The following is a 72,089-nucleotide window of genomic DNA, read 5'->3' on the forward strand; positions in this document are numbered from 1 at the left end:
AAGAATATTGGCTGTCTGAGATTTGGAAGTCTCCCTCTTTCTCCCTTGTTCTGCTGAAGAGAAATTCAAAAAAGAGCTTCTTGTTCACTAATGCTTTTTGTTTCCTTTTGTTGGAAAATGTATAGCACATATTTTTGTAATTGGTTGCAAGACAAAAATAAATATCGTAGAGCTTCAAGAAATTTATATGGAATGCATAGATGATCTCATTCTCAACCAAAGCAAAAAGTTCCCACAAAGGGTGGATGCTGCTGCTGAATGGATGGGAGGAGGTCACGGGGAGAAGGAGGAAGTTGAGCAGATATCTTCTGAAAGTGGAGTTCCTGCTTTCAGACAGTGCCCAGTTTGGTGGGATTCCTCTCCTTCTCAGTTCTCAATTCCACCCCCACCCCCATGGCTCCCCAGTTTACAAGGGAGCTTTTTTTCCAGGGCACTGGGGATAAAGTGAATGGAGGTTACTTTCTTGCTTTGGTTTGGATTAATCCTTTTTCATCTTTTCTTTGGGGTCGTTCAGATTACATTTTGAACTGGTTTAAATTGGTTTGTGAACCAATTTAAATTGGGGTCATTCACACTTGCGCTGGGCTTTTCTGACCCGATTTGGGGGGGGAACCGGCGCAAATCCATCTTAATCCTAGGTTTTCAGAAATAGAGAAATCAGTGGTTCTTTTGAAAAGAACCAGTCTTTTCAGCAATCTGCAAATGGGAACTTGCAATCGAGTACATTCAGAGCAGAGGAAGGGAGGGGTTAATGTAAAAGGGATGGATCATGCCCACTCCTGGCTTTCTCCCTCCTGTCACCCAAAGTCCAGGATCACCCGCCAGTGGTGAGACTGTCAAGGGCCTCCAGGTGGGGTGAGGGAAATTCTTCCCTCGGGCTGCCCAGGAGGTCCAGAGGAGACATCAGAGTCTCTCTGGAGGCAGATCCCGAGGTGGGCCCTATGGCCCAGTCTCCCTCAGTGCCCCAATGGTGTGTACTGAGGGGGCAGGCATTCCTTCCCTCCCTCCCTTTGTCGGTGGGCCGGGACTCTGGGGCAGAGGAATGGAAACGGCTTTCCCACCTCGATGCCTGCCTTGCCTCACCTTGTCTTGCCCCACCTGGCTTCTCCTTGCCCACACAGGCTTTGGAGGAGATCCTGAGACTAAGAGCCACCACTGCCACTACCTCTGCTGCCTCTTCCTCCTTCACCCCTGCCACTTCCCTCCCGCCTCTCTCCCGTTGCCTCCGCCACCTCCTCTGCCTCTTCCTCCCTCCATCATACCCTTGGGCCGCTACCGCCGCTGCCCTGGACTTCATGCTTGGCAGACATGTGATTGACACCAGTCCAGGCAGAGAGGGACAGGGAAAGGGGGGGAACCGTAGCCTGGAGGGAAAAAGGGAGAGAGGAAGGGAATGAAGGAGGGGAGGGGGAGGAGAATGGGAATGGGAATGGGAAGGAGAAGGGAAGTGGTTTGAGTGTTGGAACTTTTGGGACCTCTTGCCTTGCCCTGCCGGGCCTCTCCTTGCCCACTTGTGTGAATGAGCCTAGAAAAGCTTGCCATCCTCCAAGGCTGACAGTTGGGGGGAGGGAATTCCCCCAAACAGTGTGACGTAGGTGTGCATCATTTGATTGGCATTTTAAAAAAATGGTCAAAATGGCGGCTCCATTTTACAACCGATACAAATGGCAATGTGAACTCTAAACAGGGTTAAACTGCCACAGAGAGATTAAATCAGGGTAAGCATAGTGGGAACTTTGAATCGGGTATTACATCATCAAATCTTCCCAGATCTACCCAGCACAAAAACATGAGTGTAAATGGGGCCTTTATTGGTTGACCATGATCTTAAAAAGTTAATCAATCAGAGATGGCAAATTTCCATAGCCTTGTGTTTGAGATTGGCTAGTTCATTATTACTTGGAGTTGGATGCAGCCATCATACCATTCATCAGGAAGGAAGGAGTGGGCTATGAGAGAAGATGTTCAACTATCCTATCCCAGTGTCCTGAGACAGGCATAGTGAAAGAGCCAGTGTGGTTTAGTGTCTACAGCATACGGCTGATGAATCTTCCATTCAAAAGCCATCTAAGAGACATTTAGCTCGCTGGTGATCATAAGCCACACTCCCATTCTCTCAGCCTAACCTATCTCAGGACTGTGAGGATAAAAGTGGTGTGAGGACATATACTGCACAGAACCTTTTAGAGGAAAGGCAGCAGAAATGTAATCAATAAATGGCCCATTTATTCATCCTGCAATGATAGGCAACCATTTATCTGTCTCGTTTGCTAAATATGGCTAAACTCTCACAGCATATTTATATTGGTTCTCTCTCTTTCTTCCCCCCTGTGTATGTATGTGTATGTGCATGTAGGTGTAGGCTGCTTCATCTTTCCTTGAGTATTTCGGGGCATTCAGAGTCCCCAGGTGCAGCTTTGTTTCGTTTCCTGGCTATTTACTAGTATGCCCAAGCATTGTCTTATTGCCCTTGTGAATCCAGGGAAGAAGAAAGATTCTTTGCTCCTGCTTAAGGGTGAAGACTACTGTTTCTTCCTGGGATACACAAGGCACTTGAGCACACCCTTGCAACCAATCAGTTGCAAGGGGCACAGTTGCCCTGGCATGTTTTGTCTGCCTTTGCACATGTGGGGTAAAAGCGTTGTTCATTCACTGTTATGTTATGTTTGTAATTTGAATTTATTTAATGTTGCTTTGTTTGGAGTTGTGTTGGGGGCTGGGGAAGAGATTAATTATGAGTTTTATTTGAATTGTAATGTACTTTTTTTCTTTTGATTTTCATTGATTTGTATTAGAATTATATTGTAGTTTTTTATTGCTGTAACCTGCCCGGATTCTACATGATTGGAAGGGATATAAATAAATCATCATCATCATTGTTATTATTATTATTCAAGAAGGTACTGGATGCCTCCTTGACAACATTTAAAATATACACTGACATAACTAGCTGTTACAGTTATGTATATCACCAACAAGACTCTGGCCTATGTTTATATAGTAATCCCCATATTTCTCTAGGGCTTTTACAAATGGAATAATAAATTATATGTAAGATGTGGAGATATATAGACATAGAGATCAAATCTTTTAGAATGTCATTAAGCTTATATCTCTTCAGGCACTGCAATTCTTAACATTTTGATTTTCTCTTAAGGACCACTGATTGTTTATTTATTCAAAATTATGCACTTTGAAAGATCTGTGCTCAAAAAATTATCATTTTAAAGTTTGCAGATGGTGTGTACCTGGTGCTCCTTATGGGTCTCCTTGAAGGCTATTTTGTGCCTCTTCACAGCTTTTTCTTGACTCCTGATAGTTTTGAACAAAAGGTAATGCTGTTGCTAGAATCTATGTTTGCATTTGAAGATGAACTAATTTCTCAGTGTATGCCTTAGAGATGCATAAAGTATTTTAAAGATATATAATGTGTACAATTGAATGTTACGTTTGGCAGCTATTTCAGACAATGGCATATGCATATATATAGATGTTAGAAATTTGTAATTTTTTAAAGTATTTATGCAAAATAATTATTTATTGTAGACAAGATACTTGTATGCTTAGAACTGTGTGTGATTGCTCTCTCTTAATTGAATCTCCAGGTGCTCAATGTGTCCTTTGCATTTGAGCTAATGCAAGATGGAGGGCTGGAAAAACCAAAGCCAAGGCCAGAAGGTACCTCCTTGAGCTTTTTGAAGTTCATCTTGCCATTGGTACAAGTGACTGAAAATTATAGGAAAGTTTTATATTAGATTAAGGAGTGAGGGTTAAGTACTGTAAGCAAGGGAGGTCAGGGAAGATAAATAGAGTTCATTGGAAAGTAATGAAATTATGAGGATCACTTACATTTTCTTTTGCTTTTTATGCGTTGAGAAACACATAAAGCAAAATGTCAACACCTAACATTTCAAGTGTGCAAGTAAATCTTCCTGCTTTTTCTCAGTAGTTGCTGGACCTAATCCAGAGGAAGGTAGGTGACCCCAAGTTTAGTTTTATGCAATGACATTTAAAGCAATTGGATTTATAGTCTCCCTTCTTTGCATGAAGATTTGGTAGAAAAACTTTGTGGGGATTGTGAAACTGACAACTGTCAACCTAGAAAGAAGGGGGGGGGAGATCCCTCATCCTTATCAGAATTAGCATTTAAACAAGAACTCCAAAAGAACAGCAAGAGAGAAACTGAGGAATTGTTATCTGAAGAATTATAATTTGCTGTAAGTAAACATTTCTGGCAACAGAAGGCAACATGCAGATGTGGCCCCCCATTTCTGGCATTCAGTCAGATTTCTTTGAATCCTGCAAAATCTCCCATGATAGTTTAGTAGATAGTCTCATGAAGGAATGTTTGACAGAGTAATGTCTATACCTGATGTATATATATATATATTAAAAATCCAAGGGTTCAGCATGGGATTGAGAGGGGAATAGGAAGAATTAAAAAAAAACAACTGATAATCCCAGCAGAATACGGGGAACTAGGAAGAGGGTCAGCTTCAAGATCCTAACTCTACAAACTATATTTGGAACAGTTTGATGGAATCCACTGTTTTGCATGGAAATATCCAAGATCTAGCATTACCTGAATGGTATAGGGATAGCACTTGATTCCTAGTCCTCAATTGCTGCCCAGTTGATCATTGAAAGGGCTGGCAGCTCTTTGATTTCAGTAAACATGGAGTAACTTTCTGTGAGAAGTTCCCATGATGACATTAGGGCTGAAAAAGATGGGTGCAGGCTTACTCCATATACTTTGCCTCTGAAACCATTATGGAGGCTGGTCAAGGACTTTGTTGTGTCTCTAGAGCTTGAGAGGAGCAGTGTCAGTGTTCCTACAGTCCTTCCACCCATTCTGGTTCTCACACTCTCCAGGCAAGCTGCGCATTGTTGCAATTTGGGTTGAACCATGCCTGAGGAATTTGACAGGAAATTTTTGAGACAAAAAGACTCCTTCCCTGATACCTCAGGTGATGAGTGCAAACTCCAGGTTTTGTGTTAAAACATCTGAGCTGTGTGAGAAGACTTCCTTCTCTCAAGAACTGCTTTCTCACCCGGTCCTAAAGGAGTAAAGGGAATCAGTAGAATAGTGGAGAGCTTTATAATAGCATTTGTTCCTTCTTACAATTTCAGAAGGCTTTCAATTCTCAGTAAACAAGCTCTGAAATGGCATGCTTTCCTTTTTAAAAAAAATCAAGGCATAGGAACATGACTGAGATTGCCCACCTGTATGTAAATCTAAAAATCACCATAGGATTATTATTTTCTTAGGATCTAGTGTCCAAGATGTGAAGTAAATATAGATCAGAATTTATCATTTAGACTGTGTAACTGTAGCAGCAGAGAGAGAGAAGACTTTGAAAGATGTGATTACGCCAGTGCGTGCCCACACAAATTTGGCTTTCAGATGCTCTCTTTAATGTGGTAGAGAATGGCAGATGCCTCTTTATTGCATTTCCCAGCCCTTCAAACAATTTTTTTTGGCTGCGTGGGAGCAACATGAGGATGAAATCACTGTTGGTGGGTATCTAGCTTATTCTCCCTGAATGCTCCTCGTGTAGCCAGGGTTGATGTCCCCCACGCTGCTGGAGCAATGTGGATAGTGATCTTTGTTGTTGTTGTTGTTATAGTTATTTATATCCCACTCCCCCCAAAAAACAGCTGTGTTAAATTAAAGCTTCAGTTCTCCCATTAATCTTGATGAGGATCTCTAATAACCTCTAATGGCATCAATTTTTTGTCCACCACCTCGTTGATGGATGGGTAGTGGTGAAAAGAAGGCAGGGCTTTCCATGATTCCACAGGTTGTGCAGAAAACCAAGCGGCATATATAGCTTGTGGGCTATGAGTTGCCCACCTTTGGTCTAAAGCATTCTGTTTCAATGCGGTCACATATGCTTACGTCTCATTCTGTACTTCAGTTGCTTTGGATTTTGTTTTCCTTAAATCAAAAGCACTGGAAACATTGTGAATGCAATGATGCACTATTCACAAAAAAGAGAGAGGTTTTTTTAAAGTACTGGTAGGAACTGTTCTTTGCTATTTGTTTATGTGAATTGATTTTGACTTCTAACACATGGCCTCAACCCAGAATGAATGGAGATAGCATGGGAATTCTAGAGCCAGAATGAAAGTGGAGAATTACTATGATCCCCTCTCCCTTGGGGACAGTTAATGTCACAATGGTATTTGAAGTTTTCCAGGTATTTATTGCTTAAAAAGACAGCTGGTTAGTCCCCCCCCCCCAGTAAATCTAACAATATGGACATTGCAACATTCGTTGGGGGGTGTGTGTGTGTGTAGGACATTTCTCGAGCAGTTACTGAAAAGCTTAATATGAAACTTCCTGCTCAATGTGAATGGAAAAACACATCTGTTTTATATGTGGTTGTGTTGGGCAGACTGCCCATGATCAAAATTTCCAGCAAACATGAGAGTATTGAAAATGAATTTAATAATGTGGATACAAAATAGCTTTTAAATACTATAACTGCTTTGATTAAAGATTTTTCTTAAAGTAATGATATAAAAATACCTAGGGTTCTCCTCATCCCCAACATGATAACTGCATTCTGTTGCCACAAATATAGTAAAATGGTCATTTTGTCTACTGTACAACCAATGTCTTTTTAAAAAATTGACTCCCCCCCCCCCAAAAAAAAAGGATTTCTTCGATTTCTTAGCCCAAGAAGCTGCAGGGAAAGTCTTTCATCATAATCTTAATATATTTACGCATGCAAAATGTTGACAATTTTGGGGGTGAATCTACTACACACCAGAACGCTGCCACCGGACATTCCCATTCCAGTCCCAATCTGTCCCAGAGGAGGTGATTTTTGGGAACTGTTCAGAAGTGTTCCCGAAAATCGCCTCCTCTGGGACAGATCGGGAACAGAATGGGAACGTCCATTGGCAGCATTCTGGTGTGCAGTAGATTCACCCCCAAAATTGTCAACATTTTGCATGCGTAAATATATTAAGATTATGATGAAAGACTTTCCCTGCAGCTTCTGTAAAATGCGTCCATGGCCCCCCTTCCATTCCCATTCCGCTCCCTTTCATTCCGCCCCCATCATGTCCCTGGGGGCAATGCAATAAGCTTAATAAAGAACTAAAAGTACTCTGTTTCCTATAGCTGACGTAGCAATCCCAAGTTTATAGTAGTTAATCCCAATCACAGAGGCTATGTTTTCCTAAAAACCAGAAACAGTGAGCATATCCAGTCTTAGATTCATGTTCTGTCTGTGTCTTAAATCAGAATATGTATATCCAAGACACCACACAAGTGAAAAAGAACCTTTCAGTGAGTAGTCCTAGCACAACCTAAATGTAAATGTGTTCTAGAGCACATGAAACTAAAGTTTAAAAGAGGAAGAAAAAGATTAACGGCTATGCTCTATAAATCCATTTTTCATTTTTTGGCAGTATAAACTAAATGGAAATAAAATGGAACCTAATCTTAACAACCTCAATTTCAGTTCCATATGGAAACATTTAAGCCTCAATAAACATATAAAATGTTATGTTCTCTGATTCCTGATTAGCATTAAGGATCTGAGTTATTGAAGAACTGTTAAATAATTTAGAAAAGTATCATACCGGTACATACTGCTGAAGAGTCTCTGAAGATGCCAGCCACAGATGCTAAGAAAACATCAGGAATAAACTCTTCTAGAACATGGCCACATAGCCCAAAAAATCCACAAAAAACAATAGAGAGCCAGTTTGGCATAGTGGTTTGAGTGTTGGACTATGACTCTGGAGACCAGGGTTTGACCATAAAACCCACTGGGTGACCCTGGGTAAGTCACTCTCTCTCAACCTCAAGAGGAGGTAATTGCAAACTGCCTCTTAACAAATCTTGTCAAGAAAACACGATGATAGGGTCATCTTAGAGTCATCATAAGTCAGGAATGATTTGAAGGCACACAGCAACAACAATAATGGACATGAATAGAATCTTGAAATCTGCACAACATTTTTAGAATCAAGATGCAGATATCATAATTAATACTAGAGCATCAGCATTCACTCAGTTTCCTTTAGCACACCTGCAAGGTTGAAATTCTTGGAGTGCAGATTGTCAGGATGTCCCAAAAAGACCCAAAAGCCCAAGATCTCAAGGAAGTGCCATGGAACTTCAGTATTCTGCAAACTTTGTTCTACATGTTGCCTTATTGCTTCTTGTTAGCCTAGGTCAAATAAATTGTTACACTGCATAGTATACAATGTATGACCATATTAGTTTGGAATATCAGTATGCAAAGGGATGTTGAGGCTAACTGTGTGAAAGATGTTGTAGCATAAGCTTTCATTGACTCAGCTGACTTCCTCAGATAAATCTTTGTAGACTGTCTACAAGAGCTCATGCTACAACTTCTTGGGCACAGTTAGTCTCAAAAGTGCTGCAGGATCTCTTTGCATATTGTATAGTATAGTGATGGTATAATTAGATTTGTGAGTCCTTAAAAATGTTTTTGAGCTTATAAAAGCCCGTATGATGATGGGCTTGTGACATTAGTGGTTTCATTTACCTATTTCCATCATCCCCTTTGTGCAAATGAAATTTATTATAAATATGTCACCCTGTGGTGTAATTGGAATCTACCTTATAGATGTTGATCTGGGGTTTGGAATATTTATTCATGTCATCACATGAATAGCAAGTAGTGTGGTTCTGATATTATTAAATAATCTGTTGACACACTGTTAAAATTTAAGGTACATATAGTCTGCAGAACTATTTAACAAGAGCTAGGAATGTTTTAGTTTAGTTTTGTTTTGTTTTTGGTATATTTATGGAGATAAAATTACCACTACTAGGAATCAAATAGACATTTAAGGCCTGAAATTTATTTCTCTGTGATAATACTTAACACCAGTTTAATAATGTTTATAACAAGGATGGAGAACTTCAGGACTTGCAACCAAAGGTGGCATTCCAGTGGCCCCAATCAGGCATTCTGGGCAGCCCAAGATGGCTATGTCCCTTTCAGCATAATAGAGTCTATTTATTGCACTTATATCCAACCTATCTCTCAAAATGGGATCCAAGGCAGCGTTTCCTGTTCCTGCACAGGTTTTTTCACCTTTTTGAAAAGTGGAAATTCCTCTTATTGGTCACTGGCTATAAAACAAATTGTGCTGATATTTTTGGTCCCATCTCTATTCGCGACTGGAGTGTGGGGCCCAAATAACTTTTCTCAAATTGAAATTGGCTGGTGAGTTGAAAGATGTTTGCTATCCTTATTTTAGAGACTCCTCATTTTTCAGCTAAGGCAACAGCAGGCCTCCATAACCAAGCCAAAAAAGTGCACCAACCCAGGGCAGTGGTCCCCAAACCATGCTCTTCAGCTCACAGAATCCCAGACTATTGGCCAACATGGCTGAGACTTCTGGGAGCTGAAGTCCCAAATCTCTTAAAGGACACAGTTTGGGAACTACTGCATTAGGGCTTATTCTCCCAATACAGATTTATGCCTAAATAATGCCTTGAATTGAGATATTGGGCAGGTTGCATTTGGCTTGGTGGATCACAGGTTGTGCAAGCCTATGCCTAGTTTTACCTATACTTGTACAGACAGGTGCTAAACTCCTGCTGAAGTAAACTGGATTTCAGTAGTCTATCTACAGTAAAGCACACCTTTTGAAAACAAAATTAGATATGCTCCAAATTTTTAACCTTTTTATTGATGCACTGTTATGTCTTTGAAAGAACTCATCTTGGTTCTCCTTTTTCCTCTTCTTTTAGACATTGTGAATTGTGACTTGAAGTCAACACTGAGAGTGCTATACAATCTCTTCACCAAATACAGAAACCTAGAATGAGAAAGTCCATTGGGATGCAGTAGTGGCTATTAGTTAACCAACCAAAGAGCCACAACTTCCTTTACAGTTATCCTTCCCCCCACACGCACGCACACTTTGCTTTTAAAATGAAATGGCATACTTCTCAGAATATTCTTGCAGCATTTCTTATAGGTTGTTTTGAATCAGAACTCTTTTCAATATTGTAAAGTGAACACCTGAAGGAGGATTCCTACTGAGGGACTCTGTGGCTAGATCATCCTTGCAAGATTACAGTTTCTACTATTGCTTGTATTCTTGGTGAGCAACCAACATAGACACAAGCATCAATGCACAACCGACTAAGGAAAATATGATGATCAATAGAGATAACAGCCTGTTTCTATTAGGTTTGCTGAGGCAATGACTGAGATGATGCTGAAACCCATGCATACAGGGTCCACCTTCATGGAAACAACTTGTGCAGGACTCACCATCCCTCAATCTGTTGTTACACCTACTGTCTTTGGCACTGCTGCTTTAATGTTCCTTCCTGTTCTACATGTAACATAGCCACTCAAAAGTCATAATCAGGCTTTGAAGCCAGCAGCCTATTCTCTATGTTATAGGTTGTTCATCAGCAATGGAGCGGGGAGAATTGGACACCTCTGTACTACTTTTACCATGTAGTTAGGTGGAAGACAGCTGGAAGTGACTTTCCCCATTACATACCATCAACAAGGACTGTTTTGTAAGGTGTATCGTTTCAGCTGGTCCATATAATCACTTATATTAAATTGCTTCAGTATAATTAAGCTTAATTCACAATAACATATAGGAATGCTATTGCAAAGATCATGGATGGTGAAGAGAGAAGGAAATGAGAGCACAACCACAGATCTGCACATTGTGCAAATTTGAGTTTTAAAACAGTCTTGGAAATACATGTATGTCATTATAAGGAGCTAGGTTATATTCCCTGTGCTTACATTCCTCGATTTTTCATTTGTTGAAAGTTATCTGTTAAATATACATTGCAATGTATTTAAAGTAAAACACTATACAATTTTCTGCAATAGGATACTCTTGCTTAATTGCAAAGGCAATGGTACGAACTGTTTACATGATTTTGAAACAGCAACTCTCTTAGAGCAAAGCACATATAAATTTAGTATAGTCACATACATTCTAAAATAAAGGTGGGATCAGTCCTATCAGTGCAGTGAAAGGAACATTTACTGAGTGATGTTTACTGAACTGAAATGACAGTTAAAAATGTAATTTGTACCCTAAGACCTATTTAGTTGTAGAAACAGAAGTATATAATTTTAGATAATTAAGTATTTTTGTGTTATCTTGGTTTCTAAAAATCTAAAATGAGTGAAAAATGTTGATAACTAACTTAAAGTCAGTCTGTGTTGTACTGCTGATATAAAACAACAGGATTCAAACACATAGCTGTATTAGTCTGAAAAATCAGTATGAAAACTGGTCTTGTAGCATCTGTCTTAAAGGTGATACAACATTCCTTTGCATAAGGGCTTGGCAAAGCGTGTTGAGAAAATGAAAGTTAGAATTGTGATTCCATTTGTTCTACATTTTGTATATATTTTTTAAATATAATTCCCTACTGAAAATGGTCAAACATAAATGTAAAAGATATTTTAGATACACTTTCACCTAGTTTATATTTTAATATGATTTCAGGTATATCTTGTCTTTAGTGAGGAATAATTTAACTCCTGTACTTTACACTGAATTTGTTTTGGTAATGCAAGTGAAAGTTTTCACTTTCTATGAGAATCATCCCATTGACCTTCTGAACCTATTGCGTTGCCCTTAGGCATGCATTAGCCATGGGGCGGAACACATCACCACAAAAGGGTCTATTGGGGCTGCCATGGAGCTAGTCGCTCCAGAGCCACAGCAAACACATAACTGGGATCCCGATCCTCCCTGGCCCAAATAGAAACAGAAAAGACCAGTTTCTATTTGGGCCAGACCTTGCGGCATGTAAACCCCTGCCCCCCTCCCCCCAGAGCAGCTGGAAGCCTCCCTTTGCAGGCACAACCCCAGGGTGACTTCTGGGCATCTTGGGGGGGGGGTGGCATCCAAACACCATACCCCCAAGCCGCCTAGAAGCCAGCTTTACTGGGCTATCTGTTTAGTCCCTGGGGCCATTTTTCATCTTAGTCTGCATTGTAGCAAATTTCCAGTGATTGTAATCCCGTCAGTTTTGTATGGTACGTATTTTGGACAAGCGTCCTTGTATATGTGAGTACATTTTGTTGGAATAACATAATGCAGGTAAAACTGCCATTGATGCTGCCATAATATTTTATTCTACCCTGAAACCACAATTAAAGTCATAGGGTTAGAGTGAATAAAAATATGGTAGTGATACCCAATTTCAGACTTAGTGTTGGCCAACAAAATTAGAGCAATTGAGCTGCTGTGGAATCTCAGTTCTGTTATTTGGATCAGGTGTACAATTGGACCTCTGTATCCATGGATTCTTCATCCATGGATTTGATCATCCACAGCTTGAAAATATATTTTAAAAAAAATTCCAAAAAGCAAATATTTATTTTTCCATTTTAAATAAATGTCACCATTGTACTATGCCATTGTATATACTGGGACTTGAACATCCATGGATTTTGGAACTGAACCCCAGTAGAATCCAAGGGCACACTATATAAGATTCCCAGTCATCTCAAATGAGTGTGGAACCAGTTTTCTAGTTTACACTATATTGATTGATTGAGATTGATTGATTGATTGAGATTTTATTTCTATACCGCCGTTCCCATGATCACGGCGGTTTACAGGCAATACAAATGCAATACAATACAGATTAAAAAACAAACTTCACAATAAGAAACACCCCAATTAAAACCAGCATAACTATACATCATTAAAATCACACAGAATCAATTAAAAATTACTAGTCGATCTAAAAAAAAATCCAATACAATACAACACACGGTACATAGGGGAAAAACAGTCAGGACATGTGAGGGAAGGCTTGACAGAATAAATGAGTATTCACTGGGGCTTTAACCTGCCTTCTTATTACGAAATTATCAGGACAAACCCAATCCTGCAGAATTATAACTGACTCTTAAGTGGACATTCCAGGGCCAAATTTTCCCTTCCCTTCAGAACACTCTCAAATAATATTTTTAAAAGATTATCTGAGTACTGTGTTGAGCTAGTTAATCCATTTTTCTTTTAAGGGTTTAGATTGAGTTTATAGCAACAGAGATTTTAAGATTTGGTTCCATTTTAGATTGCTCAAAATCTTTCTCTGAATGGGTTTTTGGGTTTGAATTTAAGGTTTGATTCAGCTTCTTTAACAGCAGTGTATTTCATCAAGCACATAGGCTCAGAACAGAGACCATGCTGGGTGATTGTGTTACAGAAGCAAAGTCAAAATGGTGAAGTCTGTATAAGAGAAAAGATGCCAAGAAAAACTAGAGATTCTTCACTGCTTGAGGACTGAATTGTAGGTACTTTACAGTCATCCTGAACAGAGGAAACAAATTACATCACAGTGAAAAATCTCTGTTTGGCTCTTTTCAAAGCAGAGCACCAGCAAGTTTGGAATTCTGTTACAAATTTTGTCAGGTAGAGGTGTATAAAATACAATCAACTGTGTTGTTCTTTTTTTAAATGGAATTCCATTGATAAAAAGTATAAAATGCATATAAATAATAGGAAAAAGTGAGCCAATGCCATTTTGAGATATTTTTTCATGGGAAGGTGGTTATATTCTTGATCCAATTATGCACACATAGCTGCTTCAGCTGTATGTATGCAGTCCTATAGAAAATCCCTCTGGCAGCAGGATCTATGAAGGATCCATATATAAATGTACAGTGTGCCTACCTGGAGTTTCTCATCAAGCCTAAGTCCTCTCTAAGAGGACTTTATCACATGAGGGGAAATCGGGGATTTAAACAGACATTTTCCCGGAAAAGTTGTTTGATTGCACCAAAGATTTTCATACACATCACGCTTAGAGAGGACTTATTCAGGGAAGGACCAGAAATGCTCCAGGAACAAATCATTCATGGGATTTCCCGGGATAAGCCCTCTCTAACTGTGAGTTCGTGTGAAAATCTTCGCTGTGATCATGCGACTGTCCCCGAAAAATGCCTTAAACGCCCAATTTTCCCCATGTAATAAACTCCCAAGATAAGGACTCTAATTGGATAAGGATGACTGAACGGCTATCTAGCTTTTTACCCTTGGCAAATGGATCTCTGTAGTACCCGGATAGCTTACAACAGGAGAATTCCACAACACCAATTCCTTTATAAATCCTTTCTAGTGATTATTTTCTGATAGTACTTCCTTTCTGAAAAAAGTGAATTTTAAAATAACCTAAATTTTGTTTTGTATATTGTGACCATATTCTAAAGTTCTTATCTGAGATCTGTTTCAAAAATAGGCATATAACCAAATCAGAAGTGCATCCATCTTCAGTATTCCAAATGGTTCACATATGAGATGATGAAGGGGATTTCTTTGAAAAGAAACTATACTGGAGAACAGAGTTATGTTTTGTAGTTGTTTTTTAAACTGAAGAACTTTTTCTACACTATACACAAATGCATATATTGCAAACATAGAATTGTTTAATACTTTTCATGTTCAAGCTTATATAAATGGATCTCAGCTTATATTTCTAATAGAGATTTATCACCTATATGAAATTAATATGAAATAGAGTCTATAGATTATATCTAATATTTATTGCATCTGAAAACATAGAATACATACATATATATATAGTAGCAGGTTTATTTCTATATCAAATATATAATTTTTTTTATTTTTAAAACGAGTGTTAACCTAATTGGATAAAATTGTGTTACTATACCACTTGCCTCATTTGTTGTTTAAGAGTTTTAGAGTTAATAACACTTTGTTTGTATCAGCAAATAAATTCTCTTTCCAGTACTATGCTAGTAATATAAAATTAGCATTGCAATTACATTATACCTCTGTAGGGCTATGACATAGTTGTTTCAGATTCTTAAAAGCACAGACCGATGAACCAGATAAGGAAGACCAAAGCAAAAATTACTGCTGCAGAGTGCTGTAAAACTGCCACAAGAAGTCTTATCTGTTTTTAATCCCTCCTCCCTCCAGCCTTTTCAGCTTTTGGCAGGCCCCATGCATACTGCCTGCCAGCATGCATGTGCGGACTCACAAGGTAGCTAGATTCACATAAGCACAGATATAAGAAGCACTACTTACCCATGAGAAGTGAATACAGTTATTACAGTTTGGATTATCATAGCTTCTTAAACACACACACACACAAAACTGACTGCACAGATCACAGTGGTCAGGTGTTTGCACATATCCACATGTGTGCAATCTTACTGTTTGGATCTATGTAATGCAAAGGAGCCCAGATGGTGCAGTGTTACTGTAACCACAATGTTGTAAGTTTGATCGTAGAGGAGGGCTCCAAGGTCCACTCAGCTGTTCATCCTTTCATAGGTCGCTAAAATGAGTACCCAGCTTTGGGGGCCATTGGCTTAGACATTGTAAACTGCTTAGGAACTGTTAGATCACTAATAAGCAGTATAGAAATGTACTTGCTCTTGGTATTGCTATGTACTCTCTACAGAATCATATCCCTGCAATGTAATTCCATATATTCCTGAAGATAATCATATCTTGGAAGCTCTCAAACTTGTGAACTGGTATGACTTTCCATTGTTTATAAGGTGGGTTGCACTTCCATGTCCTTTTACTATTGTGCTGCTCTTTCCTGTTGACTGTCACTTAACAAGAAGCCCACTTAGAAGATTTCCACTTATGCAAAATATACTGTATTATGTTTTTGCCTCCTTTTAGAGATCTTACTCTCTGGCCATTTGGCAGAAAATGTCTTAGGATGAGGTCACTGGCTAATGTGTTTTGTTTTGTTTTTCTTTTTCTCATGGCATGGTGTTAGGGGCACCATAAATTAGAAAAGACTTGCAGGTACATGGCAATAAATGATGTTAATGCTGTACTAAACTTCAAGTAATGCCTAAATCCAGTAGCTAATACTAATAACAGCAGAACTTTTAGATCACTGGGAACTTGATAAGTCAATATGTATATAAATTCACTTTCTCCAATGGGTTTAGCTGAGACTAACCATTGAATTTAGGCCTGAATATTAAACCTGTTTGATAAATTGAAATATTGAAAATCTCATCTTTTAAAGAGAATTAAGGAGTTTTTAACCCTTGTGGTTCTGAGAAAATAATCAGATTCTATGAGAAAAATCTGAAAACTCAAAACTAGTCAGTCTATCTTACTCGAGAACAAAGCTATTTATCCCACTTCTGGCCTTTTTGCTCTTTTCTGTCCACCACAATTATTTGCCAGTACTCTCACCTTCACTTAGGGGAAAAAAGGAAAATCAAATGTGAGAGGGGTTTTTATAGCAGGCATATTGAATGGACAGCTATTAAAATAAATGACACAATCCAGTTTGAATGGCCTGTGCCTATTTTTAATCTTTTTATCATTACAAATTAATGTTCCTCTATTTTCATGTATGCTTTGTTCCAGCATTTTTTTAGTACTAGGTATTCAACAAATTTTTTAAAATTAATTTAGCTTCTTTTCCAAAAATGTCCAAAGCAGTATTGAATACATCAGCATTTTGAAACTATGATCTTGTAATGGAATTTCATTACCACTTAACAGAGGGATACATTATAAAAACAGATAAGCTTGTATGAATAAATGCTTCTATCCTTTCACTGGCATTCTAATGAGTGAGAAGTTGCAGTCTTAAGAATTTGCAGTAAAGACTTGCACCTCCTCCGGTGCACTATGTGGGATATAATCAATAAGTATTTAACCCATTGAACTGAACAAGTAACTGCTGCTGTGTGTATGTGAGGTTGTTAAATTAACAGACATTTAAAATCAATTGTAAGTCAGAAAAAAATCCAGTTACTAAAGTACATTGGAAAACATATTTGAAATGTATTTGATAGAAAAAATAAATTATCATTGTGAGCTGGATATTGGAAAGTCTTTGAACAGCTTGAGAAGTTCAGGTATTCTGTGTTAATGGTATGCTTAAGATTAACTGATGGTCAGTCATACACTGAATCTGAATACATTTTCTGTCATCTACATTCTCAGTTACACACTGAAGAGGTTGCTTTTTATGTACATCTTCAACTGCAAATTCAATAGCATTTATAAAAAAAATAGTGTATTCTGTGAAGTCTACATTCAGTTTTCTTTTTATGGGTTCACTTGTTTTTCTTTAAATGTGATTCATCAGTGACCACAAAAATCATGTGATAATTGGAATTGCTAGTTCTTTAAGTTAAATAATTTGTGACACAAATTAGTTCATTACAGGTTTCTATTACAATAAAATAAATTATTTCACCAAATGTGTTTTCCATATTTATTAGAATCTTTTTGAAAATATCTTCCTTAGTGATTGGACAGTCTCTCTCTCTCTCTCTCTCTCTCTCTCTCTCTCTATATATATATATAATATATATATATAATTAACCTTTATTTATGAAGCGCTGTAAATTTACACAGCGCTGTACATACAATCTTTTAATTAGGCAGTTCCCTGCCCTCAGGCTTACAATCTAAAAAGACACGACACAAAAGGAGAAGGGAGTGGTGGAGGGGAAGGGGATGAGGGCCAGCAGTTCTTCTCTACCTCCGAGGCCTGGACCAAGGCAGATGGACTGGAGGGAGGGCTTGGCTTCTTAATGGATGGGTAAACTTCTTCCAGGGAGGCCTGTTGGAATTAGCCTGCCTCTCTAGTAGGATAATACATATAAAATACATAGCAATACAGGAAATGATTCAATAAAACAGGCACCAAAAAAACATCAAATAGCAAGTGACAGTTATGCAATGCCTGGGAATGCTTCTCTGAACAGGATGGTCTTCAACTCCATTTTGAAGCTGGTTAAAGAAGTGATGGCTCTTGCTCGCGGGGGAAGAAGGTTCCAGGAGTGAGGGGCAGCGAGTGAAAAGGGGCGAATCCGGGATGGGGCAGAGGAAATCCTGGACTGGGACAGCCGACCTTGACTACCAGAACGGAGGGCCCTAGTGGGAAGGTGAGGAGAAAGAAGGTCTGATAAGTAAGGTGGGGCCAGCCCACGGAGGGCTTTAAACGTCGACAGCAGGATCTTGTACTGAATGTGGAAAGGGAGTGGGAGCCAGTGAAGGGATGTCAACACAGGAGAGATGTGGTCAGAGTGGTGGGCAGATGTGATAATGCGTGCAGCTGTATGCGGGACAGATTAAAGGATGGAGGTGAGAAAGAGGAAGCCCAGACAGGAGGACGTTACAGTAATCAAGTTGTGAGACCACTAGGGCATGGACCAGGATCTTGGCAGTAGAGGCGGAGAGATATGGTCGGATTTTGGCAATATTGTACGAAAAGAATCTACAAGCCTTGGCTGTGGTCTGGATCTGAGGGATACACGACAGAGAAGAGTCAAAGATAAAGCCAAGACTGCGGGCTTGCTGGACTGGTTGAATAGAAATGTTGTCCACAGAGACAGACAAGAAGTGTTGAAGGGTGGACTTAGGAAAGACAAGAAGCTCCGTCTTGGACATGTTGAGCTTCAAACGCCGATGGCGCATCCACTGAGAGACAGCCGTGAGACAAGACGAAACTTCCTGTTCAAGTCTTGGAGAAAGGTCAGGGGTGGAAAGATACAGCTGGGTGTCATCGGCATACAGATGGTAGGAAAAACCAAAAGAGCTAATGAGTTTACCTAAGGACAGTGTGTAGAGAGAAAACAGAAGGGGACCCAGAACAGAGCCCTGGGGAACTCCAACAGATAAGGGAACAGAGGTCGAAGTCTGACCACCTGTGACCACTGCAAAAGATCTGCCTGACAAATAAGATCTAAACCAGTCGAGAACAGAGTGAGAACCCAAGGTCAGAAAGTATGTCAACTAGAAGGCAGTGATCAACGGTGTCAAAGGCTGCAGACAGATCAAGAAGGATGAGAACAGAGTAAAGGCCATTAACCTTGGCCTGTAAAAGGTCATTCGAGATCTTAGTGAGAGCTGTTTCTGTAGAATGCCGTAGGCGGAAGAAACCAGACTGAAAGGGATTGAGGATGGAGTTGGATTCAAGAATCTCAAGACAGTGAGAATAAACAACCCATTCCAAAACTTTAGAAAGAAAGGGAAGAAGAGAAATCGGACGATAGCTAGACAGAGAGGAGGGGTCAAGAGAAGTTTTTTTCAGAATTGGGGAAATGAGAACATGTTTGAAGTCCAATGGGAAGGAGCCTGTAGAGAGAGAGAGAGATTGAAGATATGCAGAAGAGAGTGCAGAAAAGAAGGAGCTATAGAAATTAGAAGACGAGTAGGAATTGGATCAAGAGGACAGGTTGCAGGTTTGCAAGAGTTCAGAAGTGTAGAGAGTTCATCCAAAGAAGCAGGAGGAAACACAGAAAATTTGTTAGGCAAGAGCGAAAGAAGATTATGAGCAGAAGAAGAATCGGGAGGGACTATCTCAGAGCGAATAGTGGTGATCTTTGAGATGAAGTAATTAGTGAAGTCATTGGGAGAGAATGATGAAGAGACAGGAGGAGAGGGAGGTTTAAGCCAAGTGTTGAAAGTGGAGAACAAATGCTGCGGGTGCCTCTCATTGGCAGAGATCAATGATTTGTAATAATTCTGTTTTGCCATAGAGAGGGCGTGTGAGAAGAAAGAAAGAATAAATTTGTAATGAATAAAATCAGCCCACTGTTTGGACTTTCTCCAAAGATAGAAACAGCTATAATTGCTGAAGAGGAAAGAGAGTTACTTCACAGCATATATATATATACACACACACACACACTCTTCACAGCCACTCTGAGAGCCTTTAGGGCTGAAGGGCAGGGTATAAATTCTGTAAATAAAAATAAATAAAATATGTACTCTGAATGGGTTGATGAAGGATTGCCCACATTGTAGATAGGCTGAAATGGAAAGAGGATGACGTCCCTAAGACCCCTTTGTAGGGTCACAGCACAGAAAGAGTTTAACCTTCCTGATTTATGCTGATTGGGCTTTCTGATTTATAGTTCCATTTCTTAGCTGTTACCCAAAGAAAGGTATGACAGTATTTTTTAAATTGTTGGGGAAATCAGCTTACAAAAGGCTTGGGTAACCTTTAGGACCATTTTCATCTGTGTATATCAGTAATAACTGAAGAGAAATCCAAGTTTGGGGTATATTAAGAGTTTTGTTTAGAAAATATGTAGAGTAGCATCTCGTAGCATCTCACACATACAACAGCAATTCATAGAGATGCAGCATACAGAGCTAACCAAAATGGAAATAATGGAAACAGGATAGTGGAGTTTGAGCAGTTTGCAGGGATGGTGATAATTACCTGTCTGATGAGTAGACCATGGAAAGCTGGAGTGGCTCAAACTGGGAGGTTTGAGGATGACACAGAAATACAGAGTGAACATGCATGCTAGCTGTGTGCACAAAGGGTAGCTTTTGGAACCAATATTTATTCCTAAAATATACTCCCACATGATGGCAATCTCACCAGGTAACAAAGGTTGGATATCCTTTCCCAGAAATTCACAATGGGATTCTAGACCAGTTGATTGTTTTAATTTTAGTGTAACAAAAACAGTGATTAGATTAGGATATTCCCAGGATGGATGGACAGAAAAGTTTGGCTGTGTAGGCAGAGAAGATGGCTTACTACTTTGGGTGCAAGGAGATCCTTTGTTGTAAAATGCAAGAGGAAATTCAAATGACTCGAGAGAAGGAAGGGACAATTGCTACACCCATCTAGATTTGATTGTTCCATTCCCTGGATGTGTACACATGCCTTGGGACACACTCGTTTTCTCCTGGAAACCTAATCTAGTGTTCCTGAAAGGTAACTGATCTCTCAAAAACATGCTATCTCCAGATATGAGATATGAAAATATGGTAAACTCCCAAAGTACAATATGGGGTATGCAAGGTGTGCTGACATAGCCACTGTGGCTAGTACTTGGATGGGAGACCACCAACAAATGCCGTGCGCAGTCTGGGGGTGCTTCTTGACTCGTCGCTTCACCTGACTGCTCAGGTGAATGCGACGGTCAGGAACACCTGTTATCAGCTTCGGCTGATTCGCCAGCTGCGCCCATACCTGGCCCAGAGGGACCTAGAAACTGTTGTACATGCTCTGGTAACTTCGAGTTTCTTCTGCAATGTACTCTACATGGGGCAACCCTTATACCAAACTCGGAAGCTGCAAATGGTGCAGAACATGGCAGCCAGGCTGGTCACTGGTGTTCTCAGACCACCATATAACACCGGTTTTAAAAGATCTCCATTGGCTGCCCATTCGCTTCCGAACCAATATAAGGTGTTGGTAATTACCTATAAAGCCCTAAATGGCTTTGGGCCCAGGATACCAAAGGACCGCGCCTCTCCCGTACATTCCGCCCTCACACCCTCAGAACGTCTGGGCAGCAGCTACTGAAGGTGCCTGGGGCTAGGTAGTCTCCACTTCCCGGAGACGTTTCCACAGCTGCCCCGCCCTTTGGAATGCGCTGCCCATAGAGCCCGCTCGTCTACTACCTGGCCCAATTTAGGAAGGACCTTAAAACCTTCCTATTCCAACAGGCATCCCCGAATAAATACCTGTGGGCCTCCCTCCTCTTTCGTGGCAGAGGTTGGGCTATGGGGCTTTTTACTGTTGGTTGTTTTTATTGGGTATTTATTTATATGTGTACGGTTGTTTGTATTTAACTTGTTGTGAGCCGCCCTGATCGAAGGAAGGGTGGCATATAAAAAAAAAAAATTATTATTTATATTATTATTGGTGCTGCAGCCTGAATTATAGAGGAAGGAAGTGGCAAAACACATTATATTGCTCACCTAAGAAAACTCTATGGAATTTATTTGGTCACCATGGGTCAGGAGGCACCTTGCACATATACACACAGGTCACATCAATTCTGTTTATGAACCATTAATGTCACAAATCACAGGGGGCATTGAATCAATAATCTCACAAAAGGAAAGGGGTGCTCAATCTGAAGAAAATGGATCAGAGAACATAAGAAGAAATGCAGCACAGAAATAATACAGCACAGAATAAGAAAAAGGCAGTACAGAAATAACCTCCTTAATCTAATGAATTAATTCTCTGGGACCAAAAACTACATCCAAGGTTATTAAAAGAACTGTCAAATGTAATACGGAGGCATTGGCTTAAATCTGTTGAGAACTCCTGGAGAACAAAAGAAGTCCGCAGCAGAATGGAGGAGGGCAAATGTTGTGATGTGATAGCTTTGTTTAAATATTTGGAGGGATCATATTTTAGGATGGAGCGAGGTTGTTTTCTGCTACTCCAGAGAATAGGACCTGGAACAATGGATGCAAACTACAGGAAAAGAGATTCCCCATCAACATTAGGAGGAACTTCCGTGACAGTAAAGGGTTCGACAGTGGAACACCTCCCTTGGCAGAGGCTGGATGGCCATTTGTCAGGTATCTTTGATTGAGATTCCTGCATGGCAGGGGGATGGACTGGATGGCCCTTGTGGTCTCTCTCTACTCTATATCTATGAAAGATATATGGAATTCTGGGATTTGTATTTTGTTGTGGCACAGTGCTCTCTGGACAGAGAAGGCTAAATGAGTCAAAGGCTTTCATGGCTGGCATCCAAGTTTTTTGTGGGTTTTTTTGGGCTATGTGGCCATGTTCTAGCAGAGTTCTCTGACCTTTTGCCAGCATCTCTCTGAAGATGCCAGCCACAGTGAGGTAAATGTAGCATTTGAGGCCATTTGTGGAGGAAGACAGTGTCCAGCAGTTTCCTGTCCTCTATGCCTTCTGGGGCTTGTGGGGAAATTTGTGATTTATAAAAAATATAACACATCATCAGTTTCAAGCCCAGGAGAGGCCTATTTTTCTCTCCACTTGGACTTACAATGTCCCAGAAGGGCCAAAAATCTGGTAAAAATACCCAATGATTTAACAATTACAGGATGTAAGGAAATATTGCAGTGTGTGTTTAAAGAAAATATCACAAAGATTGACACAAACAACCAAAGGAAGTTGCAGTATCCCATGAGATAAATTCCACAATCCATGGTAGGCAGTAGTTCATTAGGATCAGCCTAGATAGATAGATAGAGATAGATAGATAGATAGATAGATACAGACAGACAGACAGACAGATAGATAGATTGTAAGCCTGAGGGCAGGGAACCTTCTGATTATCCCCTCTGTTGCAGCCACCCAGATTCCCAGTGACTGAGCGGCATATAAATAAATCCTATTAGGATTAGGATTAGGATTAGATATAAATGCCACATACTATGTAAATGCCACCTTTGCTAAGCTGTGGAAGGAGTAACAACTGAGTCCAAGATCATCAGAATGGAAGGGTGAGAAGGAACATCATACAGTGGTAATGATGGGAGAAATTTAATGCTCTCTCTCCTTGCTATCTAAATACCACCATCACCCATTACACACACCAATGGACAGGAGGATCTCCCATTACACCTAAGGGGAGATTTTATTTTACTAATGCAAAGCTACACAACAAGGCATTTTTACCAGAGGCCCAGCTGGAGAAAGAAATTGTAACATCCTCCCTGCATATGCAGTGCTGACCCAATCTCATCCTGGCCATGCCCAATTTTTTTAATGCGCAATCCAATGTTTAATTACATCATTAACATGTAGTTAGGCCCTTGGAATCTAGGGAGAATAGGGAATTGAAGCGATTAACTGATAATGTGAATATACTAGACAGCAGGAGACTTTGTTAAGCATTCTTTTCCTTTTAGTGTTCTGGTTTAATAATTTTCTGATTTGCATGTAGTTATGCCTTTCAGATCCATCACACACATGCTCACATGTCATAATGCAGTTCAGAGCCTAGCACCCTGGCAGTAAAATTTTTAATTACTTGGCACACGCAAGCACTTTTTACAAGAAGAGATAGTAGATCAGTCATAGCTTACTATCAATTTTTACAAGATCATGTTGGAAAATACATCATAAGATAGAATTTAAAAGCAGAAGAAGCCTGCAACTGTTTCTCCTAGCAGCTGAATCCTTTAAATATCACTAAGGTAAGCCACTTGAAAATTATCCATTATACTGCTAAATTGCAACACCAACAACAGATGGAGGAAAGAGCTAAGAAATGAAGGAGTTTGAAGGTGAAATGGAATATATGACCACCTTCTCAATTAACTTTTCTGTTTGAGCTGAAAGTCAAGGCATAAGGGCAGCCGCATGCATGCCATTCAGTTCTTTGCCCTGTACCCATTAAACAGAATAGGGAGTCTTGCAAACCCCCCCCCCATGAAATAGCATCTTTTGCTAAAGGTAGGGTAAATTTACCTCTTTTCCCTTGCATCAAGGATCTTCACGACAATCTGACAAACTTGCATATCAAAAAAAAAAGCCCGGTAGGAAAGTGTTTCAAGAACAGATGCAGAAGAAAAATGAATGTTACCTCCATTAATGTATACTCGGTTCTTCCCTGGTTTTATATGTAAGCAAAGATGTTTGGTTACCCATTATGTCTAGCTGGATTTCAAGATTTTTTAGCAATTTCAATGTTATGTAGAGAGATGCTAAGAACAGAAGCTCAGTAATATAAGCAGGGATAAGCTGAGCTGTCAAACAAACAGTAATTCATGTTATTACACATTTTAGCAAATTAGCAAGGCAATTTAGACCAACCTTTAGACTAATTGAGGTAGTAATCTACAGAATGTACTAATGAACATTTCATTTTGTTCCACAATTCTACTCTGCGGTAGTTACACTTCTGTCATGTGTCCAGGATCATCTGTTAAATTGTTTTGTCCTACATATGCTAATGGAGAGTCATCCCCAATAGTAGTTGTGTTACAGAGTCATAGAAGTCATAGAATCACAGTGTTATCCTCTTCCACTCGTGGTGAACCAGGAGAATATTGGCATTTGGCCTGTACCGAAAGTCAGTCACTCAGGAGTGAAACAGAAGGCTAGGAAGGAGTGGCCAGAAGCCCATCCATGCAAAATTGCCCTGAGGCCACACCAAACAAATGTCTTTAAGGCACCTCCTGTTGCAGTCCCAAAAGGAGCAGAAAAGATCCGCTCCTTCTGGGGCCCCAGTATGGCCCAGATGGCTTCTGGGAGCTCCGGGGAATGAGTCATGCAAACACCATGGCCCCGAAGCGCTGGAATCCAACCATCTGCCCATCTGTTTCAGGCTTATGATGTGTATGTGGTAGAGGATGGCTGAACATCCTCAAAAGAAATTTTCACCTTATACCAATTTTTAATGGGTGCTCCATTTTATATACATGTGTGCAATACAATCCTTAATGACTCTTCCTTTCCTGAACCCAGCTTAGACATCGGGCATCTCTGTACATACATAGTGAAAGTCTCTGCTGCGGAATTTTGAGCATTTGCTTCAAGGAAAATAAAAGTAATAGTTCTCTGGCTACTGTCATCCCTGGTGTTCCCTTCTTGGAGATTAGAATGTAATGTTGAGTGTGTCTCAATGTGGTTTTTTTGTGGTAAAAAAAAAACATTCAAAGGGGGTTTACTGTGCCTCTTCTGCTCATACTAACAATGCTAGCAATGGTGCCACTGCTGTTGTTTCTGTGAGATCCACCACAAGTGTCACCCACACTGGCTGCCGCCGCCTATTAAATGTTTGGCACATTTAGTCAGGCTCCTCGAGCAAAGGCCTCCCTGATGTGGGAAGCACTGCGCCAACAGCATAGCCTCTTGCCTCACCTGCAATCCACTAGTGTGGAAAGGTAGTGCCATTGGGGGGAAAGCAGATGCTAGCTAGGAAAAATTAACATTCTTTTGCTGGCCTGAAATTATGTTTTCCATTTTAGTATTTATTTGGTTTTGTTTTATCTTCAAAGCTTTTACAGATATATTCATCCAGTCTTCTCACTTGTAACTGGAAATAAGCAAGCATGGAAAGGTTGGACGGTGTGTGGCTTAGCTCTGAGTGCCAAAGCCTGAAACAGTTTGGTTCCACATGTAACTCTGTATTAAGCCGTTTGGAAGAAATTCTCACTTAGTTCATAGAAGACAGTAAATCTGACATCTATACTGCCTGAAAGATAAGCTTATCTGTAGCAATCAGCAACTGTGATCCTCTAGAGTGGTATGCTAATGGAAATTTAAACCACCAAATATTCAGAGGGCCACAACTGCCCCATGCTGTGGTAGACTAACAGAAACTAGCATATGTATGCTGGACACTGAACAATAGCAGAACTACCAGAATTTCTAACTGGTTTAGGAAAGCTAGTATTTGTTGTAACTGCCCTCAAGTAATCCCCAATCATGTCAGACCTGTGATGAGACATCTCTGAAGACTCGCTATCCTCTACTTTTCTGCTTAGGTCCTTAATTTCAGGCCTGTGACTCCCTGAGTGAATCTGCCATTTGGTGTACAGTCTTCCTCTCTTTTATTGCCCTCCACTTTGTCTACCATTATATCTTTTCTAAGGAGCATGCCATCTCATGATGCCACCAAAGTTTGACAGGCTCAACTTTCATCTTGACTTCCAGGGAGATTTTAGTTTATCTTCTCAAGGAGCCACTGTTTTGTCTTTTGGCTATCCATGGTATCTCATTATTCTTCCTAGCACACATCTGAAATGAGTTGATTTTCCTATTATCTGCTTTCTTCACTGTCCACGCGAATCTGAGTATGGAGATATGTCAACCAGTCCTGGATGGGGTCCACTTTTCTAAAGGACTTGTTCGCAGCTTGGAGTGACACCTGGACTTGTCCCTCAGTTGTCAGCTCAGATAGATGTGACGGCCAGGAGTGCTTTTACCTGCTTCGGCTGAGAGCCAGCTGCGGGCCTACCTGGAGCCGGGGGACATAGAAACAATGGTACACCATTGGTGACCTCGCATCTCCAACCACACCCCCACCACCCACACACACCCCCAACCCCCCACCCCCACCCCCCCCACACCCCCCCCCACCCACCACCCCCCCCCCACCCCCCCAACACCCCCCCCAAACCCCCACCAACCCCACCACCACCCACCCCAAAACCCCACCCCCCCCACCCACCCCCCCCACACACCAACCCCCCCAACCACCACCCACCCCCCACCCACCACCCCCACCCCCCACCCCACCCCCCACAACACCCCCAAACCCCCCCCCCCCACACACACCCCCACAAACCCCCCACCACCCCCCCCCCCACAACCCCCCCACCCCCAACCCCCACCCCCCCAACACACACCACCACACCCCACACCCACCCCCCCCCACCCCCCCACACCCCCCCCCCACCCAACCCACACCCACCCCCCCCCCCCACCACCCCCCCCCCCACCACCCACACCTACCACCCCCCCCCCCCACCAAAACCCCCCCACACACACCCAAACCCCCCCACCACCCCCCCACCCCCACACCACCCACCCACCCCACCCCCACCACAACCCCACAAACCCCCCCCCCACACCCCCCCCCCCCCCACCCCCCACCCCTACCACCACACCACCCCGCCCCAACCACCCCCCCCCCCCCACCCCCACCCACAACACCCCCCCCCACCCCCCGCACCCCACCACCCCCTCTCACCCCCCCACCCCCCACCCCACCCACCACCCCCCCCCCCCCCCCCCACCCCCCCAAACACCCACCCCCCCCAACCCCCCCACCCCCCCCCCAACGCCCCCCACCCCCCCCCCCCCCCCACCCACCCCCCCACCCCCCACAAACCACACCCCCCCCCCACCCACCCCCACACACACCAACAAACCCCCCCCCCCCCCCCCACCACCCCACACACCCCCCACCCAACCCCACCACCAAACCCACCCACCCCCAATCGCCCCAACCCCCACCCCAACCCACCCCCACCACACCCCCCCCCCCCCCCCCCCCCCACCACCCACCCCCCCCCCAACCAACACCCCCCCCCACCCCACCAACCAACCCCCCCCCAAACACCCCCACCCAACCCAACCGCCACAAACCCCCCCCCTCACCCCCCCCACACAACCCACCACCCCCCCACCCCCCCTCCACCCCCACCACCACCCCCCACCCCCCCAACCCCCACCAACCCAAGCCCCACCCCTCCCCCCCCCCCACACCCCCCAACCCCCCACCCCACCACCACCATCTACCCCCCCCCCCCCCCCACCAACACCCCCCACCCCCCCCACAACCCCCCCCCCCCCACCCCCAACAACCTCCCCCAACCCACCCACCACCACACCACCCCCAACCCCCACCCCCCCCCCCCCAACCCCCCCCCACCCCCACCCCCACCCCAAAACCACCCACACCACACCCCACCCCCCCCCACAACCCCCACACAACACCCCCACCACCCCCCCCCCCCACAACCCCCCCCACCACCCCCCCCAACCCCCCCACCCCACACCCCCCACCCCACCACCCCCCCCCCCACCCCCACAACCACCCCCACCCCCACCCCAGCCACCACCCCCCCCCAACACCCCCCACCCCCTCTCCACCCCATCACAACCCCCCCACCCCACCCAACACCCCAACCCCCCCCCCCCCCACAACCAACCCCATCCTCCCCCCCCCACCCCCACCCCCCCCCCACCCCCCCCCAACACCCGCCTCTCCCACCCACCAAACACCCCCCCCCACCATACCCCCCACACCCCCCCCCAACCACCCACCCCCCCCCCCAACCCCCCGCTACCACCACACAACCCCCCCCCCCCAACCCACAACCCCCCCCCCCACCCCCCCCCCACCCCACCCACCACCCACACCACAACAACCCCCCCCCACCCGCCAACCACCACCCCCCCCTACCCCCCCCACCCCCACCCCAACCCCCACCCACCTCCACCCCCCACCACCCACCAACCCCCCACCCCCCACCCCACCCCCCCCCCCACCCCACCCACCCCCTCCCCCCCCCCCCCACCCAACCCATCCCCACCCCCCCCCCCCCCCCCCCAACCCCCACACACACCCACAACCCCACCCACACCCCCCCCCCCCCCCCCCCCCCCACCCCCTCTCCCCCCCCCCCCCCCCCCCCCCCCCCCCCCCCCCAACAAAACCCAACCCACCCAACCCACCCCCAACACCCCACACACTACCCGCTCTCCCCCCCACCACCCAACCCCCCCCCCACACCACCACCCCCCCCCCCACCCCCCACCCCACCCCCCCACACCCAACCCCACCACACACCCACCCACCCCCCCACACCACCCCCCCACCCCCCCCCCCCACCACCCCAGCCATCTCCCCCCCCCCCACACACCACCACCCCACACCCCCCCCCACCGCCCCCCCCACCCCCACAAAACACAACCCCCACCCCACACACCCCCCCCACCACACCCTCCACCACCACCCCCCCCCCCCCACACCCCCCCCCACCCAGACCCCACCCCACCCCCCCCACCCCCACCTCCCACCCCCAACCACACACCACAACCACCACCCCCCCCACCACCACACCACACCCCCACACACCCACCCCCAACCCCACAACACCCCACCCCCAACACCCCCAACCCCACGCACCCCCCACCCCACCCCACCACACCCACACCCCACCCCCCCCCCACCCCACCACCCCACACCCCCCCCCCCCACCCCTCCCCCCCACCCCCCACCCCCCCACACCCAACCCATCACCCCCACACCCGCCCCCCCCACCCACCCATACACCCCCCCCCCCCCACCACCACCCCCCCAACCCACCCCCCCCCCCCCCACCCCCCCCACCCCCACCCACCCACCCCCACCCAAACCCCCACCCCCCCCCCGCCCCCCCCACCCCACCCCCCCCCCAAACCCCACCCCCACAACCCCCACCAACCCCCCCCCACCCCCCCACCCAACCCACCCCCCCCACCCCCCCTCTACCCCTCTCCACCCCCCAACACCCCCCCTTCTCCCACCCCCCCCAACCCCCCCCCCCCCCACACCCCACCACCCAACAAACCCCCCCCCCCCCCCCACCCCCCCACCCTCACCCCCCACCCCCCCTCTACAGCCACCCCCACCACATCCCACCCCCACTCTACCCTCTCAGCGACCCACCTCGCCACATCCCCACCCAACTTCAACCCCCACCCCCCACCTCCCCCCCCCCCCACCCCCATCTCCACCCACCCCCCCACCCCCAACACACCCCACACAACCCCACCCACCCACCCACCCCCACCCCACCAAACCCCCCCCCCAACCCCCCACCCCCACCCCTCCCACCACATCACCCCGCCCCACCCCCCAAACCACCACCCCCAACAACACCACCCACCCCCCCCCCCCACAAACCCCCCAAAACCACCCTCCCCCCCACCCCCCCCACCACCCCCCCCACCCCCCCCCCCCCAACCCCCACCCCACCCACCCCCCCCCCCCCCACCCCACCCCAACGCCCGATCCCCCCCCCACCCCACCCACACCCCCCCCCACCCACCCCACAACCCCCGCCCCACACCACACAACCCACCCACCCCCCCAACCAAACCACAAACCCAAACACACACCACCCCCCCCCCCCCCAACGCCCCACACCCACCCAACAACCCCCACCCCCCCCCACCCCCCCCATCTTACACACCACACCCCCACCCCACACCACCCACCCCCACCAGATCTCACCCCCCCACCCCCACCAAAACCCCCCCCCGCCACCACACCCCCACCCACCCACCAACACCACCCCCCCCCCCCCACACCCACACCCAACCCCCCCCCACCCTACCCCCAACCCCCCACCCACCCACCCCACACCCCCAACACCCACCCCCCACCCCCCAACACCCCCCACCAACCCCCACCACCCCACCAACCCCCCCCAACCCCAACCACCCCACACCCCCCCCCCACAAAACCCCCACCCACCCACCCCCACCAAACCCCACCCACCCACCACCACCCCCCCCCCCACCCCCCCACCCCCCCCCCCACCCCCCCCCACCCCCCCCCCCCCCCCCCACAATCGCCCCCCCCCCCCCCACCCAGCCTATCCCCCAGACCCCCCCACCCCCCCCACACACCCCCCCCCCCCCGCCACCCCCCCCCCCCCCCTCCCCCCCGCCCAACCACCCACACCCCCCACCCTAAACCCCCACCCCCCCACCCCCCGTCTCCCCCCCACCCCAACCCCCCACCCCCTTCTCCCCACAAACCCCCACCCCAACCCCCCCCACACACCCCCCCCCAACCCAACACACCACCCCCCCTCCTCACCCGCCACCCACCCACCCCACCCCACCCCCACCCAACCCCCCACCACCACCAACCCAACCCAAACCACACCCACCCCCCCCACCCCCACAACACCCCCCACCACACACCCACCACCCCAAAAAAACCCCCACCCACCCCCACCACACACCCAACATCTAACCCCCCCCCCCACCACACCACCCCCCCAACCCCCCCCCCAACACCCCCCCCCCCACCCCCCCCCCCACACCCCCCCCACCCCCCCCCACCCAGAGCCCCACACCCCCCCCAGAACCCCCACCCACAACCCCCCCCACCCCCCCCACCCCCCCCCACCCCTCTCCCCCCCCCCCCCCCCCCCCCCCCCCCCCCCCACGAACCACTTTCACACCCCCCCCCCCCCACCCCACCCCCACCCCCCCCCTTCGTTCCCCCCCCCCACCCCCCCCCCACCCCCCCACCCCCACCCCACCCCCACCCCACAAAACACCCCCCCCCCCCCACCCCCACCCCCCCACCACCCCCCCACACACCCACCCCCCCACCACCCCCCACCCACCCCCCACCCCACCACCCCCGCACCAACCCCCCCCCTACCCGCCCCCCCCCCCTCCACCCCCCCAACACCCCCCCACCCCCCCCCCCCCCCCCCCCCCCACACGCCCCCCCTCCACACACCCCACCACTCTCCCCCCAACCACCACCACCACCCCCCCAACCCCCCACCCACCCCACCACCCCAACCAACCCACCCCCACCCCCCCCCCCCCCACCCCACACACCCCACCCCCCCCCCCCCCCCACCACCCCACCAACCCCCACCCAACACACACCCCCACCCCCCCAACCCACCACCCCCCCACCCACTCTCGCACACCACCCCCACCCTGCCCCCACCACACCCCCCCCCCACCCCACCACACCCACCCCCCAGCCCCCCACCATCTCACCACCCCCCCCCCCCCCCCCAACCCGCACCCCCACAACCCCCCCCCCCCCGCCCCCCCTCCTGCCTCAACCCCCCCCCCCCTCCCCCCCCCCCCCCCCCCCCCCCCCCCTCCTCCCCCACCCCCCCCACACACACCCCACCACACCAACCACACACACACCACGCCCCCCAACCCCCCCAAACCCGCCACAAACCCCCCCCCCCCCCTCTCCCCCACACACCCCACCCCTCCCCCCCCACTCTAAACACCCCCCCCCCCCCTCTCCCCCCACCCCCACCCCCACACCCCACACCACCCCCCCACCCCACCCAACCCCCCACCCCCCACCACCCCCACCCCCCCCGACACCCACCCCCAACCCCCCCCCCTCCACCCCCCACCCACCCCCCACCCCCCCCCCCCCTACACCCCCCACACCCCACCCCCCATCACTCCCCCACACCCCCCCCCCCCACCCACACACCTCCCCCCCCCACCCCACCCCCCAACCCCCCCCACAAGCCCCCCACCACCAACCACAACCCAACACCCCCCCACCCCCACGCCCCCCCAACACCACCCGCTCACCCCCCCACACCCACCAACCCCCCAAACCCCCAACACCCCAACACCCCACCCCCCCCACAACCCACCCCCCCCCCCACCCCCCCCCCACCACCCACCCCCCCCCCACACACACAACCCCCCACACACCACCACCCACCCCCACCCCACCCCCCCCACCCCCCACCCCACCGCCACGCCCCAACCCCCCCACACCCCACCACTCCAAACCCCACCCACCACCACCAACCCCCCACCACCCCATCACACCCCCCCCCCAACCCACCCACCCCCTCCCGCCCCACAAACCACCCCCACACACCCCCCCCCCCCCCCCCCCAAACCCCCCCCCCCCCCCCCCCCCCCCCCGACCCCCCCCCCCACCCCCCCCCCACACCCAACAACCCCCCACGCAACCCCCCCCCCCCCCCAACAACCCCCCCCCCCCAACCCCACCCCACCCCCCCCCCAACCACACTCACCCACAAACCCACCCCAACCCCCCCACCACCCCACCCACCCCCCACCCCCCCCCCCCCTCCAACCCCCGCCCAACCCCCCCCCCACCACCACCACCCCCCACCCCACCCCCCCCCCACCCCCTACCACACCCACCCCCCCCCCCTCCCCCCCCCCCCCACCCCCACCCCCCCCCCCAACCCCCCCCACCCCCCCCCCCCCCCCCCCCACCCCCACCCACCCCACCCCCCCCCACCCCACCCCCCCCCCACCACCACACCCCCACCACCCGCCCCCCCCCACCCACACACCACCAACCCACCACCACCCCCCCCCCCCCCCCCACCAACCCCCATCTCACCCCCCACCCCCCCCCCACCCACACCACCCCCCCCCACCACCCCCCCACACCCCCCCCCCACCCAACCCCCAACCCCCCCCCACACCCACCCCCAACCACCCACACCCCCAAACAACCCCCTCCCCACCCCAACCCCCCACCCCCACCCACCAACCCGCCCACCACCCCCCCCCCACCACCCCTCCCCACCCACCCCCCCCCCCACCACCCCCCCCCCCCCCTTCCAACACCCCCAAACCTTCTCACCACCCAACCCCCCCCCCCCCCGCCCCCCCCCACAACCCCCCCACCACCAACCCCCCCAACCCCCCATCATCCCCCGCCCACCCCCCCCCCCCCCCCCCCCCCCCCAACCACACCCCCCCCCCCCCCCACCCCCCCCACACCCCCAACCACCACACCCCCCCACACCCCACCCCACCCCCCCCACCCCCCCCCCCCCCCCCCACCCACCCACCACACCCCACCACCACCCCCCCCCCCACCCCACCCCCCCCCCAAACCCCCCCCCCACCCCACCCCCCCAACCCCCCCCCCCCCCCCCCCCACCCCCCAACCCCCCCCCCCCCACCCCGCCCCCACGCCACCCCCCCCCCCCCCACCACCCCCCCCCCCACCCCCCCGTCTCACCCCCCCCCACCCCCCCCAGACACACAACAACCACACCCCCCACCCCCCCCCCCCCAACCAACCCCTCCGCCCCCCCCCCAACAACACCCCCCACCCCCCCCACACCCCCACCCCCCCCCCCCCACCCCCCCTCTCCCCCCCCACCCACACCCACCCCCACCACCCCACCCCCCCCCCCACCCCACCCCCCAACCCCCTCCACCCCCACCCCCCCCCCCCCCCACCACACCCACCCACCCCCCCCACCACCGCCCCCAAACACCCCCACCCCAAACCCCCCACCACACCCACCCACCCACACACCCCCCCCACCCCCACCCCCCCCCAACGCCACACCCCCAACCCCCCCCCCCCCCCCCCCCCACCCAATCTCCAACCCCCCCACCACCCCCACACCCCCCCCACCACAACCCCCACAAACACCCACACCCACCACCCCCCAACCACCACCCACAACCACCCCACGCTCCCCCCCACCCCCACAACCACACCACCCACCCACACCCCCAACCCCACCCAAACCACCCACCCCCCCACCTTCTCCCCGCCACCCCCCACCACCCACAACACCCCCCACCAACCCCCACCCCCCCCCCCACACCGACCCCACCCAACACCCCCCCCCCCCCCACCCCCCCCCACATCTCCCCCCCCCCCACCCACACCCCCCCCCAACCCCCCCAACACCACCCCCCAGCACCCCCCCACCCCCCGCCACACCACCCCCCCCCACCCACCCCCCCCACCACCCCCCACCACCACCCCCCCCCCCCTCCCCCAAACCACCCCCCCACAAACACCACCCACACCCCCCCCCCCAAACGCCACCAACCCACCACCCCCCCCCACCCCCCCCCCCCCCCCCCCCCCCCACACCCCCCCCCCCCCCACCCCCCCCCCCCAACCCCCCCCCCCCCCAACCCCCTACCACCCCCCCCCCCCCCACCCCCCCCCCATACCCCCCCCACCCACCCAAACCCCACCCCCCCCCCACACCACCCCCCCCCCAACACCCCCCCACCCACCCCACCCCCCCGCCCCCCCCCCCCACCACCCCCCCCACCCCCACACAAAAAGCCCCCCCCACCAGTACCCCACCCCCCACCAACCCCACCACCCCCCAACCCCCAAACCACCCCCCCCCCCCCCCCCCCCCCCCACCCCCCCCCCCCCCCCCCCCCACAACCACCCCACCCCACACACCAACCCCCACCCCCCCCCCACCCCCAACAACCACCCACACCCCCCACCCCCCCACCCACCCCCACCAACCCCCAACACACACCACCCACCCTCTCCCCACCCAACCCCCCCACACCACCACCACCCCCCACCCACCCCCGCGCACCCACCACCCAACCCCCACCCAACCACCCCCCCAACCCCCACCCCCCCCCCCCCCCCAAAACCCCACACCCCCCCCCCACGCACCCCCCCCCAACCCACCCCCCACCCACCCCTCACACCCCCCCCCCCCCCCCGACCCACCCCACCCCACACCCCCCACCCCACCCACCCACCCCCGCCCACCCCTCTCCACGCCCCCCCGCCCCCCACCCCGAAGACCCCACCCCCCCCACCCCCCCCCCACCCCACCCACACCCAAACCCCCCCACACCACAACCCCCCCCGCCCCCCCACCCCAACCAAACACAAACAACCCCACACACCCCAAACCCCCCCCCACCCCCCCCCCAACCACCCCCCCAAATCTACCTCACACCCCCCCCCACACCACCCACCACCCCCCCCACCCCCCCCCCCCCCCCCCCACCCCACCCACACCCCACCTCAACACCCCCACCCCCCCGCACCCCCCCACCCCCCCAACACCCCCCTCTCCCACACCCCACCCCCCCACCCTCGCCCCCACACCAACCCCCAAACCCACCCCCATCTCCACACACCCACCTACCAACACCCCCGCCCCCCCAGACCCCCCCCCCACCCCACACACACCAACACAACACACCCCCCCCCCCCCCCACCACCCCCCCCCCCCCACCCACGCCCCCCCCACACCCCCCCGCCCCCCCCCCCCCCCCCCAACCCCCCACAACCCCAACCCCCCCCCACCACGCACCCCCCCCCACCCCCAAAACCCACCCACCACCCACCACCTCACCAACCCCCCCCCCCCCAACCCCCCCCCCACCCCCCCTCCCCCCCCCCCCCCCCCCCTCTCCCCACCCCCCCCCAACCCCCTCTCAACCCCCCCACCACCCCCCCCCCCCCCCACCCCCCCCCCACCCCACCCCCCCCCCCCCACCCCCCGCACCCTAACACCACCCAACCCCCACAACCAAACCACCCACCCCCAACCCCCCCCAAAAAACCCACCCCCACCACCCCACCCACCCCCCCCCCCCACACACTCCTCTCCACACCCCCCCCCCCCCCCCACACCCCACCCCACCCCCCAACCCCACCCCGCCCCACCCACACCCCCCCCCCCCCCAACCCCAACAACCGCCCCAACCTAAACCCCACCCCAACACCCCCAACCCACCAACTCACTCCACCACACCACCCCACACCCCCCCCCCCCCCCCCCACCCCCACCACCCACACCACGCCCCCCACCCCCCCCCCCCCCCCCCCCCACCCCCCAACCCCAGCAACCCACCCCCCCAGCCAAAACCCCAAACACCGCTCCACCCCTCTACACCCCCCACCCCACCCCCCCCCCCAAAACCCCCCTACACCACCACACCCCCACCCCCCCCCCCCCCCACCACCACGCCCCACCCCACCCCACACCCACACAACCCCCCGCCCCCCCCCCCCCCAACCCCACCCCCCCCCCCCCCCCCACAACACCCCCCCCCCACCCCACCCCCCCCCCCCCCCAAACCCCCAAACCCCCACCCACCCCAAACCCCCCAAACACCCCCCACACATCTCTGACCCCCCCCCTACCCCACCCCCGCAACCCCCCCCCACCACCCCACCCCCCCCCCCACACCCCCCCACCCCCCCCCACCCCCACCCCCCCCCACCACCCCACCCCCCCCCACCCCCCAACCCAACCCCCCCCCCCCCCCCATCTCCAACCCCCCCCCCACCCACCACCACCACCCACCCCCCGCCCCCCCACACCGCCCCCCCCACGCCCACCACCCCACCCCACACCCCACCAACCCCACACCCCACCCCCGCCACCCACCCCCCCAAACCCCCCACCACACACACCCCCCTCCCCCCCACACCCCCCCCCCCCACCCCCACCCTCTCACCCACCACCCCCCCCCACCCCCAGCCATCCCACACCACCCAGATCTACCAACCCCCCACCCCCTCCCCGCCCAACCCACCCCCCCTCCACCCCCCCCAACCCCCCCACACCCCCACCCCCCCACACCCACCCACCACGCCCCCCCCCCCACCCCCCACCACCCCGCACACACCCACCCCCCTCTCCCACACCCACCCCACCCCAACCCCACCCCTCCCACCCACCCCACTCCACCCCCCCCCCCCCCCCCCACCCACCCCCCCCCCCCCACCACCACACCCACCCCCCACACACCCCCCCCACCCCCCCCCCCACCCACACACCACCAACACCCACCCCCCACCCCCCCCACCCCCCACACCCCCACACCCCACCCCACCCACCCCCCCACCCACAAACCCACATCTCCACCCCCAACCCCCCCCCCACCCCCCCCATCCCCCCCCCCCCCCCCCCCCCCACCAACACCCCCTCACCCAGACCACCCCCCCCCCCACCCCCCCCCACCCCCCCCCCCCCACGCCCCCCACCCCCCCACGCACCCCAACACACCCCCACCCCCAACCCCCCCCCCACCCCCCCCCCCACCCCAACACCCCATCTCCACCCACCACACACCCCCCCACCCCCCCCCCCCACCCCCCCCACCCCCCCACACCCCCCCCCCCAACCCCACCCCCACCACCCCCACAACCCCCCCCCCAACCCCCAAGCCCCCCCCACCTCCGCCCCCCCCCCCAACCCCCCCACCCCCCCCCCCCCCCCCCACCCCCCCGAACAACCCCCCAACCACCCCCCCCCACCCCAACACCCCCACACCCCCACCCCACCACCCCAACCCACCCCCCCACCCCCACCACCAACCCCATCTGCACCCAAAAACCCCCCCCCCCCTCACCCCCCCCCGACCACCCCCCCCCACCCCCCCACCCCGTCTCCCACCCAACACCCCACCCACCCCCACCCCAACGCCCCCACCCCCACCCCTACCCCCCCCTTCTAACCCCCCCACCACCCCCACACACCCAACCACCCACACCCACAACCCCCCACCCCCCATCTCCCCCACACCCCCCCCCCCCCCCCCCCCCCCCCCCCCCCACCCCCCACCCCCAACCCCCACTCCACTCCCCACCACCCCCCCACACCCCCAACCAACCCCCCCACGACCACACCCCCCCATCCCCCCCCGCCCCCACCCCCCCCCCACCCCCACCCCAACCCCCCCCAAACCCCCCCCGCCCCCCACCCCACCCCCCACCCCCGCCCCCCCCCCCCCCCCGCACCCACCCACCACCCCAACCCCCCCCCAACACAACACCCCCACCACCCACACACCCCCCCCCCCCCCCCACCACCCCACCCCACCCAACCCCCCCCCACCCCCCCCCCCCCCCCCCCCCCCACCCCCCACCAACACCCCACCCCCCCAACCCCCCAACCCCCCAAACCACACCCTCTCTCACACCAACAACCCACACCCCCCCCCACCCCCCCCCCCCCCCGAACACCCCCCCCACAAAACCCCACTCCCACCCCCCCCCCCCCCCCACCCCCCCCCCCCCCCAAACCCACACACACCCCCCCCCCCCCCACCCCAACACCCAAACACCCCCCCACCCCCCCACCCCCCCCCACCGATCCCCCCCCACCCCACCCCCCCCAACCCAACCACCCCCACCCCCCCTCTCACACCCCCCCCACCCCCCCCCCCCCAAACCCACCCACACCAACCAACCACCCCCCACACCCCCCCCCTCCCCCCCCCCAACCCCCACACACCCCCCCCAAACCCCCCACCAACCCCCCCCCACCCCGCCCTCTCCACACCCCCCCCACCCACACCCCCCAACCACCACCCCCCCCCCAAAGCCTCTCCCCCACCCCCACCCCCTCACAACCCAACCCCCAACCACCCCCCACCCACACCTCCTCCCCTACAACCCCACCCCCCACCCCCCCCCTCTACCCCACACCCCCCCAAACCCCCCACACCCCCCACCCAACCCCACCCCACCAAACCACCCCCCCCCCCCCCCCCCCCCACCCCCCCCCACCCCCCCCCACCCCACCACCACCCCCCGCCACCCCCCCACCCCAACACCCCCCCCCCACCCCGACCCCCCACCAACCCCCAACACCCTCTCCCACCAACCCCCCCACCACCGCCCCACCGCCCCACAACCCCCAACCCCACCCCCCCCCCCACCCATCCACCCCCCCCCCCCCACAACCACCGCACCACCCCCCCACCCCCCCCGCCCCCCACCCCCCCACAACACCTACCACCAAACACCCTAATCTACACCCCCACCCCCCCCCCAACCCCCCCCCCTCTCCCCCCCCCACCACCCCCCCCCCACCCCCACCCCCCCACACCCCACCGCCCCCAAACCCCCCTCTCCCCTCTCCAAACCCAACACAACCCCCCCCCCACCCCCCACCCCCACCACCCCCCCCCACACCCCCCCCCCCCCCACCCTCCAATCTCCAACAACCCCACCCAACCCCCCCCCCCCCCACAACCCGCCAACCACCCCCCACCCCCCCCCCCATCTCCCCCCCAGCCACCCCCCACCCTCCACCCCACCCCCCCAGACCACCCCCCACCCCAACCCCCACCCAAACCACGTACGACCACCCCCCCCCCCCCAACTCCACCAACCCCACCACCCCAACCACCCCCCCCCCCCCCCCCCCACCCCCCCCACCACACCCCCACCACCCCCCCCCCCCCAACCGCCCACCATCCCCCCCCCCACACCCCCCAAACCACCCCCACCCCCCAACCCCACACCCCCCACCCCCCCGCCACAAACCCCCCCAACCCACCCCCCAACCCACACCACCACACACCCCCCAACCCCACCCCCCACCCACACACGCACCACACCCCCCCCCCCAACCCCCCCCCCCCCCACCCACCCACAACAAACCCCCCCAACCCCCCCCCCCCCCCACCCCCCCCCCCACCGACCCCCACCCCACCCCCCCCCCCCCTCCTCCGCGCCCGCCCCCCCACCCCCGACCCCAACACACCCCCCCCCCGTCCCCCCCCCCCCCCCCCTCTCCCACCCCCCCACCACCCCCCACACCCCAACCCCCCACCCCCCCATCTCCAAACACCACCCCCCCCACCACAACCACCACCCCCCCCCCCCACCCCCCCCCCATCTCCCAACCCCCATCCCCCCCTTAAAACAGACCCCCCCCCACACACCCACCCCACCAAACCCCCACAAAACCCCTCCCCTACCACTCTCCCCAACACCCCCCCCCCCCCCCCACCTCCCCCCCCCAACCACCCCCACACCCGCCCAACCCCCCCCCAACCCCCCCCCCCCCCCCCCCAACCCAACACCCCCCCCCACCCCCCCCCCCAACACCCCACACCCAGCCCCCCACCCAACCATCTCCCACCCCCACCACCAGCCCCCCCCCCAACCCACCCACCACCACCCCCACCCCCCACACACCCCACCCCCCTCCCACCCCCCCCCCCCCAAACACCCCCCCACCAACACCCCCCCCCCACCCCCCCCCCCCCCCCCCCACCCCCAACCCCCCCAACGCCACCCCCCCCCCCCCCCCCCCACACACCAACCCACAACCCACCCCAACCCCACACCCCACAACCCCCCCCCCAACCACCCCCCAACCAACCCCCACCCCCAACCCCCCACACCCCCCACACCCCCCCTCCCGCCCCCCTACACCCACTCCACAACCCCCCCCCCCCCCCCACAACCCCCCCCCCCCCCCCAATCCCCCCCCCCCCCAGCACCCCCCCCCCCCGCCCACGCCCCCCCCGCCAACCACCCCACCCCCACCCACACCCCCAACCCCCCCACCCCCCCCCCCGCCCCTCCCCCAACCCCCCCACACCCCCCACACCCCCCCCGAACCCACCCCCCCCACCCCCCCCAAACCCCCACCCCCCCCCCAACCCCCCAAACCCCAAAGCCCCACACACACCTCTCCCCCCCCCCCCCCCCCAAACCCCCCCACCCCCCCCCTCTCCCACCACCACCCCACCCCCCGCCCCCACCCCCCAAGACCCCAACCCCCCCCACCCCAACACACCCCCACCACCCCACCCACCCCCCCCCCACACACCCCCCACCCCCCCTCTCCAAACCCCCCCCCACCCCCCCCCCACCCCCCCCCCACCCCCCCCCGCCACCCCACCCACCCCCCCCCCCCAACACCCCACCCACACCCCCCCCCCCCCACACCACACCCCCCCCCCCCCCCCCCCCAATCTCCCTCTACCCCCCCCCCCCAACCCCCACCCTCCCCCCCCCACCCCAAAACACACCACCCCCTCGACGCATCTCCCCCAACCCCCAACCACCAACACCACACCCACCCCCCCGCACCCCCCCACCCCCCACCCACCCCCCAACACCCCCCCCCAACCACCACCTCTCAACCCCCAACCAACCCCCCAACACCCCCCCCAACCCCCACCCCCCACACCCCACACCACCCCCACCCCAACCCCCCACCCCACCCCCGACCCCCCCCACCCGCCCCCCCTACCCACCCCACCCCCCCCCCCCACCACCCCCCCACCCCCCGACCCATCCCCCAACACAACGCCCCCACAACCTCTCCCCCAACAACCCACCCCCCCCAACCCACCCTCCCCACACCCCCCAACCCCCCCACCCCCCCCCACCACCCCACCCACAACCACCCCCCCCCGCCCCCCCAACCCCCCCCCACCCCCACCCCCCCCTCCCCACCCCCCCCCAACCTCTAACCACCCCCCCCCCCCACCCACACAACCCACCCACCCACCCCCCCCCCCACCCCCCTCTCCCCCCCCCCCCAAGGACCCCCCCCCCCCCCCCCCCCCCAAACACACCCACACCCCCACCCCACCCCCCCCCCCACCACCCCCACCCCCCCCCCCCACCACACCCCCCAACACCCACCCACCAACACCCCCCCCCCCCAACCCCACCCCACCCCCACCCCCCGCCCCCCCCCACCACCCCAACGCCCCCTCCTCTGCACCCAGCCCCCCCCCCACCCCCCACCACCCCCCCCCCCCCCCCCACCCCAAACCCCCCCCACACCCCCAACACCCGCCCCCACACCCCCAGCAAACCTCCCACCCACGCCACCCCCCCACCCACCCACCCCCACCCACCGCACCGACCCCCCCCCCCACCCCACCCCCCACCCCCCCCCCCCCCCCCCAACCCCCCCACCCCCACCCCCACCCCCCCACCCCCCCCAACCCACCCCCCCCACCCCCACCGACCACCCCACAACCCCCCACCCCCCCCACCCCCACCCAACCCCCCCCCCCCACATCTCCCCCCCCCCCCCACCACCCACCCCCCCCACCCACCCCACCCCCCCCGCCCCCCCCCACCACCCCACCCAACCCCCCCCCCCCACCGTCTCACCCACCCCCGACCCCCCAACCACCCCCCACCCACCCCCACCCCCCCGCCCCCCCATCTCCAGAGCACACCCCCCCCCCCCCTCTCCCCCACGCCCACCCCACCCCCCCCACCACGCCCCAACAAACAACCCCCCACACCCCCACCCCCCAAACACTCGTAACCCCCCCCTCCCACACCCCCACACCCACCCCACACACCACCCCCCCCAACCCCGCCCACCCCCAACACCCCCCCCTACCCCCCCCACCAAAACACACCAAACCCCCCACCACCCCCCAAACCCCCCCCACCCCCCCAACCCCCCAACCCCCCCCCACCAACCCCCCAACCCACCCCCCCCCCCAACCCCCCCAACCCCCCGACCCGCATCTTCCCCCCCCCAACACCACGCACCCCACACCCAACCCCCACACACACAACCCCCCCCACCCACACACCACCCTACACACCCCCAAACAACCCCCCCCCCGCACCACCCACCACCCCCCCCCCCCCCACCCACCACACCAACCCCCCGCCACCCCCCCCCCACCAACAACAACACCCCCCCCCACACACCCCCCCACAACTCTCCAACCCCGCCCCACCCCCAACACCCCACAACAACCCACACACACCCCCCACCCAACTCAACCACACGACGCCCCCCCCCACCCCCCCCCCACCACCCCCACCCCACCCCCACACCACCCACCCCCCCACCCCCCACCCCCACCCCACCAACCCCAACCCCCCACACCCCACACACCGACCCCACCCCCCCCACCAACCCCACACCAACACCCCCTCCCCCCCCCCCCCCACCACACACCCCACCCCACAACACCCCATCAAACCACCCCCCCAACCCAACCACCCCCCACACCCACCCCCCCCCCCCCCCCCCCCCCACAACCCCATTTCCCCACCCCACCCCCCACCCCCCCCCACTGCTCCCCCCCCCCCCCCACACACCCCCCCCCCCCCCCCCCCCCCCCCCACCGACCACACCAACCCCCCCACCCCAATCCTCACCCCCCCCCCCCCCCCCCCACACCCCCCCAACCCACAACCCCCACCACCCACGCCCCCCCCACCCACCCCATCGTCCCCCACCCCAGCCCCCCAACCCCCCCCCCCCCCCCCCCAACCCCCCCCCCCCCCCCGCCAACACACCCAGCCCCACCCCCCACCCCCACCACCCCCACCACCCCCCCCACCCACCCCCCCCCCCCAAGCCACCCCCACCACCCCCCCTTCCCCCCCCACCCCAACCCCCTCCCCCCCCCCCCCCCCCCCGTCTCCCGCCCCCCACCCCCCACCAACCCAACACACCCCCCACAACCCACCACCCATCCCCCCACCCATCTCCACCCCACCCCACCCATCCACCCCCCCCCGGAACCCCCCCCCCCCCCACCCAACACACCCCACCCCCCACACCCCACCCCACCAGCCGCCCACCCCCCCCCCCCCCCCCACCCCCCGACCCCCCCACCCACCCACCCACCCCACCCCTATTCTTGCAATGTGCTCTACATGGGGCTACCATTGTGCCATTTTCGTTAAACTACAATTTTGGTTCAATATATGGCAGCCAATGGTCGCCGGAAAATCTGGAAGCAACCACATAACACCAACTTAAAATCTCTTCATTGGCTGTCAATGAGTTTCCAGGCACAGTACAATGTGGTGGATTATAACCTTTAAAAGGCCTTCATAGCTTGGGGTCTAGATTAATTGCGAGAGGGCCTTCCTCCTTATAATCCACTCTGCACTCTCAATGGCTCTGGGGAAAACTTCTGCAGCCAAGCAAGACCAGGTTGGCTGCGGTTACCCAGAGGGACTTTTCATCTGCTGCTCCTAAATTATGGAATGGCCTGCGGAGGAAATCCAACATATCACATTCTTGATGTCTTTAAAATGGCGGTCAAGACAGATCTTTCCGAGAGGCCTTTCCTGAAAGATCCTCCCGTCCACTGTTAAGGATCGCCCTGGAAATGCCCTAGAAGTGTTGCTCAGTTATGTCTTTTTTAACTGATTTTTTAATCTGCATTTTATAATTGGGGTTTTTTTTTAGTTCTAAATAGTGGAATAAGGGGATTATGTAAATTTTAAGTATGTATGTATTTTGTATTTTTATGGTGTAGTTTTTGTTGTAAGTAACCCCTTGATCCTTTGGGAGAGGTGGGATATAAATAAAATATTATTATAGGGAGCAGTAGCACATCCTGAATGCAGCCACAGGTGGGAAGGGCTGCCTTTCAGGTCTACTGGCCAGGAAGGAAAGCAAGTCGCTCCTCTCCTGCCCACCAAACAGCTATGTTGAAGAGAGGAGGGGGTTGTTAAATTGGCACTAGGTGTCAAATATATTAGGTAGACCACTGGCTGTTCCACAGTATCTTTGCATGGAGCAGCAACCAGGATACTTGTGTGTTTTCGTATATGGGGATGGCTTCTAGTATCACCCAGTAAAAAGGCATGCATGACTACTATCCTTCTCTCTTAAGTTGGTAAAAGATGGTGGTTGAAAACAGGAGGAACTGCAGATGAAACTGCATCACCCTCAAAATCTAGGCATGTTGATTGGACAATGAAATTAATATAAATTGGATGATATGCCTCAGGAAGTGCTCAGCACACAGCATCTTCCCCTGCCGGTGAAGTAGTCCACAATAAATTCAGCAACTCTGGTCCCATATTTTGCACCCAAAATTCATAGCATTGGGCACAGTCTGGAGTTGAGGTCCAAAACCTCCAGAAGACTAGACGGTGAGAGCTACTGGCTTAGAAGGTACCACACTGCTATTCCCTTAGGACTACAACATTGGTTAAGAAGCCTTTCATATTATGCTGTTGCCTAAGTCCTGCCAGGTAAGTTCCTTTCAGACATTCAACATCTCAACTAATTTAGGCAAAGATGCTTTGGATCAAAAAAACCTTTATTCCAATCAATTTGGTTTAAGTTCATGGCCTATGTCCCAGGTTCTGCTAGCAGACACCTACTCGTTTGACATAGCTTTCTCCTTTCCCTTCCCAGTTTGTAGCCCTATGCGTGGCCAGGAAGGGGTTTCCAGCCCTCTTAAAGGTTTCAGGGATGCATGGGGTGTGGCGTGTGTTGTCAATCCTCCCACTTCATTGATAAACAGTTTGATTAGCAGAAGCATCCTTGGATTCATTCTATATGTGAAATCAAGGCCAGGTCAGTTTTTAAGAACCAAGATACTTAAACAAGGTTAACATCAAAGTATCGCAATGCACTTAAAAACTGAATACAGACTGAGTTTAAAAGATGTACATTCATATGAGGTTACATAAAATGGAACCAAATCTTTTATTAGAGTGATACTTGACAAATACCTACAAAGCTGGAAGAATTCTTTCTTTTAGTTATTTTAAACATGCAAATTAGTAACATAAATGTTAAGGGTGATATCACTCATCTCCTGTAAGTAAGTAGCTCCATTGTGCTGCAGGCTTTTAAGCTATATTGTATCACTGGTATTTAAGTAGAGCTCTCAATTTAAATCAATGATTAAAATGGTGCAGTGTGACTCAAGAATGAGAGTATGACTTCTTCGGTTTTTGTTTAACTCCAACAGATTCAAAAGATGTTATTTTACTTTCTTGAAACAGAAATCTGTCTCTTCTAGCTTCAGATCAACAGCAGGGACATAGCCAGGATTTTGGAAAGGGGGGGGGCAGACAAGTGCCACCAATTAAATGGGGCTGGGCGTGGCAGCGCAGCAACATTCACCATCATTTTCAATGGAAAGGGGGTCCGGAACCCAACCCCCCCCCCTTGGCTACGTCCCTGCAACAGCATAGCAGGAGCCAAGCATTAGTTAGAATCTCTAGTTATTTAAAATTAAGGCTACAATGCTTACCTACTTACTCATGGGTAACCCTCCATGTGAAGCTCAGTAAGGACTCAGAGCTTGGGGTTTCTTTTTTGGACCACAGCTCCCAGAATCCCCGATCAACATGTCCGTTGGGAAGTACATTTCCTTACTCTCCGAACTACTCCAATTTGCAAATCATGGCTGAGGATGAAGTTAGGATGTTGCCATGTTCCAGCACTAAAACGTTTTTCTTTGCCCTGAAAACCCCACATTTTCCCCAGCAACAGAAAGCCAGCCAATCAAAGGCGCCTGTTGGCCAGCAAAGGGCAGGCTCAGGAGGATGAAAAGGCTATAAGCTGCTTCTCTCCCACCACACACTACAGTCCCTACCACAGGCTTTTGTTTGAGCTTATAAACAAATGAGAGGTTTGTAGTAACATCACTCTGCTATATTGATTGCCACCCACTGTGATCTGTGGACGCATAATACCCATATAGTGGGAAATACCTTTAAGGCACCTGAGGGGGGGAGTATAAGCAACAAGGTCATGCCCAGCTGGTTCTGCCTGTCTACCAGTGGCAGTTATGGATGTAACTATTCTGTATTCATGATTGCTACTCATCAAACAAGTAGGACAATATCGCCACAATCTTAATTCCTCGCTCCAAACCTACTTTACCAGGCATCAGCGTATGGGAAGAAGGAGGTCCATCCGGCCAGTGACAGGAGCAGAGTAAATGATGTTTTCCTCAGGTTTGGAGGTTGGGCCAGAACAGGTTACTTAGTTATGTACAGTTAGTCTCCAATTTTTTAAAATTATTTAAAATATATCATACAAATCTTACAATCATAAGACAATGGATAAAGAATTTCAAATCACTGAAAATTCTTATTAAAATTAATAAGGTGTTTCCTTATTAAGGTTTACAACAATTCAAATCATTAAAAAATAAATCGACCATAGAGAACAGTGCTAGATGGAGGAGAAATGGATATAAAATTTTATTAATATAATCTATAGGGACAGACCATTTTTCCTGAAAGTGTCTTTAATTTTGTTGTTTTGAGTTATATCATATTTTCTGATAATTTCCTCCATATGCCTTTTCCACCAGCTTCCAGGGATACAAAATCTGTTTTCCAATTATTAGCCAGTCTAATCGAGCAGCTGTCAACAAAAAAGAGTCAACTTTCTATTTTTTTAAGGATTTATTACTCTGTGTATATTGAAATACAAACGGGCCTGGGCAAAAAAATATTTTTTGTTTGTAATTGAAGCAATTGGTTGATCATGTCATATAAAACAAATTCTGCATTCACAGATTCTACCATCCACAGCTTGCAAATATTGTTTTTAAAAATCCAGAGGCAAACTTTGATTTTGCCACTTTTATAAGGGACACAATTTTACATGCCATTGTATATAATGGGACTTGAGCATCCATGGATTTGGTATCCAGGGTGGTGGTGGTCCTGGAACCAAGCCCAGCGATAAAAAGGGCCCACTAATACACTTAAGTAGTTGATACAGAAAATAGCCAACAATTTTAATATGTAAGCAAATGTCTTAAAGATTAGGAATCAATTAGGCTGCAATCCAAAATATAATTAGTAATTACTAAGCCCTTCTAAACACAGTATGACAAAAGCTTCTGCCACACTGCATAATAAAGCAGTTTGACACCACTTTAACTTCCATGGCTCAAAGCTATGGAAAGTTTGGTGGGGCATAAGGCCCTCTGATAGGAAAGGCTAAATATCTCACAAATCCCAGAATTCCATAGCACTGAGTCATGGCAGCTAAAGTGGTTCAAACTGTTTTATTTTCTGCAGTGTAGCAGCAGCCTACTTCTGGGAAAAAAAACATGCATAGCACAGTACTGTTAGTTTCTGAACAATCAAAAAGATCAAGTGACTTTAATAAACTGGGCAGCTGGGTGTGATCATATGATCAAGAACAGTAAAAGAGAAGGAGTTCAGCACGGATGGAATTTCTTTTCTCCGAAGTAGGGTTGCCATAGCGAGCGCCGACCTCAAAACCGGGAAAATGTAGGACAAAATTTTCAAAATTCTGTCCTACATTTTCCTGGCGCTCGCGGCAGGGAGCGAAGGCCAAGCGCAGGGAAAGCCTCCACTTAAGGAGGCTTTCCCTCCCCGCCTGGCCCCGGCCTCAACCGCGATCGGAGGCCAGGATCAGGCCTCCCCTCGTTCCTGGCCCCCCTGGACCAGGAGAGGGAGGATGCCGGCGGCGATGGCCACACCTCCCCTTGTTCCTGGCCCCCCTGGGACCAGGAAGGAGGGGAGGAGGCCGGTGGTGGCGATGGCCGCAGCCTCCCCTCGTTCTTGGCCCCCGCTGGACCAGGAACGAGGGGAGGAGCCTGCGGCCATCGCCGCGGCCTGTCCTCCTTCTGGCCCCGCTGGGACCAGGAAGGAGGGGAGGGGGCCGGCGGCGATGGCCGCAGCCTCCCCTCGTTCCTGGCCCCCGCTGGGACCAGGAAGGAGGGGAGGACGCCGGCAGCGATGGCCGCAGCCTCCCCTCGTTCTTCCTGGCCCCCTGGGACCAGGAACGAGGGGAGGAGGCCTGCGGCCATTGCCCGCGGCCTGTCCTCCTTCTTGGCCCCGGCTGGGACCAGGAAGGAGGGGAGGAGGCCGGCGGCGATGGCCGCAGCCTCCCCTCGTTCCTGGCCCCCGTGGGACACAGAAGGAGGGGGAGGAGCGGGCGGCGATGGCCGCAGCCTCCCCCTTCCTGGCCCCCGCTGGGACAGGAACGAGGGGAGAGGCCTGCGGCCATCGCCATGGCCTGTCCTCCTTCTTGGCCCCGCTGGGACCAGAGAGAGGGAGGAGGCCGGCGGCGATGGCCGCAGCCTCCCCTCGTTCCTGGCCCCAGTGGAGCCAGGAAGGAGGGAGGAGGCTGCAGGGAGGTTGAAGATGTTTGGCGGCGGCGCGCCCAAGAGGCGCCGCCTCCCTGCAGCCTTCTCCACACCAGGCCTCGCTGCCTTCCTTTTCCTCCGCGCGGCCATGCGCAGGGGAGGAGGAGGAGGGCAGCGAGGCCCCAGGGTTGCCCAGCAACCCCGCTGCAACCGGGCTTTTCCCAGTTTTTGGCTGCACCCGTGCCGTGACCGGGCAGGTGCAGCCAAAACCGGGAAAAACCCGGTTGCAACCGGGTTATGGCAACCCTATCCGAAGGGAGATACTGAAGGCAAATTTTAAAGAATTCCAATGAGGAGGAAAAATGGGAGGTGCCTCAAGAAACCAGAATGGATGATTAAGGAACTTTCAACTGAGCTAGGTTTTAAAAGGGAGATGTATAAGAAATGGAAAAGGGGGAGAATCACCAAAGAGGAATTCAAACAAATAGCAAGCACATGTAGGGGAAAAGTCAGAAAAGCTAAAGTTCAGAATGAGCTCAGGCTTGCTAGAGAGGTTAAGAACAATAAAAATGGCTTTGGTGCGTATGTCCATATCAAAAGGAAGAAAAAGGAAACGGTAGGGCCCCTGCATGCAGATGATGGAGAAATTCTAACGGGACAGAGAAAAGACAAAACTACTCAACACCTTCTTTGCCTCAGTCTTCTCACAAAAGGAAAAGGATGCTCAACTTGAGGAAAATGTAACAAATGGCACAATAGGGAAATGTAGCACAGAATAAGTAAAGAGCTAGTACAGGAATACCTGGTTAATCTTAGGGCTTATTCAACCTACAAAAGAACCTGGTGTGGAAAGTGGGTTATTTCCAGGTCATTCATATTTGCACCGAGTGCACTTGGTGCAATTTTCGGGGAGGAGGGGGGCTGGCAAAAACCCCACTTAACCTGGGGCTTTTACCTCGCCTTTTAGAAAGAAGCTACCTTTATTAAAGAGCTGCAAATGAGAATGCACCCTTGATTCCATTCAGAGCACTCAGGAAGGGAGGGAAGGGATGGGATACATACAGAGGGGCAGAACATACACATCCCACTGGTCTTGCTCTGCCGGAAAAGCACCATTGTTTTCCTTCTCAACACTCAGTTGTGGGGATGAAGAAACTGGCTCCGTAAATGTGGTGGATTCAAACTTTCCACGCTTCAGAAAGTGGTCCCTTTAAAGCACTGCCCAACTTTTTTTTTCTCTTCTGCCAGTGAATTAGTCCCCTTATCTGCACCAATGTCTGATTCCCAGAGCTCACAAAAGGCAGGGGAGTTCTCTTCGGAACATGATGAGATGGTGTACTTTTTCTTTAAAATAAAATTTGACATCTTATGCATACCGTTGCTTTTGCATAGCTGCCATTCTCTATCAGTATGAAAGTACCTTTAAATACTGTCATAAGTGGTATGCTAAAGATGCACATCATTTGATTGACATTTTCTAAAAATGAAAGACTCCATTTTAAATTGATACCACAGTAATGTGAATATCAATAGGACTGAACAGCCATTGGCCATCTGTCAGGGTGCTTTGATTGTGTATTCCTGCATGCCAGGAGGCATGATATTAGTGTTGATGATATTAATGTGGTTAACTACGTTTGGGGGGGGGTTGGGGGGTGCACTCCATTGAAAATTACGGAGGTCGCCCCTATGTGAACTAATAAAATTCAAGTATAAAACCATTAAAACATATCAGCACCCTGAAATTACAAAGCTATCAACAACACCCACTTTAAATCCCAAAGGACTGTTTGAATCAAATGTTATGGAGTCGCTCTAAAGAATAAGTGCTCTGACAAAGGTTTGTTTTTGAAAAACAAAAAACAAAGTATATATATTTCCCTCACCGCAGTTGAAGAAATTCCTTGAGTTTGTTTTTTTAATTTTTATTTTATTTTTAAAAGACAACTCAGAGGAACTCAAATATCTGCATATTTTTGAGGAAAACATTGCTGGCAAATAATGTTTCTTGTTTGTACTAGAGCCAAAGAGTTTAATGAAATGTTCATGAGAATGTCTGGCAACTGGCCACATTCCTATGGGAACATTGCTGGCGAGGTTTAACAGAGCATGAGGGACATCAGGAACCAAACATGGGGGCGTTTTTAGGGTGAACTGCAAATGATCAAAACTTTACTTTAAAACACACAGTCTGTTTTGTCTCTGAAGTGCTTTCATGTATCTTTAAGTACAATAAAACCATCAGACTGCCTTCTCTCATGATCTTTCTCCCCAAGAAGCTACTATAGCTTCATTCTTTCAAAATTGTAACAGATGGTGTAAGCTGAAAACTGTCGTACCACAACCTCATTAAAAAAAACCCTCTCTTTCTTGTGTAATAGGATGCCATATATAATGCTTTATGAATGTTTGATAGAAGAGTAAACATCATCGTGGGTAAGCAACAATCATCCTTCAGCTCTGCCCCATCAATTTTATAGCTTGCTCATGCTCTCTCCAATTACTTACTGTTCTTATAATATTTATATTTTATTCATAGTTGAAATTTGCCTGTTCCTGCCCAGGTCCATACCTAATATCACAAAAGATATCTATAGGGTTTCTTTTTCTCCTGCCCTCACTTTTAACACAACAAAATCTTACCAGCTATACCTCAGATAACTCTCTCCAAGGGTCCAGTCATACTGCAGAATTATAGCACTGTGATTCCATTTTACAGCTATGGTTCCATTCCATGGAATCCTGGGATTTACAGTTTGGGGAGAGATATTTAGAATTCTCAGCTGAATTCCATAGGATAGAACCATGGTTGTTAAAGTAGAATAATAACACTGTAATTCAGTGGTGTGAATGGGCTCATTTTCCTGCCCTTTTAAAAACCTTAGGAATTGTCGCAATGCCTTAGGTGTCTGTCTGTCTGTCTGTCTCTCTCTCTCTCTCTCTCTCTCTTTGCCTTTTTTATTCCTGACTCAAGGATTTTAGCAAAATGCTGCAGAGAGTTCACTGCTGTTTGCTAGCCTCTTTAAAAATATTTTTGATCAGTTATATTTGTTTCTTTTTAGTAATACTGACTTGAAATGCACCACTATAGTATCAATATGCAAGGGATCTTGTAACACCTTTGAAACTAAGGGGCTATACAGACTGGGCTGAAGGGATGGCAGGACGCTGCCTTTTTTTTACCCCAGATCGGTGCTGCGGCAACTGCATGCCGCAGCACTGATCCAGCCTCTAGAGAGCACAAAAAGAAGCTGGAAAAACCAGCTGGCTTCTTTTTGCACCCTCTAAAGGGCATCATAGCTGTTATGGGGTAGCATGATGATGCCCCTTCAGCGCTGCGCCATTTGGACACAGCACCAGAGGTGCATCATCATGGTGTGTGCTGTGTGGACTGGTGTACGCCCAAATGGAGCCCTGGCGGCGGTGTAAGGGCATCAAGCATGGGGACGCTCAGCCCTGACTCTGCCCACAGGCCAGCATTTTTTGCTGGTCTATACAGAGCCTAACTGAGCAATGCCCTTCAACACTCTGCTTTAGCCAAGCAGGAAGTCCCTACACCAGAGGATAAATGGACATAAATAAGACATAAGGAATAAGAATACACAAAAACTGCTTGCAGAACACTTCAGTATTTCTGGGTATTCCATCTCAGAAAGCCTCAGAACAGGTCAAGGGCCATCTCGATCCTTGAACAAAAGAATTACAAAGGAAGATTTGAAAGATCTTAGGAAGGATCTAATTAGGAGAATTTTAATTAGCTCAAATATTTCTGAGAGGTGGCCCTAACAACACCACATGCTGGAATCGGGTCCCAATAGTGTATACCAGAGGTCGCCAGCAAGCCCCAAGAGAAAGAGATGCTGCTACCAACTAGGTCCAATTACAACGTAGCGTTTATTAAAGCACAGGGAAAATCACACAGCAAAAGGGGAGCATACACACACACACACACATTCAATGCTACAGCAGGGGGAGGGGTGAGTTCGGGAGATAGGTTTGAGAAAGAGAGGCACCACTAGGGAATACTACCTTAGAAGCCTTCTCCGGGAAGTCCTGATGAAGCTTGGGTGGACAGTGAATCACGGCCGCAGGAGCGGGGGAAAGAGGGCCACGGGAGCTAAGAGCAGAGTTCAAATTGGTGTCGACCAATTTGCAACCTGGTGACAGTGCAAGCTCAGCTCAGCTCAGCTCAAAGCTCAGAGTTCAGAGAGGGTCCAAAAACTCTGGGTTTTTATAGTGCGAAACGTATCTGGAGGCTATGGGGATCTGCTAGACAAAGGTGTTGATTGCTTGGGCTTTGTTAAGCCAAGAGCAAGTAATGTGTTGCACAATGCATTTAGGGCTGGACACAATTCGGAGGGGCATCCGACTTGATTACTAAATCATTAAGCTGATCACTGGCCAACAGGTGAGAAGCCAAGTCTATTGTCTTACTTGGGCAAGCAGTGGCGATTCTGGTTTGGCGACTCCCAAACTTCCTATGGAAAATTCCAATTCTAGCTTTCTTTCTAGGGCTCTGCCTTTGCAGGGCGAGCTGCCTAGGTGGTCTCTCCACTTTTAGGTTAATGGCAGGTCTTCTCTGCGGTCAGTCAGGGGTCATAGCACAGACCGCATGTACCCAAAATTTTATTAAACCAAACTTGGTAACAAAGAAAAATAGCAGGATTGGAATGCATCCACAGACTCCAATCCATCAGCAGTGGGACAAAGATAATATTTTCTTGAAACACTACACACATTTCAACACTATCTAACATCCTCCCTCCATCTTCATGAGGGAGCCCTTGACTAGTTCATCATATATCGTCTCTGGTTCCCACACCACATTCCAGCACTCATTCATATGGTTAATTACTCTTCTTGGCTCTATGCAATGGCCTTCCTCTTGCCTTTGTCATTTCATCTGTCATTTCATGCACAAGGTTTTGAATCTGAATTGACATTCTCATATTGGTTGGCTTACATAGGTCTGTTTTTGCATTCTCCATTCCAAACATGCATCTGAGGAAGTAGACTCAAATCTATGAAAGCCCATGCTACCATGTTGTTTCCTTCAATTAGTGTCAAAGTTGCGACAAGATTCCTTTGCATACAGATTTTTCATACTAATACAGCTTTGTCTTTGAATAAATAAATAAAATAAAAACAAATAAAAACACACTGTAAATTATTATTTTTAAAAAACAATTACATTCAAAAGGTTTCTCAGTTACATACAATAATTCCAGAATAACAAAAGCAGGAAAATAAAAATAGAGAGTAAGAATGACATTAGTTGTGAGTTTCTATAAAAGCTGACCAATGTACAAATGTTGCAAGTATTTTTAGATCTTCTCTTCATTGAATCACACAGGGAGGAAAATTTATCTTTCTAGTAATGAATTATCAATCTTTTAGCAGTCAAAGGGGTGCAAATAATTTACTTTAGTTGGCCATTTGTTAATTTCCAAGAAACAGGTAAATAATTCAAAAGAACAGACACGTCCCTGAATAACAAACAATATTGCAATATCAAATTTATTTGTGTGATTACTTCCTCCCAAATGTAGCTGTTATTGGACAACTCCAAAATGTATGCATTAAGGAAGCATTAGCGTCTCCAATAATTTGCTGATTTAGAAAGCCCTTTCTTGAATACATGTTGTGGCAGCCAATGTACCCAAAAGAGTAATTGTTGCTGTATAAGATGTAGTGGGAGATTTTCAATCATAATAGTTAAAAATGTTTAAACCAATGGCCATTGATTAATCAGCATTCATTATTCCAGTTCTCTCTTCCATTCTTGCTATAAACCTCATGTGTAATATATATTTATAGAAAACAAAAAAATATAGAGGGGAAGGGAGAGATAGAGAGTTGGCTTGGATACTTGGTTGGCTTCAATTAATGTCACTGATTAGATGCACTTAAAGCTACAGAGCCAAACCTGGATTGTAACAATTGTTTCACTTGTACATATTGCCATTTAGTTGGCAGAGGTAGTTTAAACGACTTTGCAAAATTGAAAAGGGCAAAATATCTGAAAAACTAGTTTATGCAGTTACACAGTCCTAATGGAGGATCAACATATCTCATAGAGTGTGAAGTTAAAGGCTTTCAGGACCAGCATCCCTAGTTTTCTGTGGGTTTTTCTGGGCTATGTGGCCACATTCTGGAATAGTTTATTCTTGACGTTTCATCTGCATCTGTGGCTGTCATCTTCAGAGGGTGGTGGCATGGAAGTATGTGGTATATATATACTTGGGTAACCCATGTTTGGGAGAAAGTGATTTACATATAAATCTGTGTGTTGGTCTGTTGTTGAATGGCAAGGCCTCAGGGTGGGAGGATATGTGGGAGGATATCTGTTTCTATTTAATTAGTAAATCATTGTCTGCAAGGAAAACCCCTGACACTGGGTGATGTTCATTTGCATGCACTGAGTCTTAATTTTGGTGTTCTTCAGGACTGATAGCCAAACTTTGGCCCAGTACAAACAGGCCCTAAACAACACCTTCATCATGTGCTAAGGTTGCCTCGGGGCAGAGCGCCCACACACTCCACAACCCTAGCATGTGACTAGGGCATCATCGCTGCACAACGCCGTATAGACGGCGCACGTAGTGATGACATCACGGCTGCACTGCATCCAAATGGAGCAGTGCAGCAGCAACGTGTTTGTGCTGCTGCAGACTGCTTGCGGCAGCTCAAAAAGGAGCTGCTTTTTAGCGCTCCTTTTTTGCTGCACAGCAACAAAAGGCGGTCATCCTGCCCTTTCGGGCCCATTTGTACCAGGCCACAGTTTACTTTCAGTGTTTCTTCTTTCCCGTTGAAGTTGTCCAGGTGTTTGTGGATTTCAATGGCCTCCCTGTGCATTTTGACCTGGTAGTTGCTGGCATGGTCCTGAATTTCAGTGTTTTCAAATAGCATTCTATGCCCAGGTTGGTTTATGATGTGTTCTGCTACTGCCAATTTTTGCTGGCTCAGTCTGCACTGTGTCTTGTGTTTTTTAATTCATGTTTGAACACTGTGTTTAGTGGTGTATGTAGAGCTGCCCACAGCCACGGCAGTTTACTGCATGTCATTTTCTTTAGTTTAATTTATTTTCATAGAGTTTTCTTGGCAAGATTTATTCTGAGGAGGTTTGCCATTGCTTTCTTTAAAGGCTGAGATAATGTGACCTGCCCGAGTTCACTTTCTACGACCAAATGGGGATTTGAACCCTGGTTCCCAGAGTCCTAGGCTGATACTCAGACTGCTAGACCATGCTGGCTTTTCCTAATATGGCAACTATTATAAAAGAGCTAGGTCTGAGAACTTTATATTGGTTTTGTTTTTCAGCTATTGGCAGAATTGCCTGCTCATTGTATTCTTCTACTTTTAACCAGCTGGTAGGACTTCAGCTACCTCTTAACATTTCCCTGTCTTTACACACAGACAGTACCCTTTAAGCTTATAATTTTTAACATGAAGGGTATTGAGTTGCAAAATTGACAGAATTCCCATCACAGCAGGCAAGTGAGTTTGGCACCTGAGGCTGAAAGTACAACACATGCCTTTGTACAACAATAATAAATTAAATAGCTAACAATTTATGAGATCCCACATCATTCTGTCTAATTGGTAGGATCAACCATGACAATAAGCATGCACGCATCATTCTGAATTCCCTGAACTACCTCGTTGGATTTTATCTGTGATTTTTTTTTAAATGGGTTCAGTAATCCAGTTATTTTTTGAGTTTAAATGTATGCTATTTGGTACAAATACTGCTCTGTTTCCTGAAAGTCAGCAGGGACCTTTTACATACCTAAGATATGCCAGAGTTTGCAATAACAAATTCTACACATTGTGAAGCAGGAATAATATGTGCTCAAAAATATTGACATTTCCCATCTTTTGTTCATAATTAGGACCCAAAGCGGAACACAAAATGAATACAAATAAGTGAAGATAATGGCAGAGAGTGCATCATCGCTGTAGAAATAATGCAGTTTGACACCACTTTGATGGCCATGGCTCCTTCCTACATAATCATGGGATTTGTTGTTTTTTGAGGCACCAGCATGCTTTGCACAGAAGGCTAAAGTTCTTGTAAAACTACAATTTTTTTTTTTTACAAACAACACCTGGCTTAACAAGACTACGTGTGAAAGGGATCTAGGAGTCCTGGTAGACCACAAGTCAACAGTGTGATGTGGCAGCTAAAAAAGCCAATGCAATTGTAGGTTGCATCAATAGAAGTATAGTGTCTAGATCAAGGGAAGTAATAGTGCCACTCTATTTTCCTTGGTCAGGCCTCACCTGGAGTACTGTGTCCAGTTCTGGGCACCATAATTCATAAAGAATGTTGACAAACTGGAGCATGTCCAGAGAAGAGCCAACAAAATGGTGAAGGGTCTGGAAACCATGCCTTATGAGGAAAGACTCAGGGAGCTGGGTATGTTTAGCCTGGAGAAGAGAAGGTTAAGGGGTGATATGATAGCCCTGTTTAAACATTTGAAGGGGTGTCACAGTGAGGATGGAGCAAGCTTGTTTTCTGCTGTTCCAGAGATTAAAACAAGGAAAACAGATGCAAACTACAGGAGAAGAGATTCCACCTCAACATTAGGAAGAACTTCCTGACAGTAAGAGCTGTTCAATAGTGGAACACACTTACTTGTAATATGGTGGTCTCCTTCCTATGAGTCTTTAAACAGAGGCTGGATGGCCATCTGTTGGGGATGCTTTGATTGTGAGTTCCTGCATGGCAGGGGCTTGGACAGGGTGGCCCTTGTAGTCTCTTCCAACTCAGTCATTCTATAATTCTATGAAATCCCAGTATTGCATAGGATGGAGCTACAGCACTTAAAGTGGTATCAAACTGCATTATTTCTGCAGTGTCAATGCACTTCTATCATCATTTCCAGCCATAATAGACCCTCTGATACAATGGTAACTAAGGCGCGTTACAGACCGCCCCTTTGGGGCGGCCTGTAGGCGCACCTTTCCCCGCCGGATCGGGGCCTCAGCGGCCAGAGCGGCAGCCGCTGAAGCCCCGATCCGCCGCTTTCCGGGCTGCAGGGAAGCGGCAAAAGGCCCCTTCCCCGCAGCCTGGAAAGGGGTGTCCTTGGGGCTTCAAGCCCCAAGGACACCCCGCGGCAGCAGGGACAAGGAGAAAGGGGCCGTTTGGCCCCTTTCTCCTTTGGTCCGCTGGGCGCAGCTGTCTGAAGGCTGCGCCCAGCGGACCAAACCAGGAAGGAGCTCCAAAACGGAGCTCCTTTCGGGGTCGCGGAAAGGGCGCCCTAGGCGCCCTGCCGTGACCCCAATACGTCACAACCGCGCACCTCATTTGGAGGCGGCGCGGCTGTGACGTATCGATGACGGCGGCTGTGTGGAACGGCTGCTGCCATTTTGTGCGCGCATAGCGCGCACTAGGGTTAGGGCAGTGCGGAAGCACCGCCCCGCCTTAACCCTAGTACGCGCTCTGCGCGTACTTTTAAGCCCATCTGTAATGGGCCTATGTAAGTCAACACTTCATTTAATTCAACTGACCTAGCTAGTTAGGCTCACAGTGGGTTTGGGGCCTGAACCAAAACAGGGCACACTATTAAATCAAAATTAAACAAGTGCTAATATTGAATGCAATTTAACTAATAACAGTTTAAAAGCAGGCCCACCTGGTTCGCTAATACATGTCCACTGTCATTTATAAATTTGCTTCATTTTCAGACTTTATGGCACTTGCTGCTTCAAATTCTGGTGTGCCTCTGACAAATACTAATCTAACTACATTGTAGCTATGTTTCATATAACTGAGAAGCTGCATGTGTTTTGCAAAGCAGGACTGATCTGTGTGATTGTCCATCAATGAGAAACACAGCAGCCATTTTCCATGGACTAGGTAGGAGGTAGACAAAAGGAAGTCTTGGGATTTATGCATATCAGATGCTGCTAAAGATTTATGTTGTAACTCTTGGCAGCCAGGGATCTATCTTCTCCTATCAAAATGCAACACTTGCATTTTTAACTTACCTTCCCACTAGATGGCAACAGTACATGTAGTTGCTTGTGTTTGAATGGTTTCAGCATAGCAAATTGTAAGAAGGAGTGTGTTGTTCTAAATTCATACATCACACTGAATTTGGACATCACCAGAATGACCGAAAATAGTTTCCTCCACAGTCTTTGGTAGGAAGCAAAATTCTTTATCTGTTTGGAAGATAAACTGTAATCCTAGAGTACATTTTATTTTTCTTAAGTAGCATCCTAGCATGCTTAGAACAGAGACATCCCACTGCTAACACTTGAATGGCATTATGCCACTATTCTTTCATTCTTCCCTCTTAAGAAATTGTATTCTAAGAAAAAGATATAAGGAAAAAAGATGGAAGAAGTTGTGGGACAAAGTGGGCACAAGTGGAATATTATATTTGGAGATACACACACAGGCACACACCCATAAAATTCTGTGAATGGGGCAGTAACATTGTACAGTAAAGATCTTGTCTGGAAGTGGCTTAAAGTTTGGGATGTACTCACTGCTCTAAACATTATTTTTTAACATGCAGAATCTAACACAGATGTTCCAGGCAATGTTTAGCTCTTTGAAGCATTATCTCATCCACTGAAATCAACAGGACATACAAATACTTCAAATAAGCTAGGTAAATGGTGGTTTGACTCACTATCTGCAACTAGATTAGACACTGCAGGGCTGGATAAATGGATTGATCTTGTTTTTAAAGTAGCTGAAGGCTAACATCTGCTCCTAAAGTCTGGACCAATGATTAAAAATGAAATAGAAAAGCATATGATATAGAATGAGAAAAGAAAAGCTGAAGAGGTTTGTCGGTATGGAGAAAACGAGTCAAAATGAAAAGCAGAAGTATTATTAATTAAATAGGATTAACATTTATTATGAACCAATTTCAGCAAATAAATAAATAAATATTGGTAAGGATTCACACCAGTGGAGGTGGGCTCAGATGAGCACATTCTTTCCCTATTACACAGGGATTTTTGCAGTCAGTATGTGATCATCCACACCCACATACAAGTACAGGATGAATGTTTACACATGGGAAATTTGACAAAATGATATTACTTTCAGTGATTAAATGAAAAACCCACAGAAATCCAAAATACAGTAGGAACAGGAGTGTGTGCATACCCAGTCTTTCTTCAAATGGTGCCTTCTAGAGGTTTGGACTACATTGGCAATAATTTCTGACCATATTGATGGGGCCTATAGTCTAAAAACTTTGGAAGCCACAAGTGGCCCTTAGTCAATACCCACTGCAAGTAGGAGTTCAAGCCTCTGATAACAATAACTAGATCATGTCCTGACTCTACTGGGTGGAGAGTAAAAGACAAACAGGAAAAAAAATAGAGGCAGTTCTTCATGTGTTTGGATCTGGCTTCCCCCACCACAGGTTTCTACACTGCCCAGCACTGGCATGTGGCTGTCAATGGATTACCCCTGATGGAACACCCCTGACAAGAGCAAAATAAATAAATCCCCTAGTGTCTGCTATACACATGTAACTTGAGTCTGAACGAATAACATTCCTGCCCTGAGGATGGAAAGAGCTTCTTTCAGAAAGATACAGAGGAATCCTATAGGCTCTTTGACAGCAATTAGTAAAATGCAATGATGCATGTGATAAAATGGAACTGAGTCAGGAAAATATATGTTACAAGTTTCTTTTCCTTAGTTATTCACAAAGGTGCTACAGAATTTCTGGATAGCTTTCTATATTGAAACTGTCCAACAAAGCTATGTCTTACATTTTGTAGCAGTTAGACTAGGAATAGACAAACCAACCACTCAGCTATGAGGCTTCCTCGATAACCTTGCACAAGCCAATATATGTCAGTTCAACCACCCTTATAAGGCTTTTGTGAGAAGAGTGTGGAAATGATCCCATTGCCTCAAACTTATCAAGGAAGAACTGGAGTGTACTACAAAGAAGAGCAAATTTCTATACATAAGCATGTAAAAGTCAACCCCATGTATAAGTTGAGGGTAGGTTTTGGAAGCCTTGCATCCTTCCTAGGTTGCTAAAATGAGTACCCAGTTTGCTGGGGGCAATTAGCTTACACATTGCCAACCACTTAGCGAGTACTCAGTTCACTGATAAGTGGTATAGAAATGTACTTGCTATAGCTGTTGCTAAAAAAATACCAAAGAATTAAAAATTTACAAGAAAAGAGATTCCACCTCAACATTAGGAAGAACTTCCTGACAGTAAGAGCTGTTTGACAGTGGAACGCACTCCCTTGGAGTGTGGTGGAGTCTCCTTCTTTGAAGGTTTTTAAACAGAGGCTGGCTGGCCATCTATCACAGTGCTTTGCATGGCAGGAGGTTGGACTGGATGACCCTTCTGATCTCTTCCAACTCTACAATTCTAGGAATCTATGAAAATTCCAGCAAGTATAACTGTTTGTAACCATCCTAAAGGCTGAATGGATGAGGAGCAAACTATGGTAAATGGTGGCTGTACAATGTGTCGGGGAAGCAACCAGGCATAGGTGAGGCTAAGAAAACTCACACATGTCAAAAAGGACAAAAAGGACAAAAATTGCAAGTAAGGGGCTTAACAGACTGGCATTTAATGCTGGCCTTGGGGCAGAGTGGACCCTGGTGTCCTCATGCCAAATGTGCCCGACCACATGGCGGGGGGCATCACAGCCCTCCTTTGGTACAGCGTTTAGACACACTGCACCAAAGGAGTGCAGAAAAGTTGCCACCGCCACAGCAAAGGCAACTTTCTGTCAGCATTAAAAAGAGCAGTATTTTGCCTTTCTTTTTAGGACCTTCAAAATGCTGGATTGGGGGCTCAGTGTGCAGTTGCTGCAGCCCTGATTGAGCACTGAAAGGGGCTGTGGGAAGCCGCTCCTTGGGGCCATCTGTTGAGCCACTAACTTAGCAGTGATTGCAGCCTTCAATGTTAATGTGATAACTTTGATTTTACACAGAAAAGCTGACAAGCATACACAAATGTCTTCATCATATCATCCAAAGCCTGATTTCTCATTTCTGGAATAATATCACCAGAATTTCCTTTCCTGAGCAGAGTGGTGAAAGGCAAGAGCTTAGTGCATCCCAGGAGAACCTAAAAGAAGCACTGAACCCCTCTACACTCTTGGTAACCCTTTGAGGGAAAGTGTCAAAGAGCCAGCACACAATTTTCTCACCCAGAATTCAAAAAGTTTAGAAGCAGCACTGTGGGGGAGGGAGAAGGGGGTACAGTCCTTCTTTTAGGTTCTCCTAGGATGGACTAAGCTCTCAGCTTTTGCCATGCTTCTCAGAGAAAGGGTAGTTACTTTTTTGCTAAGAGTTAAGGCATAATGCTTAGATGAGTCAACCCAAGTTTTTGGGTCAATTTTTTGACTAAGATAAATGTATTCATTTATTTATTTAGTTATTTGGTTTCTATCAAATAAATTATTTGATTTCTATCCCGCCTTTCTCCCCAAAAGGACCTAAGTTGGCTCACAAATAAAAATTCTAAAAACCTATTACAATATAACAGTTAAAATAATATCAAAAACAGTACAAAATTACAAATATTAAAACCACAATAAAACCATTATATATATATATCAAACAAACAAACAAACACCAAAGCCACCCCATGATTATACATTAAAAGCCTGCCTGAATAAAGCCGTTTCTGCTTGGTGACAAAAGGCAAGCAAGGAAGGGCCTAGCCTTGCTTCTCATGGAAGGGCATTCCAGAGACCCAAGACATATGTTTTATATAGTAATTATGCAAATATGATCAAAAACTCAATTGAGAAGTTGTGTGTTGCATTTGAAAGTCCAGATTATTTAAGATTTCTTTATGCATATCATTTCTAATGCAAATACAACAGGTTCTTAGGGGGTGGGACAACTAAAACATTATGTTCAATGGAAAATTTGGCTAAGTTGCTGTGTGCTGGATGAAACATCACATAAATTCACTGTGTACCCAGTAGCGTCAGTGAGGGGGTGCAGGAGGTGCAAACTGCACTGGCTGATACCCCAGAAGGGGGGGTGATGCCCCAGAAGAGGGGAGTGACACCCAGTCAACTCCCCTCCCGCAAGTGCTGGGCCTGCACAAGGACTGCTCAGCACCACCACAGGAATTGCTTGGCCCTACATGGGTACTCCTCAGCGCTGTGTGGTTGCCATTCTGGACCGCACAACTGCTCCCTGGGCCACACAGCTGATCGCTAGGTTCGTGAGGGTGCTCTCAGGGCCCACACAGGTGCTCCCATGTGGCCTGTGCCCTGGAAGTCCCACTCCGGAAGTCTCCTGCCCAGAACTCCTGCCCCTCCACACCAGGTGTCAACCTGTGGGGGGGACGCCACTGTGTATACCATGGCGGGTTACAGACCGCCGAAAAGTGGCGCTTCTTCTTGCACCCCGGATGAGACGCTGCGAGGTGCTACTCGCGCACTCACGGCGTCACATCCGGGGTGCGACGTGCGGACACTATGCGTCCGATATGTCAAAATGGCGGCGCCCATGTGTATAGGATGGCGCCATTATTACACCCCCGTCACATGCTACAGGTTAAGGCTGGTATGGATGCTAGGTCCTCAGCCAACCCCTAGCACGTGACGGGGGCGCCGCAAAGGCCCGTTTGTAAAGGGCCCATGTAACTTCATACAAGCATATCCTAAGATAATGTGTTCATTGATACAAAAAAGCACAAACATTGATTATCCCAAATATTGTATATGCATCCCCAGACATTTGGGTTAGGGATGGCATCCCTACCCTATCCTACTCAGCTATTAAGGTGAGATCTCTAAGCCTTTGGACACTGAAAAGTGATCTTTTCAGAGGTGGTCTATGATTATTATATTACTTGGTTTGTTTGGGGCTCTATTCTATATAGTAAGGGACGGCTTAGACATTACACCTGCCACCTGCCAAATGTTGTCTATTGCTCCATGGCATGGCAGTTATCACATTAGAAGCATGTTTCAGCACATACCACAGACTGTCTCCATGCCACTGCAAGTCCCCAGAAGGGAGGAGGTTGCAACCAAACAGTAAGACGTGTCTGGTCCACAGAGGAAGTGACTCTACATATATCTGATATACTTACTTATCTATTGGGTGAGTGATTTGCAGCTCTTTTTAACATGTGGTGAAAAGATAAAGCAACAGCAGCAATGCAACCAATTCATCTGTGAAAGGATGGGTAAGAATTTCTTATCTGAAACTGCATCATATGTCTGTCTCTCTATATATGTACACATATATTATAGCTCTCGTGTGACAGGGAATTAAAAAATGACAGTAAATTGTTTTCTGTTCTTTTAAATTCTTGAGACAATATTTTCTAAAGGTTTGTAGTTGGGGCTTCCTGTATGCTGCTAACATCTTTCATTTTTCTGTCAGAGGAGATTTGATTTCTTCGCCTGCTCCCTGCTTTTGGATAAAATTACATAGCCTGGCATCATTTTTTAAAAGCTTCACTTCTCATGCTGTGTTTCAATTCGGTAAGATTTGCTAGAGCTATTATTTCCTTATTTATTTTTTGTAAATGTTTAATCGTCTAGGTAACAATTTGACAAATAGGCCCTTAGTCTCAGTATCACATTCGCTGCTCCTGAAGCTGATTCAAACTGATGCTTTCCTTTTCAGAGATTTTTGGCAAGGATAATATTAATAGAGCAAGAGTAAAATAAATGAAACACTCCGACTTAGTGAATCATGATTTTCAGTATATATTACATCTATGTAGGTTGTACTACATCCTTTTCAATATGTAAGCTTGTGGAAGGATAATCTTTCTGAGACTTAGAAAATTTATTTCCTGGCATCTATTGGTGAATATAACATTTTCCTTGTCTGACCATACTAAGATCTAGTCTAGCCTTTAGGCCACAGCGGTGGCTGGACAGATACCTTTTGAAACTCATCAGTAGGTCTAGTTGGTCTATCGGTAGGTACTAGCTGATCTCATCTGGACAAGTAATTGATTTATTACTGATTTATCTTTCAGCATACATCTGCCCTAAAGAAACCAGCTCCTGTCTGATCTTGGAAACTAAGCAGAGTCAGCCCTGGTTACTACTTAGATGGGAGACAATCAATGAATACAAGGTGCTGTGGGCTATATTTCAGAGGAGAGAACTGGCAAAACCATTTCTGAGGATTCTTTGCCTAAGCAAACCCCATAAAATTAATGGGGTCACCGTAAGTCAAAAGGCGACTTGAAGACACATCCATCCATCATTATTCTCAGCTTCCTAGTTTACCAGATGTTTCTGACTGGAATTTTGGGCCATCAGTTGTTTGCATTCTGAGGTGTCATAAGATAATGTGGTATGTTCCAAGTAATGTCACTTTTTGTACTTGTGTTACTGTGATCCCATCTATAGTAATTTCATTCAGATATATGGTCAGTTTGGGTGGTATTGCTCCTGGACTTTTTATCACCACTGAAACCACAGCCGTTTCTTCCCCCAGAGGTGCTGAATCTTGAGGCCTTGATAGTTCACAACCTGCTCATTATCTTTTTACTTGCTATCCCAAGGATTGTCACATCTATAATTCAAGCTTTCTTTCAACCACACTTATGTTGTAACTGTTGATCTGTTTGAATCTTAAACTCCTATAAGATTTTTTACTTCACAATCTTTGCTAATTTTTTAGGCTTTTTAAAGAAGGTAAATTACACTTTTTGCATAGATTCCAATGTGCTATTGCACCCACTTTATCATGGCATTTCTTATATTCATACATATATTCATATTCATGATCAACAGTTTCATCTTCTTCATTGCATATAGAACATTTACTATTCTTAGTTATTTTTTTCAATATTTGTCTTAATGCTATTTGTCTGAAGTGTCTATTCTTCAGCCAGAAATATAAGTAATTTCATTTTTTTTTTAATTCTCCCATTCTATAACCATATCCAGTTGTTCACTTTCTCAGTGTTTCCTTCACTGGTTGTTAATATATTGACCATGTAGTGGTTTGGTTTGTATTGTTTTTAAATTGCATTGTTTTAAATTTTGTAAGCTGTTTTGAGTCCCTATACCAGGAGAAAGGCAGGATATAAATAAATTAAATAATAATAATAATAATAATAATAATAAACAATTAGTTTGTTAGAATTTAAGGCAAATTTCATACAGTTGGCCCTCCTTAACCTTGGATTCTTTATGCACAGATTCAACCATCTACACCTTGAAAATTTTTCTTTCATTTCTTTGATATATTCACTCAAGAATTTTGGTTCAAACAGTTTGCTTGACTTGTAATAATCACTGGCCACCAATATTATGTGATAGGTACAACTGATCAATACCACTTTGAGGGTGTAAAGTCTGGTTTGCTGTCATGATTTTCAAGGTGTTTAAAAAAATCTAATGTTTCTATTTCTGATTGTATTCAACTAACAGTTCCAGCACTATATTGGATAGCTGGCATGGACCAGGAATTTATGGCTTCAATTATATTTGTAATTTCCACTCTGACTGAGCCTTTGATGATATTTCACACACAGGTAAAACCCTTTTTATTCCAGCAGGTTCTTGAAAGTTATTTTGGGGGGGGGGGGGTAGGCCTTGTATAATGTGATGGACCTTTAGTCCTCCATCTTTCATATCCAGTTTTGATATAACTGTTTTCATCCAATCAGAAATAGCAGCCATACAAAGTAAATTGTTAAACTGATACAATAGTCTAACTAGTTAGATTTCACCCAAAATACATAAACTTCATATCTTGCAAGGATTGCTCATCTTCAACATTCTTTGCATGTTTAATAACTTTTCAGTTTTAACTATAGTATTTTTCATCTCTTGTGATTTTAATTCTATGCCAACATTTTTTCAGGTTGTTTTTATTTTTTAAAAATCCCTACATTTCTTCCAAACCCTTCCAAATACCATTCTTACTGGGAAGGGCATGATCATATTAAATTTCCTAAAATGTGAGAAGATCTTGTAAAACTGTTCTTGGTTAAATTGAAATTGTATATGGAGTTACCTTTCTTGCTATTCCAATTATCCATTTTTTAGCATCTCAAAACCTATGGAATTGTTTTTGTTTCCAATTGATATTTATCTTTTAGTTTCATTTTAATTTTTTCCTCAGCATACCATCTGTTGTTACTGTTGTGACTATTATTATGTACAGCTATTTGCATTGATAGGCTAGGTTGTTCTGTGAAATGAAAAAATGTGCTAAAACTTACTGCTGTTGGACAAAATGAAGGAAAACTACAGATTGTACATGCTGGATTAAATTATCACTTGTATACTTATAATAATTCCCCATTGGTTTTTTTCTTTGTTTGTGTACTTATTTTACAAACTCAGTATTTAACTCAGTAAGAAGACCAAAACCAGGACTCAGCAAATGCAAATGAGAAACCACTCAGGGTCAGAGGCTTTCCCAATAGACCGGGGGTAGGCAACCTGCGGCCCGTGGGCCAGATGCGGCCTGGCGAGGCTTTGGGACCGGCCCCAGCCTGGTCCTGCCACCGATTGCCGCCGGGGCCTTTGGCCTCTCGCGCGCAGGGGCAAGGGGGGCAATTGTCTATAGATGCCTCAGAAACATGCATTTATATTAACATTTTTTTTAAAAATCAGCAATTTTTTTTGCGTGTCCTCCACTTTTTTTTTAAAAAGTGTCCACCATTTGAAAATGTTGTCCTACATTTGTCCCGGTTTATTTATTTAAATTTTTTTTTAAATTATTTAATTATTTATTTTTTGGCATCGGCCCCCCAGTTGTCTGAGGGACAGCAACCCGGCCCCCGGCTCAAAAAGATTGCCTACCCCTGCAATAGACAATGATCACCAATTAGCAAACACTAATCCTCTTTTGCATATCCACCCACCCTAAGGTCCTGCCATCAACAACAGAACAATACACAGATTAACATGGGAATCACTCCTCCCTACCCAGGGTCACACAGTGTGTGTGAGTGTGTGTGTGTGTGCACACCCCCACACCCACTCTCTTCCATTCCAGTATTCTCTGAAGATGCCAGCCATAGATGCTGGCGAAACATCTGGAATAAACTCTTCTAGAACATGGCCACATAGCCCAAAAAACCCACAAAAAAACTATGAGAGTTACTTTGAAGAAGAATATTCAGGGGTTGCCATGTTGGCCATATAGCAATAACATCCAAATCCATAAAACAGAGATACCTTTATTGGACCCACCAATGTGCATCATGTATTTGGATGTTATTGTACTTTGAAGAAGAATGAGATGCTTAACTCAACCATACATGAGATGTGGTGAAATTATGCTCTGGGCCACAGAGCATCATCCTGCTAATGCTCAGTTACTGATAACTTCAGCATACAATTGTTTTCCTTTTTCTTAAAAAGAATTTCCCAAACTCTTGATTCAAGGAGATCCTCTTCCATAACAGAATCAGAAGAAAGGAGGAACAGCTCTAGTTTTAATTACCCTGAATATAGCATTAAAGTAGCTACGGCTTGTAACAATCTGTCTGTGATATTCTGTATGTTAATCCTTGTTTTACACCTGCAAACTTTGTATTATTATTTGTGAATATTCTCAATGTTAAATATTCAGTGAATTCTGTAAAGGAATTCTTCACTGACCTTCTCCACAGCATCTTATTCTCAACTATGCCTACTGTGCCTGTGTTATAAAGATTATCCAGCCAAGGGAATAGAATGAATAGGAATATAACTATGGTGACAGTGAAACTACCTGAGCAGACCTTGGTTTCTAATTATTTTTAAATATATTGGAAAATAGCATCAGATGCAGAGAGGTGAGACGCACAAAGGGCAGCAACTGTTATTAAGAAGTGTATTGCCTCTGGTCTTGTCAGTATGACAGCTAGTAATAATTGACAGAGAGATCCTCCATCAACATCAAATCCAATAGAATAGCAATAAAAATTGAAGTTCAGCTGCTTCTTGTGGCAGAAATCAAGAGATGATGATGGTGGTGGTGGTGGTGGTAGTAGTAGTAGTAGTAGCAGCAGCAGCAGCAGTAGCAGTAATAGACGTATATTAACAAAACAGTGCAGTTGTACATGACTGCCATCCTATATGTAGTTTCCACTGAATTTAGCAATGCTTATTTCTAACTGCATTCCTTCAATTTGGAAAACATATTGAGCTTTATCAAAATAATGTAATCTTTAGTACTTAAAGAACAGCACAAAATTAAATTAAATTAAAATGAAGTAAGCATCTACCTTGATGGTGGGATGGGATAACTCTTCTGTTCCCTTGAAGAAGTGGAGTTTTGCTAAAAGTGAGGCCAGAGGTAGGTTAAGGAAGCTATCAAGATCCTGATCTATTTTCTGTTATTAATAATGGGTTTGATGTGCACAAGCAAATTGAAAATCAGACAGTAGAACTGCTGGCAGGCATAGTGGTTTGGCCTGTTAGACAAAATAGTACTCCCCTTGAAAAATCAGGTTTGCAATTTTAAATTGTTAATCGCTCTGACACTAATCAAACATTTTCAGTTTCCGGTGGCCAAGTCTAGGCTTAAATTGGTGTACTAGTGTCATGGTATAACCATGGTCAATCATACTTTGGTTACACCAAAATATAGTTTAAATATAGAAAAATTAAAACAAGAAAACTAAGAAGATGGATGGGGAATTATTGGTTGATTGGAACTATAAACATGAGTGTTTTGCTTTAGGACCCATTTGTACATTCTACACACTGTTCCCTATTGGTACACTACATTGGTGTAAGGATGCTTGTGGACAGTGTTGTTGGAGGTATTGGTAACAGGATGAAGAAGGCAAGGTGTGTGGCAGCTGTGAAGAAAATAAGTCATTGGAGAGATAGACTGCCTGGAGCCAGTAGATGTTGTTTCCCATCCCTCAGTACTGTTATGTAACCCTGTAAAAATGCAACTTCTAGCTTAGCGCACAACAAGATTCTGGTCCAAGTGTTAACTTACTCCAGGGCAATGTGATCACTTGATAGCTGTATGTAACTTCAAACATATATTTATAGAGTTATCTATAACTCAGGCAACTGCCTGAGGTGTGCCTCTTGGAGCTATTTAGATGGGATGCTAGTCTCTTTGAAGTCCAGGCCTAAAGTCAGATGGAATGAGAAATCTTGAATGCAAATTGTGCTTACAAATGTTACAAAATTAATTAATGTAACACATTATTCATGATCATCATATTTAATACTACTGGTCTTTATTCTGCCTTCTAGAGAAGTGCTTCTCAAGCTAACCAATGTGAGGGACTAGCTGGGTTTCCCCTCCAATGTGCTTGGGACCAGCACCATATTTATGCTTACTGAGTACAACTGTGTCTTTCTTTCCTGGAAACTTGCAGTGGACTCATAGCCAATAGCTCATGGGCTGGCATCAATCCACAGACCACCAATTTGAGTATTACCGGGCCTAAATAACCTAATGATAAGGCCTGTATGAGCCTCATATATCCTAATGGCACCAGATTATAGAAACATAGAATCATTGAATCATAAAGTTGGAAGAGACCTCAAGAGTCATCCAGTCCAATTCCTTGCTATGCAGGAACACCCAATCAAAGCACCCCCAAGAGATGGTCATCCAGCCTCTGTTTAAAAACCTCCGAAGAAAGAGATTCCACCACACTCCAAGGGAGTGTACTGTTGAAGAGCTCTTTCTGTCAGGACGCTCTTGTTGAAGTATTTTCCTGTAGTTTCAATCAATTGCTAAGCAGAATCACCCCGGTTAGTACTTGGATAGGAGACCACCAAGAAATACCAGGTGCTGTAGGTTATATTTCAGAGGAAGGAACTGGCAAAGCTACCTTTGAGGATTCCTTGTCTAAGAAAACTTATGGCCATAAATCAACAGGCAACTTGAAAGTACATACACACAGAGTTTTCAGTAAGAGTTCTTGGTAACTGCTGAGTTACTGTCCAGGGTCTGAGCAGATCTCCTATGAAGCTGCCAAGGTGGACCCTTTCAAAATCTTTTTTCTCTGTGCATAAATAAATAAATAAATAAATAAAATATTATTTTAGTCAGTGTAATTGGTTTATTTTGTTTATCTTTATAGCTCCTCGCCTGTTTTATAGAAAAGCCAGCTGGTCCTCCCACATTTCTGTCTCTTGTTGATCTTTGCCTTTGTGGTCTCCAAATGCATAGCTCCCAGGAACAATGAAAGGCTTGTAACAGATTTCAGTCAATCCTTTTTGAGCAACAAGAAAGGAAGAAGATACAGTCATTTCTCATTTGGGAAATTCCTAGATATCTCTATTCACAGCGACAGCTCTGGAAATACATCTTCAAAAATAGGAACTAATTTCTGTTCCAAGGCATTCTGAGCAGAGGTGTGCCAAAAATCCACTTGCAAACATTGTTGGCACAAATTTAGCACTTTTGGAAATGTCACAATATATCCCCCCCCCAATAGCAGCAATTTTCTAAGGGATGGCAAAGGGGACCATTGTCCTAGGTCCTCAAATATGAAGGGGGGCTGACACATGGGAAGACTCTCTCTCAATATGGCATTATAGCAGCATTGTTGCCAACTGTTTTATTTCAGCAGCCTATTGACCTGAGCTCTCTGAACCTAAAGAAGGAAACAAATCACAAAATAAACCCTATTGTTGATTATGTTCGTAACAGCATAAACAAGATGGCTTGGAGGCTCAGGCAGTGTTAATAGCTGCAACCCAGTCCAAAACAGCCAGGAAAAAAAATGATGAAGTCCCCAAAGCAATGCTTGCAGGTAACCTGTAGTTGCAAAGACCTGCCAGAAGTTCTGCTAAATCTCTCCCCCTTCACTGCACAGCTATACAGACCACCAGCATCACTTCACTTTTATTTACACTTCACTTTTACTTCACT

The 72,089-nt window shown here is 49.8% G+C and overlaps 3 protein-coding genes across 4 annotated transcripts in view; all 3 read left to right on the forward strand.

Annotated features, from left to right (window-relative positions):
• Positions 1-17,213, forward strand: part of PARVA (parvin alpha) — a 117,792-nt gene extending 100,579 nt beyond the window's left edge. For both annotated transcript variants that reach the window (XM_042452824.1, XM_042452834.1), the window contains exons 11-13: positions 3,231-3,332; positions 3,606-3,678; positions 9,749-17,213. In XM_042452824.1, the coding sequence (XP_042308758.1) occupies positions 3,231-3,332; positions 3,606-3,678; positions 9,749-9,825 (252 nt within the window). In that variant the 3' untranslated portion in view covers positions 9,826-17,213. The remainder of the gene's footprint in view (positions 1-3,230; positions 3,333-3,605; positions 3,679-9,748) is intronic.
• Positions 17,214-27,488: 10,275 nt separating this feature from the next.
• On the forward strand, positions 27,489-37,005 carry LOC121926482 (basic proline-rich protein-like; the record flags this gene model as incomplete). The annotated part of the gene is given in 15 exon segments (XM_042459504.1): positions 27,489-27,537; positions 27,862-28,080; positions 28,210-28,278; positions 28,693-28,860; positions 28,920-29,119; positions 29,121-29,271; positions 29,575-29,779; positions 30,083-30,204; positions 30,703-30,858; positions 31,957-32,082; positions 33,017-33,223; positions 33,596-33,940; positions 34,786-35,139; positions 36,102-36,207; positions 36,954-37,005. Coding segments are annotated over 15 exon segments (2,529 nt in total), but the record flags the coding sequence as incomplete, so codon positions are not given.
• Positions 37,006-37,639: 634 nt separating this feature from the next.
• On the forward strand, positions 37,640-44,071 carry LOC121926492 (basic proline-rich protein-like; the record flags this gene model as incomplete). The annotated part of the gene is made up of 8 exons (XM_042459514.1): positions 37,640-37,720; positions 37,896-37,944; positions 38,357-38,591; positions 39,508-39,668; positions 40,908-41,054; positions 41,881-42,177; positions 43,616-43,880; positions 44,038-44,071. Coding segments are annotated over 8 exons (1,269 nt in total), but the record flags the coding sequence as incomplete, so codon positions are not given.
• Positions 44,072-72,089: the final 28,018 nt, after the last annotated feature.

Source organism: Sceloporus undulatus, chromosome 1, assembly GCF_019175285.1.
Source record: "Sceloporus undulatus isolate JIND9_A2432 ecotype Alabama chromosome 1, SceUnd_v1.1, whole genome shotgun sequence".
Taxonomy (NCBI): Eukaryota; Metazoa; Chordata; class Lepidosauria; order Squamata; family Phrynosomatidae; genus Sceloporus; species Sceloporus undulatus.